This window comes from Oreochromis niloticus, linkage group LG11 (assembly GCF_001858045.2).
Source record: "Oreochromis niloticus isolate F11D_XX linkage group LG11, O_niloticus_UMD_NMBU, whole genome shotgun sequence".
Classification (NCBI taxonomy): domain Eukaryota; kingdom Metazoa; phylum Chordata; class Actinopteri; order Cichliformes; family Cichlidae; genus Oreochromis; species Oreochromis niloticus.
In genome coordinates this window covers 23991943-24050906 of record NC_031976.2, presented here as the reverse complement: position 1 = coordinate 24050906, position 58964 = coordinate 23991943, and the positions used below count along the sequence as shown (strand labels likewise).

General features: G+C 40.9%; 3 protein-coding genes and 1 long non-coding RNA gene across 7 annotated transcripts; 2 read left to right on the top strand and 2 right to left on the bottom strand.

Moving 5' to 3' along the window:
- Positions 1-5850: 5850 nt before the first annotated feature.
- dedd1 (death effector domain-containing 1) lies at positions 5851-19640 on the bottom strand. Of its 3 annotated transcripts, none has more exons than XM_025911668.1 (6): positions 19484-19640; positions 19021-19121; positions 16894-17414; positions 16682-16801; positions 16036-16176; positions 5851-7816 (listed from the first exon to the last, which is right to left on the bottom strand). In XM_025911668.1, the coding sequence occupies exons 3-6, from the start codon at positions 17363-17365 to the stop codon at positions 7410-7412; spliced, it is 1140 nt and encodes a 379-aa protein (XP_025767453.1). In that variant the 5' UTR covers positions 17366-17414; positions 19021-19121; positions 19484-19640; the 3' UTR covers positions 5851-7409. The 3 variants fall into 3 exon arrangements, with proteins under 3 accessions (XP_025767453.1, XP_003450711.2, XP_005455574.1); XM_003450663.5 differs by having other exon boundaries at positions 16682-16810; positions 19484-19639; XM_005455517.4 differs by lacking the exon at positions 19484-19640 and adding an exon at positions 19343-19483 and having other exon boundaries at positions 16682-16810.
- A 241-nt stretch (positions 19641-19881) lies between these two features.
- rabac1 (Rab acceptor 1 (prenylated)) lies at positions 19882-23847 on the top strand. The gene is made up of 6 exons (XM_003450600.5): positions 19882-20035; positions 21394-21538; positions 21697-21909; positions 22016-22113; positions 22568-22669; positions 22921-23847. The coding sequence occupies exons 2-6, from the start codon at positions 21417-21419 to the stop codon at positions 23007-23009; spliced, it is 624 nt and encodes a 207-aa protein (XP_003450648.1). The 5' UTR covers positions 19882-20035; positions 21394-21416; the 3' UTR covers positions 23010-23847.
- A 1699-nt stretch (positions 23848-25546) lies between these two features.
- On the bottom strand, positions 25547-46433 carry atp1a3b (ATPase Na+/K+ transporting subunit alpha 3b). 2 transcript variants are annotated; one of them, XM_003450662.5, is made up of 23 exons: positions 46283-46433; positions 46047-46139; positions 36016-36132; positions 35186-35245; positions 34823-35026; positions 34496-34609; positions 33966-34100; positions 33752-33869; positions 33032-33300; positions 32604-32802; positions 32233-32477; positions 31942-32134; positions 30151-30326; positions 29925-30061; positions 29679-29829; positions 28984-29152; positions 28562-28716; positions 28352-28475; positions 27951-28096; positions 27737-27867; positions 27503-27604; positions 27326-27417; positions 25547-27079 (listed from the first exon to the last, which is right to left on the bottom strand). In XM_003450662.5, the coding sequence occupies exons 2-23, from the start codon at positions 46050-46052 to the stop codon at positions 27051-27053; spliced, it is 3072 nt and encodes a 1023-aa protein (XP_003450710.1). In that variant the 5' UTR covers positions 46053-46139; positions 46283-46433; the 3' UTR covers positions 25547-27050. The 2 variants fall into 2 exon arrangements, with proteins under 2 accessions (XP_003450710.1, XP_005455572.1); XM_005455515.4 differs by having other exon boundaries at positions 36016-36093; positions 46283-46432.
- LOC112848197 (uncharacterized) lies at positions 36139-39915 on the top strand. Its single transcript, XR_003222167.1, has 2 exons — positions 36139-38908; positions 39525-39915. It is a non-coding gene; the product is annotated as an uncharacterized LOC112848197 (long non-coding RNA).
- Positions 46434-58964: the final 12531 nt, after the last annotated feature.

The following is a 58964-nucleotide window of genomic DNA, read 5'->3' as shown; positions in this document are numbered from 1 at the left end:
CTTCCACTGTTCGTGCACCACCACCATCACCATCTCTCCATCCAATCCTGCAAAATGTTTTTAGCTGTGTGAGTTTGCACACAAACATACAAGTGACACAAATGATCTCTTGGCAAGAGATCACGGAGCTGGGAGTAGATACAGTTACCCAAAAGCCTCTCTGAAGCATGTCCTGTAAAAAGAGGTGCTTGTAAAACAAAATGCATTGTGTTAATAATTAGTGTGCATTAGAAGGAGGAGTAGGTAAAGCTATCTGCTTGTTTTTCTTGATACTTAACCACCAGACAATTAAGCATCATTTTAATCCTGACTGATCAGAAGACTTTCCAAGAAAATTTGATGGGTTCTTGGAAAGTTGGGAGAGATTTATCAGTGCTCGTACCAACTTCAACCTAATTCTGTTGCTCTTCAGAGAAAAAAATATCAGAAGGTGATGGAGGAGCCTCGTGAAGAGTTTTGTAGCAGATAGCTGCTGGACAGAAATAACGGCGGGACGTGTTGTCTCGTCCTTGGATATTTGTGAGCATTATGTTCCTGAGCGTTCCAGATATGCGTCCCAATTTTTCTGACAAACAAATCTCTCATAGTGGCAGGGGCCATCCGAGAGGGAGTCATTGTTCAGAGGAGGAACATGGCAGCATCCTTTGAGTTAGACCTCAGTAGTTTTGCAGACTTCTTAAGCAGAGTGTCTGGGGATCCCTGTGGGCATCACGTCGCTGGTTTTGCTTTGAGGCTGGGCGTGGTGAGAACCGGGCTTTCAAAAATCTCAGTTTTCCCCAAGGCAAGCCTGGGGCAGTTTAGCTGGCCATCAAACAAGGCACACTCTGAACAGAGTAGAAATGGCCCTATCAGGTTTTTCCCAGAGGGCTGGTGCCGCTTACTGTTCTCCATGATGGCAACTCAATAATAAAACTTCATTTGTACACTCAGCAGCTTTTTAGACATGGGGTGTTGCCAGAGTGCTCTTAACCGATCCAGTAATGGTGGCGTCTTTAAAGACAGCGTTAAGCGTTGTGACATGGATGCAACAGTGTATTAAATATTTAAGACAAAAAAAATTACTCTTATAGGTTTTATAGCTTTGTTATATAGCACTATTAGAGCAGCCTATATGGTCCACTGCTTAAATAAACATAACTGCTAAGATACAACATTTTATAAATTAATTATAAGAGTTGTTTGGGTGTTGTCTAACCTTCAGGATAATTAACTGGCTGAAAATGACATGCACTAATTAGAAAAAGTCAAAGCCTGTGAAGGGTCACTAAGTGAAATGAGGTGGCTCTTCAAAAAGTGCCCTTTAGCCGACATTTACATCATTTATTCATGTGACCGAGGAGCGTGTTGGGCTACATCAGAGGACTTCATTACCTCCAAGTAGGCCCAGGGAAAACTCAAAGACCTCACCGACCATCAGGAAATAACTCACATCTATGCACCACACATCAACATCTGTTATGTTACAAGGAAATCAGCTTTCTGGTTTTGATGCCCCTTATTTTCTTTTTTTCCTTCATTGAACGATTCTGTGGATTCTTTATAAAGATTTTATAAATCAAATTGTTCCCTCATACTTCCTTACATGATATACTGTCTAAAAGTGTGGAAAACATCTGTAAAAAAAACACTGGGTTTGTTTGTTTTTTACAGATGTTTCAGTGTGTTTCTGCAAAAAAGAGCAGTAAGGATCATAAATAAAAACACACATCTGTTCAAAAACGAACAGTTATATCTATAACTTGTGTTCCCTGAAGGAGACGAATGAGGTACAACACATAAGTATGGGAAATCACGCCCAGTGTGTCCTGGCTGAAGTGATGACATGCGCATGGCCACGCCTGCACATATACCCCCTGTCATCACAGTCATCCCTCAGTTTGCTAGTTGTTCCTTACCGAACCAAGCTGTGCAGCAGGTGGAACCTTGTGTTTACCTCGTTCCTCTCCTTCAGGGAACAGAAGTTATATCTATAACTGTTTGTTCCCTTTCAGTCGATTCACTCGTTACAACACCTAAGTATGCGACAAATTTACACGCCCTGCAGAGCAGCCACTGAACTGGAGTCATACTACCAGTACCTTAGTGTGTTTGTGCGTGACCCAGCAGAAAGGATAGCATGAGCCACCGAAGGGGCTGTAATGTCCAAACAATAGCACCCGACAAAAGTGTGCAGTGATGGCCAACTAGGTGCAGCTACAGGTATCCCTTTAAAAAGAGCCCATGAGGTTGCCATTCCCCTGGTGGAATGAGCTCTCACACCTTGAGGCACACCCTTGGTGCTGTGCGCCAGTGAGATAGCTTCTATAATCCAGTGGGACAGCCTCTGTTTAGACAAAGCTCTACCTGTGGCTGGATTAGCAAAGCAGACAAACAACTGGTCACAAAAAAGAACATTCTCAATGTAGGTACGTAGCACACACACCGGACACAGAGAATAGATCCTCCTCTGCTTCTCAGATCCAAAAGGAGGGGACCAAAAGCTCAGAAGCTCAAATTCAATTGAGCTATAAGCTGCAGGAATGAACTTGGGTAAATATGTGGCATTTGGGCGCGATACATCCCCTAGGCCATCAAGAAGAGAACTGACCCTTAACTATCAAATTTGACCTTTCAGCAGGTAAGCATGAAGGTGCCAGAGATCCAGGTGTGGATGAATCACTTCCAACACCCTGCACAGAGGAAGCTTGCCAAGGCCTTGCTGCTAACAGACTATCTCCACATACCACGACTTTGTTGGCCACCAACGGGCTCCTAGAATCAGAGAGATGGGTACTCTCTCTAGAACTGGAGATATCATTTCCACTGGGGGAAATGCATACAGAAGCACATCTGGCTATTGGTGGGCTGGTGCATTAAGTGTCCGGAGGTGCATCTTGTTCGGCTATGAAGAAGAAAAAGGGGCAGTGTGTTCACCCTGGAGGCAAAAAGATCTTCTTGCACGTCACCAAATAGATTCCAAATCTGGGCCACTATCAACGGATGCAACCTCCGAAGAGAAGGTCTGGCCCCAGGTTCAGATGGCCCGGAACATGGGTGGCTGTTAGAGACAGAAAACAAACACTGCACCATAAGAGACCACTGTTGAATTGTCTTTCCTGACTAGGCCATGCCGGCCCCTTGGACTGGACAGAAATGTTTGAGAGATAGGAACTCTGCTAGCAGCTCTAAGTGACTGATGTGATGCGGTTCAGATCCTCTCACTGATGCTCCATGGCACAGCGCTCTCCACCCCATTAGAGAAGCATCTGTGGACACCAGCTTGTGAAACAACACCCTCCCAATCCGAGAGTCCTGGTGAAGCAGGTTGGGCTCTCTACAGGCATGGAGAGCTAACATACAAGATGTACAAAGGCGGTGAGAGAAAGTTCAGCATTGAAACGTTCTCATCTTTGATCATCTACCAACATATTCCATGTGGACAGGGCAGGCACCGTGCTGGTAGCTGTGTCCATTCCAGTATGCTGCACACTAAGATTTGAAATTAGGGCTCTGCATGCAGCCTACGAACCAACTGCGTGCTGGAGGCTAATGCCAACAGGTGCAGTTAAGCTAACTTCAATCTGGCAGACAGCAGCTAGCTAGCCCATTTCAGCAGAGGTATTCTTAGCAAGGTGAAGAGAGTAAGAACTGAGGGATAACTGTGATGACAGACGTATGTATGCAGGTGGGGCTGTGCGCATGTCATCAAAGGTCATCCACCTTAAAGGTGTGAATAGAGGGTTCTTCAGCCAGGACACACGGAGGCATGATATCACATACATGTGGTGTACCAAGTGAATCAACTAAAAGGGAACAAATTGCACAAATATGGGAAATGTTCCTCTCAGTTCAGCCGAGTTGTCTCATTGTCTTCTGTTGAAGCCTTATCTTAATTTTTGTTGATCAAGGTGATAATAACCCACACTGTGTATATAATATGTACAATTTAAATTATTTCATATTCTCTTTATATATCGTACATAACAGATTTTAGGGACTGCTACATTTGTGCATTATGCCATACAGGAAGTTGTGCACATCTTTCTTTTAAAGGCATGTCTCTTGTCTCTTGTGAGGCTTTAAGGACGGCATCAGATATTTATTACAAACACCTTAACCCTTACATACCATTATGGTCAAATTTGATCTGTTTTTACATTTGACAGCAGCAACAAAACCTAATTCACATGCTTTTAGTCTGAAATTTGATGACTTGTTCTAAATCGTAAAATATACACCTAAATGAAAATATTTTAAATTGCACAAAGATGCCAAGCTTGACTTCTATCTATAGTGATTGAATTTAGATCCACCAGTGTGAGTGAAATAAAATAAAATGGGGGTTAAACACAAGTTTGAAACTGAAAACTACATGGCTTGTCTCTGTGGATTTCTTTATGGGATTGTGGTGACAGAGTTCAAGGAGGACCTCGACACCATCATGAGAAGTCTGTTCCCGCAGAGACAGGCACCTGCAGGTCTTTGAAGGATCATGTGGACGATGTAATAAACGGTGCAAAAGAAAAACACTGTAGGATCGATCATATAGGGTTCACATAAGGAACAGAAGTCATACAGAGGTCAGCGAATGTCTTGACATGGGCACAAGCTCTAAAATAGGGCGGCGCAGCACTGCAGTGGTTAACAACATCGCCTCATAGTCAGAAGGTCTGTGGTCTGAATCCTGGTTGTGGCCTTTCTGTGTGGAGTGCACATTTGTCCTACTTTGACTTCCTCACACAGTCCACAGATGCTTCTCAGGTAGATAGTGCCTGAAGTGTATAGAATAAAGTGCTGTGTTAATATAAGGTTAAAGTGTGGCTTGTAGTCAAAAGCACTTTGTGGCGACTGGTCACTAAGACTAGAATAGCACCGTATGAATGCAAGAACGCTGCGTGCCTGCTAGTGCCTTACAATGTAAAAATAACCTAACATTAATCAAATAATAATCTATTTATTCTGAGCTGATATTAAAACAGACATAAAAAGAAAGACGGTGAGGGTCATAAGACTATGGAGGGACCTGAGCTGCCGTTTCAGCGAGTGTAAATGTGTGTTCAAAAACACACAAGGTTTCTTACCACTGCTTTGAATCCACAGACTAGTTGGGTAAAGTTTTGTATTTATAAATTGTACTTATGACATTTTTATGACATAGAAGTGAGAACAGTGTTTAACTCTTCTGATGTTATTGTACAACCATGTAATGGTTATACGAGGTTATATAATAAATCCTAACAGTTCTACACTGTTCTGCCATTTTCACTTTGAATATAATAATGTTAAAATATAGATATATGAATTATTGCTCTTAGGCTTTAATGTCTTAGTAAAGTGTGAAGCGACAGCTTGAGATAAATTATTATTATTATTTTTTTTTTTGGGAGGGGGGGGTTATTTAAGGGAGGTCAAATTGGTCTGAACCAAACTGAAGGAACAGAATATGATCAATATGTGAGGGTTAAATGTTAAAGCTTTAAATAACCTTAAATGAACATAATACCATTATTATTTACAGTTACACTTTAGAGACGGGGAAAAAAAAAAAATTGTTTCATGACCAATTAATTTCGCACATAAATGGAAGAAATTAAAGTGGCGGCACCAGAAACAGCAGTTGTATTACTAACATGTTGGAGGTACACACCATTCTAAGGTGTCATCGTGCCGATATCATAGAGCAAGAAGAAATAATTAAGGACCTGATCCACGATGACCTGCATTCAGTGGAGCACTTCAGACCATTTCAGGGCAGGGGGAAGGCACGCACTTCTCAAACAACTGCTCAAAATAACCTCAGAGTTGGAGACAATTTCATATTACAAGTGGTGATAGTTTCAGAGACACAAACAGGCAATAAATGTAAACCGCTTTAGGCCATCAAAACCTTTATTATTCACAGGAAATTTCTTATTTATAAAGATTTCCACAAAAAGAATTGACCTTCATAAAGTAAATTTCTTTAACAAAAATGTTCCCCTGATTGAATTAATCTTTTTTCTTCTCATGAAACAATACAAACACACTATAATTAATTCCTTTAACAAATACACACAAAAACATGGAAATCTGTCCATTGTCCCTTTCTGTGCCCGGTTCTGCAGAGACCTGCACTTCAGACAGTGTCTGCCTGCTTAAGTCGTGCCTGTATGAAGGGACTTAGAGTGGAGGGGCTTATTGATCGTCTTCTATGAGTGAAGTCCAGGCATTAGTTCCAGCAGGGTGAGTAGACAGCTGTCCATGAGCCACTCTACTGGGCCTACATAGCAGGGCTGAGTGGAGCTGGGATGTGCACTTTTGATTTTGATCTCCCCAACATCACTTCTATTGACCGATGCACTGTCCTGTGCCTTACTTGCTGAGAGAAGCACTTGCTGAGGCCTTGCTGGAAGCCCGGACACAAGCCACCGTTGCATTATCCGGGCTGCCGTTGACAAGCTTGTGATGATGAATCTTCCATGGTCTGTTGAGACCCAGCCCTAATCACTGCTGTCATCTACTGGCAACTGCTGTATCCACTGACCACAGCAATCACAAGTTGGGTTATCATGGTACACAGGGCTGGAAATTCCAGTGTTTGTTATCTAGATATAGACGTGGACTCTCTCCAAAGTTGGGTCAATCTGTTGTGAGAGCAGCCCACTTTTCCCCATCTCATTTTTTTTCTTTGAAGACCAGAAACTTTTATTGGCAGGTTACTTTATAGTTTTAACAGAATCCAATAAAAATAATTGTCAGTTAAAGCTATTACTATTTTCCAAACTCCCAAAGAAGTATCCAACAGTCTATCTTGACGTTCTGGTTAAATTGATCTTTTTGGATTTGGGAATTTCAAACTCATGCTGGAATCTGAAATGTCCATGCTTACACGTAAAAAAAAAAAAAGGTTAGTTAAATAAGGAGGTAGGGACACCCATGTGCTTTATATGTTTATGTCAACCAAAACTTAGTATTTTATATCATTTGTGGTAGCCCAGTTGTCTTAACCCTATTTCGTAAGGCAGATAAAGCCGTGGGGGCTTACCACTTGATCTGGTGACACAGGCTCGCTTGTTCCAGTTCTCAGAGACTAAGAAAAAAATCTCGATATATCCTGTGTCATCCTGATGTAGCACCTGTGCATGAATCCAAAGAAGAAAAAAAAAAAAATACAGTGATACATTATTATTTATATTTCATTTACAAATAATACACTTCCAACTAAAATTTGACAGTTCTTAAAAAGGAAAAAGAAAAAAGAAAAGAAAGGCTCATTATGAACACAAAAGAACCAATGGTGAGTTCTGCCATCTAGTGGTCGTTAAATGGAATGCAACTACAAATGGAGGCCTCAAAATGCTTCCAAGCTTGCCTGTACCCATTATTAATTACATTCCTCCCTTTTCTCTTCTTTAAGTTTAATATAATACACCCCAGAGAGTCTGATCAGTTTATGAATCCCAGTGAGTCTCTGGGTGCCCATCATTACTGGATGACATCATTTTCTTAGCTCTCAGCAGCCTTCGGCCCTCCTCGTAGTCGTCTTGGTCCACACTGATCAGCAGGCGCACGCCCTCGGAGCCCGCTGCGTTCCTCAGAGAGTCCGTGATGAATACTCCCTTCAGGGCCTCCAGCAGAGCTCCGCTCAGGTAGTCACTCCAGAAAGCCTCGAGGTTGGCCAGCTCTGTGAACTTGATGTCGCAGACGATGGATCCCAGGTCTCTGGCACGCAGCAGCGAACTCGCTTGACTGAACAACTCAAACTGCCGCTCCAGTGGCTGCCGCTTGTCCGAGGCGACGCCGTTGCGCAGTGCTGATTCGTGCTCCAGGTATTCCGCCCGGACACGCAGGCGGATATCTGATAATGGCAGAGGGAGGAGGAAGTAATGATGGACAAAAGGGTGAGTGGCAGAAAGGAGAGAGTGGGGAGAGAGAGTAATGGTAGGGAGAGCAGAGGGGAAGTGAAAAAGGGAGGAAAGTGAAGGTTACCCAAAAAAAAACAAAGAAAAAAAAAAAGAATGGATAGGCCCATGACGGAAAGAGGGGTGATGAAGTTGAAACAAAGAGGGGGGAGAGAAAGAAACAAACATGACAACAATGTTAAAAGATGGCTCATTCAACTTTGTGCAAGACATCAAGCAAAAAGAGATTGTAGGATTACTAACTGGACTTAAATATTTGATTTTACCAAATCCTGACAAAGTAAGTGAATACGGTGGTGGAACAGGGTAAATTATTTACGAAGGGCAATGGACTTAGACCAACCCATGTGAACTTTTGTGCTCAATACAGCTACAAGCCCCTCTCGTCTCTTTCAGTGAAAGATATTCAGAGCACTGAGAGAAATCGTCTTTAGCTCATCCGGCTGTGTAGATCCCTTTCTTTTTTTGGATGGACAATTCCTTTTTAAGTACTTATGGTTTTTAGCAACATGACTGAATCAGAAGAAGCTGGTGCATGAGAATTTTCTGTACGACAGCCTGCATGGTCCTCATAAATCACGGCTGTAGCGTTTGTATACTGAATATTATTAAATGAACTTGGCACCCTGAGCAAATATCGCAGCGGGGGTAACAAAAACAACTCAGCAGTGCCAAGCCCAGGAGTGGCTTTTGTTCCTGACAGGTGCTTATAAAGGGCAGATTCATTCAGATCAAAATGGGTAATGCTGAGAATAGATAGCGTCTGGAGTTCCGTAGTAACAGGATTGGTGGTCATGCAACAGCACAGCGAGAAAGATTAGAGGATACATACTGTACTGAGCAAGAGCAACGCTGAGATCATCTCCCATGTCATTATTCCAGAGCTCCAAGTGGGAAATCAGCTTCTGACGACTTTTGCTGCAACAAAAATCCATTTCTCCCATTCAAACCCCTTTAGTAGATGTAAACAGTATTTACCAGCAACATTTCTTCCAGAAACATTCGCATTAAGAGTCTCACTGAATTCATGTGCAGAAGCTGCTTTTTTATATTTGCATCTGAATGCATGATGAAATTTTATGAAGCAAATAAAGGAAAAATAAAAAACTTACAAAAGGAGCACTGTGACTAAAAATAAACAAAATGGTTCAAAAAAAAAAAAAAAAAAAAAAAAAAAAAAAAAAAAAAAAAAAAAAAAAATCAGCTTTAAATGCTACAACATGAAACACTTAATTTTGAAGGAATAAGCAGCACATGGTCACATGACAATAAGTGTTTGAATGAAATGGACCCAGAGGTACTTCTAATAAACTCACACTTGCCTCTGACAAAAACCCAGAGTATAAGGTAAGCATGATTACAAGAGACTGTCTTGAACTCTTCTTCAAGTATGTACCAGTGGATTAGCGTACACTTTAACTGCTTTAACACATGTTTCGACTTGAGAGTCACATCCACCCCTCTTGCAGCCATATTTTGTTTGGGGCTATAGGGAATGGCGCGAGACTCAAGAGGGATAAAGTTTGGAAAATGCCAGCATTAGAAATGCAAATGTTGAATTAAGCCATTGATTTTGCATCTCTTAACATTTGTAGAAGAGCAATAAGCAAACAGTGGCTTTGCATTCATGCCCCACAAGTCTGTAATTAGATTACTATAAAAACAGACGACTGGTTAGAAGGGGACAATAAATCAACACATTTTAAGCCATGTTTAAAATATGTAGTTTTGAAATGAAAATCATTTGAATAAAAGAAGAATTTTTTCTTCAAAAAAGGATTTATGGTACAAGAATATTTTTTAAAGAAACCTTTGATTATAGTTCATTTTTTTTTTTATTAAATCACATCTGTGTTACAATGTTTCAATAAATTATGTTAGACTAAAATAACTTTTCTGATTAATCAATTGGCAATACAGAAGCCTGACACATAGAAAAACTGTTGCACCAAAGATCATCATCATAGAATGTAAAACATCTGTAAAAACTATTCATTCCCTTTATACGTTCATTTAATATTAAAAAAAGTTAGGCTGGGCCAATAAATGCATTACAAACACTTGAGTGATTTGTCACTCTAAAGTATTACTTAGAGAAAAGCTAAGTTACATGACTCATTAGTTTAATATCATGAAAAAAAATTGCTCATCTCTATAGAGCACACTGTACTTGTGCAACATTTGGTGAAGAAGAGTACCAAGATGTCTACAGGAAGTCTACACAATCCTAAAGCTGACATGGAAACGCTACCTATAAAACCAGCGGGCTACTGTAGAGGAAGCTGGCATTACAAAAGTGGAGGATCCATGTGGAATTAGGCTTATTTTATGAATTCTGCCCACTGCGTTCACAAGTCAGTAACTCCTCACCACTACACATTATCCCCACAAGTGTGATGGTGGCTGCGTCATGCTGTGTGGAGGCTTCGCTGCAGCAGCTCGTGAAGGTAGAGGGTAAATTGAATGCAGCAAAACTCCTGAGAAATCCTGAAGGAGAACTGCTGCAGTCCGAGTCACATACGTTTTCAGCACAATAAGCTACATTTTTTTCACCCCAACAGATTTGTGTTGACTTTGAAACTCACACTTGTTGATCACTGGCAAGAGTATCCATTGTGATTTAATGAAGTTATATAAAAAAAGATTACGCATCCATCGTTGCGGCAAGCAGATGGATAAATTTGCAGTTTGAGCATCTTAGTATTTTGAGGTGTGAACTATCACAGAAGATTAAACAGACTACACATAATCTAACTTTATACAATATTCAGTATGGACAGAGAAAAATATGAAGTTCAAGCACCATTAACAATTTGACCTTTTTTTGATCATTATAGAGTGTGTGAGGGCTGAGGGTACGATAAACACCTGCCCTTCATGCAATTACTCTATTTATGGATGTCCTCCATTTCGCCTTCCCATTTCATACTGAGGAGGATGGAGGCAGAGATAGTGACAGTGAGGAGGAGGCCATTTAAAAGCACAGGAACACAGTGATAGTCATTTTGTTAGGGTTACAGAGCACTTCACGCTTCATCACACATAGAGACATCCACTTAGACAGGACATTAGGAACCACAGCTTTCATTTTCTCACTTTAAACACCAAGTCCGTTTGGCTCCTCATCTCACCCCACCAAAAGGAGGGGAAAAAAAAAAAAAAAAAGTTTAAGTACCCATTTACGAGGAGTCACTTGGCACGGAGAGCTTCAACTCTTTATCGATCCGTTTTTCTGTTGAACAACTGACCAAGAGAGTGGAGAGTTAGGGGGGGTATTGAGAGACAGGCAAAATATCTGTGTCTGCCTGAAGAACTTTTTCCCTATAGTTTTTAAAAAAAAAACAAAAAACATAAATCCTCTGTACCGTTTTGTGTAGTTTGAATATTTACTGTTCATTCTCTCCTTCTCTTTGTGTGTGAGGATATAGTTTTCCTGACACACAGGGTGCTCTGTTTAGAACTGCGAACACAGACAAAGGAGAGAAACAGACAAGCACAAGTGGGTTGCATAGTGGTTAAATGGACTGTTCCTCCCCCAACATCAAGCAGGCATGGCACAGCAGTCACTTCTTAGTTTTAATGAGGCTTCAGTAAGGCAAATAGTTTGTATTGGCAAGTTAATCAGCTCAGAAATGCATTTATTGCTCTGAACTATAACATGGTAAAATCTAAGTGGGATACTTGGATTAGCCTTACCTTGATCAAATTTCTTAACCTTACCTTCCGGCCCTTTTTTTGTGCCGCACCGTTAATCAACAGTGCCCATTAAACCAAGGAAGGGCATTCACAAGCACCCCATTTAGACACAAAAACACTACTGAGCTGAATGTGCAAACACCTTGAAGACATTTGTAACAGCAGTTGTCATTGTCAGAACGTAATTGAGATACTTCACTGAAAATGATCTAAGAGATGATGAATGGTGACAAGAAAGAGTATTTGAGGTCTGTTCAAATGCTATGGGCCAGCATTGGACTGAACTGCCCTATCTATCTCTGCTCCGTCTTGACAAACGCACACCAAGGCTCTCACAGGGCACAGAGATAAGATACAGCATGAGCTTCCTTCAGCAGAGCACTGTTCGGTGATTTTCCCCAGAACGGCTTGAGTAAAGGTTACATGGCCATTTTTTTCCTTTTTTTTTTTTAAAGAGCTGTCTGTTGGCAGCCATTTTAGATTTGGTGCAATTGAATACAGGGCCTTACAGAACAGGACTCCATGCCCAATTAGGATTTTTTTTTTTTTTTGTCCCTTGAGCATCCAGAACTGGCATCGTGATGTTTCAGTTTGCCAAAATAATATGAGTCAGTTCAATTCACAGGGCAGCCATTTATAAGCCTTGCACGTCTCCAAAGGGTTCATATGCAGTGCTGACTCGTACTTTCACAAACATGTCCAACACATTTCTGTTTCCACTTTGCAATCAGAGTGAAACTCTTCAGTGTACTCGTTCTAATTTAATTTTGTAAATCCTAATTTATCTCACCATGACCTCAGTCAAATATAACCTAAATCTCTGTTTGGGTTAGGCATCAGCCATTACGTTTTCTTTATAAATGACCAGAACAGTTTTCACTTCTGCATTATTACTGAAACTTTCACCACAGCTAAAAACCTCCATGATTTCATCTGGTGTCATCCTCTTTAATAAAATTTAGAAACTCCACCGTCTAACATGAGCAAAGGTCAGGGCTGGTGCACCGTGGCCATTTCAGAATATGAATCATTCAGACTGAACAATAGTAGGCTGGAGCAATTTGCTTTAAGTCTGGTGGCTTCCTTGACAGGCTACTGAATTTTTATTAACGTAGCAAAGTTAAGCAGACATTTTTCTGTAAGCTTCCACAATAATCCTTCTGCATGTTTTAATTTGAGGTTGTCCAAGAGAAAACTAGACTTGTGCAACTTCTCTCAGCTCTCTTTTCAGGCTTAACCCATGACTAGAGACTGACCAATTAGGTCTTTCCTGAGAGAGAACTGGCTGTTGTACGACGAAGGCATTCACCACCCTTCATACGATGAAAAGTTTAATTAACTGTGGAAAGTCCTGCAGGAAAATTTGAAATGGCAGCTCTGAAATGGAGGACAGACTGACTCTGACAGTACACATACTTGCTGTATTTTTCCTCAGTTACTACGCTGCCAACTTAATTTTCCTGTAAGATCCAACTGTGCTGCATTGGTTTCCTAGGTTGTGTACGTAAATTAAGGTGATGAGTGGCTATGTTGTCAGTGTGGCTAACAGTTTAGTATTCGTTACAGCTAAAGGTTTTCAGCTATGTCTAATTCAATGTCATATTCTTGCACATATAAAGCATCTAGTCATCTGGTTGGAAGAGGTTAGTTTCATTCTTTTCCCAAGCCTTACTCACATTTACTGGAATTTCTGCTGGACATATTTGTGAAAATATGTTAAGTTCCCGTGATTTCAAATATTGGGGAGTTTAAAATACTTTCGCTACACGCTTCCCCTTTTGGTATGGTTTGAGTAAAATCAAACTGACTCAAGGTTTTCCCAAGATCACTGTGCAGTCTTTGGGTTTGAGGCTTACTGCTGAGGACTCTGGTAGTTCTGTGAAACACTGACACCAATAACTCTTGTCAGAAATAGGCAGGAAGCTAAAATCTCAAATAGAAGCTTTTTTTCTTCCACAGTGCACAAGACTAGAGAACATTACAGGATGATTTTTTCTGTTAAAGCAGATTATGTTTTCTGAGGGAGACAGGGTAAGGAGCAGCTACATTATGATACACAAGCATCGTATACAGAGCAAAGTGGCAGCACCAACCCCTGCTGTAACAAGGGGGAGAGCCTCTTTTACCTTAGGCATCGGCCCAGACTTGTGAGAGAGCGCATGACTGAGTTGATCGCGCACACTGCAGTATGTGCGGACAGAGTGGAGTGACAGACTTTTTTGTTTTGTTCCTCAGTCTCCATGATCCATTGTGTCTTAGGTTACTCGATCTGAGTCACATTCTTGAGTCAACCTGGTGGAATCAAATGTGGAGTCAAGACAGCAACAGTTCATAGTCACAGGCACATCACTCATCCTGAGTAGCTAAGAAAGGCTGTCCTTAATGATTTCTTCTTCTTTTATTTATTTATTTTTTTTTGAATGAAGTCAGAATCATCGGGCTTTTGTTGTAATGAATATTTCTGACCAACAGGCAAAGATGGACATTCAAAAGAAGTTTGGGAAAGTCTACATGAATGACTAAGCAAACTTCACACAAAGGGAAACTGATGTTAGTGTTATCTCGGTCTTTTTGTACCAAGACAAACTGCCACTGATTTATTAAAGGCAGGTAGTAGTGGAAATATGGGCAAGGACGTTGACAACGGATTACATAGTGCAGCTTTTCAGTGGCGTTAAGACAGTTTCAAACAACTGCTAAAAAGTGATTTTTGGGGGGATATGTAAGGTTTGACAGTTGTCAGAACCACTCTGTTTCAAGCTTAGCAATAAAGCAGAACTATGGCTGTATCTGGTAGTGATTGGACTGGACACTTATATTGAAAGAAAAGGGAAAAAAAACAAAAAACAAAAAGGACAAGACACAGCCTACCAGTCTGCATTCTTATCAACAGCAGCAGCTGAACACAGTCCAAAAGGTTAGAGAAAAGAGAGGTGGAATGAAGGGAAAAGAATGTAAAGGACTCCCACAGGGAGAAACTGATAAGGCAACAAAACTCTGATGTTGTATGTTTAAAAACGACAGTTAAAGGGTTATCATTAAGTCTCAACAAGATCATAGTGTACCAAACAAAAACATAATGTGAAACAGCTTTCAAAGAAATTGGGATGATGTCAGTGAACTCAAAGAGTTCTCAGACTTAAAAGTAGCTCTAGGATTTTCAAGCACATTTGGTAATAACATAAAAAGTATGAGAGCTGTGGTCTGTGCAGCACAGAGAGCTTTAGGCGATATTGTAGTCCGGATTTTTCACCAAATGTGACACTGGGTTGAAAAACAAAAAATAAAAATAAAAGTTTTCTCAACCCTGGAACATGTTTGGACTCTGTACAGCTCCAGGAAGAGGTAAGGTACAGTGGCCTTTGCAAGCACACCATCTTCCACATATTTATCAGTAGGTGGGAATCTAGTGTACCGCTCTGTGCTATTTAGGGATGGGAATCGCCAGTTGTCTACTTCCTTCGAATCGTTAATCTCCGTTTCTACCCGTTTATGTTTCTACAGTGGAATCACCAAGATGATCGCTTTAAAGTCTCTGGGTGATGGTTTTGTATCTTTGACTTACATTGTCAGCTTTGTGTTCATACCTAAATACTAAGAGAAAGATCACATTTGTCCTCATTAGGATTTGTGTTAGTGTGTGAGGCTGTATTGTTAAGAGGTGAGTATGAGACAGTGAGTTTTAGATCATTTTACAGAGTAACATTAAAGTAATGTAACAAGTAGTATAACAAATGTCTTTCTCCTGGGAGTAATTAAATAACGTACTGCATTACTTTTAAGAAAAGTGTTCTGTGTAATATGTGCAACAACTTTTTACATTTATTTTTTTGAGTAGTGACCCCAACACTGATCACAACAAAGAGGGGAAATGCCTCCAACACGCACAAACATTTCACCACGTAGTTAATTACATACGTAATTAATTTGCATGTATTTGATATGCTGCTTAGAGGTGCTGGCGACTCTCAAAGTGGAGGCAATGAGAAATCGATAAGGAACCGAATCAATAAGCAAAATCGATAAAGAAATCGGAATCACTAAATTCTTATCAATTCCCATCCCTACTGCTATTTAACTTGTCCATTTCTCCTAAGTCTATAAATAACATGTCAAACTGTATGCTAGCTTTTAAACACTAATGTTCTTAAGCATGAACTTGGTGTTTTTATGCATTTTGGTGTGACAACGAAAAAAAATTTTTTTAATAAAATTTTGGCATTCCAGATTTAGCATAGATAAACAACATCAGAATTGACGAAACTAAACAGGAAATATGATGATGCCAGGGAGGTGTTAATAGGCTGAAAATTATATTCTCGTCTGTTTAAAGAAGGAAAAATGAGCAGCAGGGGTAAATAGCAAGATGAAGGTACCACAGAAGACAAGAGAAAAACCAAAAAAATAAAAATAAATAAATAAAAGAAAGACACTTCGAGAATGCATGAGTTGCACTTACCACAGGACACTTTTTGTGGCGCTGGTGGTGGAGGCAGAGGCAGACTTTCCCTGCTTGTTTTCTTGGACTTACGGCTCCAGCCATTTCCCCTCTTCTTCCTCCGCCTACTTGCACATGGCCCAGCCACAGGAGTGTAAATACCTGAAACAAAACATATTGACTAAGTTCAGGAGTCCAAGACAAAAAGAACTGCAAAGGACTATTTATAGCTTTTCATCCAAATTTTACTGCTCATATTTGATCACAACTTTCAACAAGAAAAATTCCTGTTAAGATCATGGTGTGTACACAATGTTCTTCCCCACACAACACACCGACCAAAAAAAAAGTTTTAACCACCAAAAATTATTTTTAAATATTATTATTTTAATTAGGGTAATAATCACTGACATATAATAATAGTCAGAAATGCACAAAAGGCACCGATTTATGTGGGGAAAAAAAGTAGCAGCTTCATTGCCTTAATGGTAGAGGGACACATTTTGCATATAAGCAGAGTCAATCAGGGCAAAGAAGGCCAACTCTGAACCACAAAAAAATCTGGCACACACACACACACACACGTTTTCAAATCATCATTAATCAGCTTGAAAACACTTAAGACCGTACTTCGGGTTGGCCAAATACTAAAGAGCAGTAAACTTACCAGTTTCTAATTGATGTGCGAAAGATGTAAGAGGAGTTTCTGTCTCCCTGCAGCTGCTACTTATTCCAGAAGTACACACCGACTCCGTGCTTTCTATCTCATACCTCTGTACAATTCTCTCTGGAGAAACTGAAAAGCATAAAAAACACACAACACATAATGGCAAACTATTTGAGATCAACTACAGCAGGACATAATCTCAAGATCCTCACCTGTCCTCCTTTTCTTGTGGGACACTAAGGGTAGCAGGTCATGACGGGTAAGGACTCTTAGAAGTTGCAGTAGTGGTGCCAGGTTTCCATCACTAAGGTATCCTCTCCTCTCGAGCTGTAGCAACAGCTCAAGGCCACTCTTGGGTTTTGGATCCAAAAAGGGCTGCTGTGACACCGTAGGCTTTAATCGCTGCCATGCTTTTAGCAGCTGTGGACTTGGGGCCACACCTGGATCATCTGGATTGTCCTCACGGGGTTCAACTGTCCAGCCTGCTGGATCGAGAGGATGTGTTGCGGAGCAAGTTTCATTCAGAAGGAATGACAGGACTTCAATGTCAGTCTCTGTCAGCTGAGAACCAACTACTTCAAAGACTTCATGGAGAGACAACATCCCATAGTAGTTGAGGCACTCTGTTTCATCCCAGTACAGTGAATCCCTGAGCGGGTACCCTTGATGATGCACTGCAGCCATGGTCAGGATTTGGTTATGGACCTTTCCCACTTTTCAGCCAGTGATAAGACTACAAAAACAAATACAAAAACAATTACTATTAAAGGTTTTTAATGTCTAACAAGATACATCCGACTAACCATATAAACCAGATAAGTAGGGTTAGGTACTGAGCTGGTACTTTTGAGGGAACTGACCAAAAAATGTCAGTGCTACTGTTAATCAGCACCAAATTCTGGTACCAGAAAAAAATCTGGGTTAGTGAAAGAAAGAAAGTAAGTGTCAATCCTGCTACAACTGAAGAGGAACAAATGACAGGGCAATGGTAGTGGTGGAATGCTGAAAGCATTTTCAGGTGTGGTTACATGTTTCAAAACTCTCTCTGACACTTGTAGCGCAAAGTCCAAAGCAACACATCTAATCTGCATTTACACCTGGTCAAACAAAAATAGATCTAAAGCTGAAGAGTGTGCCATATTTTCTAGCCTGAAAGCCAAATTCACCAGAGGTCCTGCAGCTTTAACTCTAGCGCAACTGTAGCCAAAGTATAAGAAATCGAACCAATGGATGACAAAGCTTTTAGTGAGACATTGACATCTTCTTCAGGTAATAACTAGGTAGCTGGACAAGATGTCAGATAAACAGGGCTGTTTTCACTGCATTTGTTGACATTTTAACTTTTCAGCTGGTCATTTGCGGCAAGCAAACACCTTATGAGTGATGATATGTCCAAAATATTATTATCTAATAAATTGCCAATAATAGCACAACAACATTTTACACACCGCCAGCTGCCTCAGCTGTGAAAATGACCATCAGTGTTTGTATACAACAACATTAAACAGCAACGAAATAAAATGTTTCAACTGAAAAGTATGGACTTATTTTGTATGAGAAACTTTTGGATTTAAAGTATAGGGGGGAAAAGGTAAAAACGCCAGCATCAATCATCAAATGTAAAAGATAGTGAGCCCCACCCAGTGTACAGTAATATATTGGGATTTTTTTTTTTGCACATCTAAAAAAATTACTTTTTAAACAAGGTTACTGAAGGTGGAGTTAATTAACTAAAGACTATAATATATTTACTAAAGGACGTGGCCAAACATAACAGAAAAATTCATGTAGAGTCAGGTTTTCTTTAACAATTAGTGGATCAAATTGTCCGTATGTGCATAGTCACCCTCCCCTAAAGGCCTGTTCTGAGCTAGGAAAAACCCTGTAATCTATGTACACATAATGGATTGTACTTAGCGTTCCTGTAAAGGCTGCAATTCTCATTTAACAGGTTTGACCTCGAGTTTCTTCCATGTTCTATACTCCTACTTTTATTGCATTACATACGTAGCACTAAAAATGTCATCTGTGTCTGTTTAAGCTATAAAACGCTGCTCCAACAAAACGGTCAGACAAATCCCGTGTAGCTACATATAAACTGTATTTATCTATAAAACCCAGCAGGCCGTTTGTGCTATGTAACACAGTCAATGATCATGTTGGCGTAATACTGCAGCGTTACGCCCGTTCTCTAGTCTACAACCATTATATGGCTGCATCAGCTAGCTCAGCAGTCCTTGCCATTTTCACCCTCAATTCGAAACATTTTTTTAAACACGTAACGGAGGACCCCCTTATAACCACTTTGTTTCCATTCAGGTTCAGTAACACACACTAACCAGTTGGAAGCCAAAGATAGTAGCCGTTCTTCAGACGCCCAGTAACAACCGGTGAAGCAAAATTTTCCCCTTTGACAAGTTATGTAACCAGTCACGTTTGTCTGTGGAAAAAGCATAACAAACATCAAGAAGTGCAATGCAAAAAGCGGTTTAGCCAAATAACAAACCTGAAATTAACAGGTGTGCTACATTGCTAAATACGTACTGAAACACATAGGATTAACTATACGATTAAAAAATATTTTTTTTCCTCTGTATGCATTAGCGATACATACAAAGGACAGAAATGGATATCGCTTGCTAGCTCCTAACGTTAACTTACTTCAAATATAAATTGGCTGTAGTATCGACGAGCATTGGGTCACATACATGAAAGCGTGAAAAAATGCACCAATAGATAAATATTCAAAGCATTTTAACGCGATAATATTCAAGAAAGCCAAAGTAACTAGGGGGGACTCACCTCCGAGTGGGCTGAATGATCTAGTAACTTCCACAGCAACGTGCAGTTCTGCACTACGTCAACGCGGAGGAATTGACCAATCACAGCCCTCTGACTTCCACGGCGACGCCCAGTCACGTTTTTGCTCTCGCTGATCTGCCAGTCTTCTTTTGAACTGATCTGAAGACAGTTTTTCCTAAACAGTCACTTTGTAGTATTGAGCAAGTCAGTAAAGACAGCTGATTCAAGGGCGCCCCCTCCCCCTTTTTTAAATTTTACTTTTTTTGTCTTAGCTTCGACGTGAAAAAACAAAACAAAAAACAAAGCAGCACTTTAAGCGAGCTTTGCTGCGAAGTGTCCATAAGCATATAATCACAAGAATATATGTACTGCTGCAGGCTACACCCAAACATAGGAGAGGGAAAACTGCTGGATGCTGTCAGTAGGTGGCGGTGTTTGGAACCAAGGCAGCTAGGAACAACAACAAGGAAGGCAACTAAGAGCCACATCATATCCGTAAACTAAAACAGCAACAAAAGGTCTGAGGCAGTCCCGTTAAACTCATCTCCTGCTGTGAGTATATGTAATTAAACCATTGTAAATTTGGCAGTTGATATCGTTCATTTTTATTTCGGTTCATTTTAATTAGGTGTGTAAAGTTGGGGTACGATAAAATCATAAATCCGCTTCGGCTGGAGTGGTTGTTAGCAGAGAAGCTAACTGCGACAGTATTTGTACAACCAAGAGCTATTAAGAACAACTGGGAGATATGATGGACTATATACCGGGGTTTAGAAATGCCATTCAGTTAGGATACTTAACTGATTAAAAATAAAATAAGTGAGTATTCGCTGGAAATTGTGTTGTGGAATATCCGGGCGTAAGTTTAGTGATGTGGCATTGACCAAGCCCTCTTGCTGACGAACATTTTCCTCTGCCTACTGTTGCTAAGCTCGGTCTTTTGAGTGTTGTTTCTTCAACCTCTGGGAATGACAGGATTGAGAAATGCAGGAATATAAAAACTGGTGTTGGTCACGAACTTCATACACTGGCTGATCTATGTATAAATACCTTAGTTAAGAATTTATCTGGAGATAAACAAAGAGAGGGAATCAATTAAGTGGTGCCATCACGGCGCCCTTCTTCTCCTTTTGACTGTTCTCTTTAGGGGTAACCACAGCAGATCATTTCCCTCCATCTCACTGATTATATCCTTCACCACATCCATGAACCTTCTCTGAGCTCTGAGCCTCCACTCCTTCCGGCTTCACTGTTACGTCTGCCTCACTTTCAGTCACATGTGTTCTGTCTTACTTCTACCGAGTTTCATGCCCAGATTTTGGTGTTATAATATGATGGTTTAAAACAACTTATGCTGCTAAATATAAATGTCTAATGGGAGTCAACATCATAAGTATGTGTAAAATTGCATAGCAGTTTTTTGTGTGTATATAAAAACAAATTGGCACCCCTCAAATAAATTTAATCTCTTTTGCTAATTGAGGTTTATTATAGTCAAGCTTAAAATACTTTTTTTAATGAGCTTCTCAGGAATAACAAAAAATGAAAGGCATTGACAGCAAAAGTATGAACCCTAAATGTAAACCTATATGAGTCTTACTTTGTCCACCAGTGTTGTTGTGTAGGGGAAGAAAGCTTTTTTTTTTTTTCTTTCGATATTATCTTGAGACCAAGTCAGTTTGCTTGTAGTGGGGTTTTTTTTTCATCTTTTGTCTTTTTGAATCTTGAAGTTTTTACATTTTGATGAAAATTTAAATTTGATAATGAATCAAAATAACTGCCTAGATAAGCGCCTGGTGGCATTTCAACATTTCTGTCCATTGGGGAGATTTGCTTGTAGAGGGACTTGAGAATTAGTGGTGGAAATGTTTTACAACTGGTATTTACATTCTGTGTTTTCTTCCTTGCAGTTGTCTCACAGCAGACTGTGTACATGCCGTCTGGAGTGCCAAAGGGGGAGAACTGTCAAGTGGACATGGACAGCAAGGCAGGAGATCTGTTCACAGCTGAGGATGCTCATCCCACAGGCACAGGAGGCACAGGAATCCTGGCAAAGTATGAGTTAAAATGTGTTTGTCTATCACAGATTTATCACACAGTAGAACTGACATGTGCTTCTGCATCTGTCAAACCTGCTACTAATATTGTAAGCTTACTGAGCCACCAAGTGATAGTATAAATTTTGCACGTAATGTCTTCATCTTATTTCGTAGGCTCTGGCTTCCCAAAGGCTTCTCAGCTAGCATGGCTAAAGAGTGGTTCGACAAGCGCCGATTGTCCATTCGACCTTGGGCCAGTTTTGTAGACCAGCGCAAGTTTTCAAAACCCCGCAACTTTGGAGACTTGTGCCAGAGGGTGGTGAAGAATGTGGAAATTTACAACAGCAACTACACCTTCATCTTCTTGGGGCTTATCCTCTACTGCATGTAAGCCCAAAAACATGACTTTGTTAGGAGCTCATAAATCTGTTTTGGCCAGTGAGAAATGGAAAAAGTAATAAATGATCGAACTGTTGATGTTTCCTCTTTTCAGCATCAGCTCGCCCATGCTACTGATCGCCTTGGCTGTGTTTGCCGGTGCCTTTTACATCATTCACATCAAATCTTTGGAGTCTAAACTGGTTGTGCTTGGTGAGTAAAAGTGTCTCAAATAACTCAGACACCTTCACATAAATACCTGCTTGTTGATTCACCGACAAATAATATAAATGTTTCTTGGGCAGCTGCTTTTAGATAAACCTAGCTTGAATAATTAAACATCAAATTTTAAGTTGGCTATCTTTATTCATCTATTTACTTATTTATTACCACCTTTAATTTTTTGTGTATAGAAATGAAATCAATGGATTAATGAAGCGATCTATTGTATAATTTTTTTTTTTCCCCAAAATTGTTGTTCTCTACTATTACAGTTCTCAGTAGCAATAATGTAACTAAACCACAAAAGGTCTCCTTTAAAGATGTCAGTTTAGTGAAGAGTAAGCTAAATTTATGTAAGGAAAATAAAACATCTTCATTTTTATGGAATCTTTAATTGCTGTCATAATTTATGTGTTCTCAAACCTTCAATTTTAATGTGAACCAGGCCGAGAGCTGAATACGCCTCACCAGATGAGTCTGGCTGGAGCCGTTTCTCTGCCTGTGTTCTGGTTGGCCGGAGCTGGAGCTGCCGTGTTTTGGGTTCTTGGTAAGCCAAACCACATTATACTTCTTCCATGTTACTCTTCTGAATCTTTGTTTTAAAAAAAAATATCAATAATTCTTATTGTGTTTTTCTGATTTTGGAAATATAATTAAACATATTCCACTGCTGTCTGCAATGCTAACATCTCTCTAATAGTGGAACCTAAATCTTGTTCATGCATTTGTAAGAAAAACCTTCTTCTTTGTTACTTTCCCTTCACACCCATTTTATACTGCTATAATTCATCTTCCCAGGAGCAACGCTGTTTGTGATTGGCTCTCACGCTGCGTTCCGTGAGCTGGAGGGATCCGACATGGAAGAGCTCCTCATGGAGTCTGTGTAAAGACCAGGCTAAACTATCAGCAGGCGTCGGTTGGCCATCAGTCATCGTGTTGACCCTGCAAATACGTTTGCACACAGGAAGAGCTGTTCATATATATGTTCCTTAGCTTGTGGGTATCCTGTATTCTCTGTGTTTTTAACCCTCAGCATGGTATCAAGAATGCACCTTGTCATGTTACTGACAGCTTTTTGAAGCTCATTTAAGCACATAAATTGCCATATGCACAGAAATGGATTTCTGAACTTAAATCTTACCACACATTCATGCAGATTATATGCCTTTCTATGTTCATTTTAAACCTTGGATGCCTCTGATTTGTGTAAAATAGTCTCTTATTCCCTGCAATATTTCTCAGCTTATATCTTAATGGGCTATCTGTGCTGTGCTCTCTGCTGTAGATATTTGGGCTAATACATTCTCTCTAATTTGAAGAATATGTATAAATGTAATCTTTACACTTCTAAAGAGAATTTGTGATTGTTTCCAAAGGAAAGTGTCATTTAAAGCTTTAAAACTGTATCTAATGCTAATGCACAGACACACATTATTACTATTATTATTATCATGCAAATGCAGGTTTGGTCATTCTGATAGGCTTCTTATATAGATGGCTTGATAATGACACATTTTAAAGGTCAGTACTTAATCATGGTATTTTACATCGGGTCTATAATTTCCTCGTTAGCATGTATACATGTTTAGCTTGGAACTTTCAGGTGTAACGTCACATAAATGTAAAATACTTTCTTGAAATTCATCCTTCGTTTACATTCTGATAAAAGTTGGGTGTTTTGTATTTATATTTTCTAAGTGCAATAAACCCCTAAGGTAAAGCCAGCTTATTTGAGTCCAATTCTCTCTTTCTTTTTTTTTTATTTCAATCTCAAATTAAGTCATGTTTATTTCCTCTAAAGCTGCTACTACAGTTGACTTTTGTTTGTGCATGCATGGCAGGAGTTGTAGTGAACTCTGTGTCCCTCGGCAACACTTAGGTCTGTACATGTTCTCATTATTCTGCTCCAGTCTGAATACACAGTGGAATAGGACACTTCCAGCCCTTGTGGCTCCTCTCCTCTGTCTCCAGTATACCAAACACAGCAGCGCTCACCAACCCCCTCTTGTCCCCCTTTTCACATGACCCCTGTGACCCGTGCTCTGTGACAGCACAGCGAAAGGACCCCATGCTCAGGTTGCCATAGCGATGACCTTGGAGGGCCCCAGTCAGACACACACTCGTCCACAGGAGCACTCGCTTACACACTGCGGCAAAGGCAAGCGATCGATATTCTATTATACGTAGGGTGGCGAGGGGTGGGGTGGGGGAGTCGCACTGCAGTGAGCTCACTGCAGAGACACGGGGGAAATTAGAACGAGGGTGAGAGCGTGAGCGTGTTTGTCAGGGAGAGTGACAGAAAGTGGGTGCGCATGTGTGTTTGTGTGTGTATGCATGCGTGCGTTTGTCATTGGGTAGTGAAACGATTCCACAAAGTTTTTGTCTTTCTCCCTCAAAGGGACGCGTCCTAAAATGTTTGGTTTTTTTTAGCTTTCTGTGGCAAAGTGACCTCACACGATACCTAACTCTCACATTATAGAGCATTACATTATGTATAATTTATTTGATTTGTGTACTTGGTAGGCAATAAGCAGTTCATTTAAAATATATGACCCCTGTGGCTCAGAGAGGCAGCACATTTGCAGCCCATTCCCTGAAGGTGACCTGCTTTATTTGCAGGAATGTAGCATATTAATCAAAAAAGTAGCTGTTCCTTCCTATAAACACACTGCCTGCACTATTATTTTTCTATCAACTTAAAAGAGATGGCTTTTGGGAAATGGTAGAGCAATAATCCTTTTGTATGTTGGTCCTGCTGAGAGCGAGCCTCATCTCTGAGCTCATTTATGTTGGAGTCAGACAATGCTGACACGTATACAGAGTGGTTTTGGTGCATTACCCTGGGCTGCTGCCAACTCGTCCCCCTATGGAACTTGAACATTATGCAGTTTTGTAGGGTGAAGTGCATATATTTGCAACACTAGATGGCATCTCATCCTAAAATTCTTATTCTGTCATATTCTGCTGAGCTTTACTCTCATATGCATAAAGCTGCACTGCATGGGCAAGGTTTATGGTGTTTTGCATATATTTCATCATGAGGAAATTGCTTTATTACAAATTTGAATATATATTTGCTGAAATCAAATATAGGTGCAATATTCAGGGGTTGTAGTCTACTAAAATTGTTAATGAATGCCAAATATAGTCAGGAGGTAGAAGTAATATGATGTCAACTGGTCAGTATTCATGAATGCAGATGACAAACTGCCAGTTCAAAGATGCAGTTCGGTGCTTCTGGTGGAATCTATTGAACACAAAGTAATTTTTCTTGCAGGATTTGTTATTGTGTGTGCACCCAACACTGATGAGTAGCGCTCATTTGAGCCAAAAATACAAAATGTGCGAAAATATGAGCAACTAAACAAAAGTAAAGCTTTCTGTGGTACAAAAAATAAATCAGACAAAGACACACAGACAGATCTAGGTTGTATTAAATGTCTAGATGTTTTATTGGTGTTGGTTTCATTTATTTGACACACATGTTCTACTAGTTGTGTATTTATTTATTTTTTTAAATTCTCAACTTTCAACCCATTCAGCCATCTACGACGGACCCAGCCCGAGGCCGCTGGCCCTTCACTGGTCTCCAACACATACATGCACACAGACCCGGGCACATGGGCTCATCATTTCCACTCACCCCTCCACAGCACACTTCACCACATCATACCGGCACGCCTGCAGTGACAGGAACCACAAAATCTTGGTTGGCGACTTCTATCTTTTGGTAAAAACACAACTTAAAGCCCTGCTTTGCTGTTACATGTTCGAATAGCCTCCTGAGAAACCAGCAAAAGTAACTGAAACCAAATCAAATACAAAAAGAGAGACAGATACAGTGTCTCTCACTTTTTTTTTCCTACCTCACCAATTTTGTTGATCGTCTTCATGAATGTCTTTCTGGAGCTGATGTTCAACATTTTTTTTTTCCTTTATTGTTTCATTTAAATTCAGTATAGAATTATATAGATTTCCTAGAACACACAGAAAGATTGAGTTGTATTTACCAACTTGGGGGGGAGGGAGGTGTACTGTAATAGTTATTAACGAGGACAATGGTTCACACGGTGCACACAAACGGAGACAAACGGGGCAGGAGGGAAGGGAGGGGAGGGGTGTGAGATACAGAGAGGGAGGGGCGGTGGACGGGACGCCGTGTGGTGTGCTTCAGTGCGCCTAAATGAGGAAAAGTAGTTTTCACACACCTCCCCTCCCAACTTTGAAATTAAAAAAACAAACTAAAATCATCAAAATCGCCCCCCCCTACCCCACATATTAAAAAACAAACAAACAACACTGGCCATTAAGGAACAGAAGAGGAGGAAAATGGATGCGGTGAGAATGCCAGGAAAATGACCACTCCGATGTTCCTCCACAGACAGGGGGAGGAGGCGAAAGGTGGCAGTCGAAGTAGTGCCGGTGATGGGATCTCACTGTGTGACGTGTATATCTGTGTGTGATTGGAGGACAAGCAAAGGGTTGGCGAGGAGGTGAAAGAGGGAACAGAGGTGTACAGAAAGACGATGTTGGTGAAGAGGAGAAGAACAGGGAGGAGAAGGAGCTGGATGGCCCTTTTTTTTTGCAGAGCATAGACACTCCCTTTGTATCATTAGCTCATTCGAATCTACATACACAATATGCAGCTGCCGTTTGGTAGATATATTGGTTTATGTACACAGCTGTGAGAGAACACATGCAAAGAGTATCATAGGAGGTGGGGAGAAAGAGGGCAGGTCGATGTAGAAAGTTGTAAAGGTGCTTTTGCTGTTTTTAATCTTTGGGGCAGTTGTGATGAAAATTGCTTCAAAGCGCTTTTTGTCTTTAAGGGGGCGGGACATCTGGAGATGTGTTTTGCCGAGGATGGAATGACCGGGGGAAGAAACAAGTGGAAGATGTGAGGGGCTTGAGCGAAAGTGCTCCAACGATCAATAGTATGTCTCCTTTTCCACCCAACCTGGAGCACAAATAGGAGAGAAAAAACACAGTAAATAAACAGTGCTTTCAATAATTTGGGAAATTATTTTGATATTTAAACCCTACTGTCACCAGTTAGCTTAGCGTTACTTAACTGCTGCTTAATAATTAATAAATTTCTGGTTTGTTTATAATCTACAGAAAAAGTTAAACTACTTCTTAGGCCTGTACGAACCAAAGACCTTTAAAGAAATGCCCCCTTAAATAAAAAAAAAAAGTAGCTCACCTCCAGGGTTCCGGCGAAGGATGAGTTTTCGAGCTTCATCGTAAACAAAAATGAGAAAACTATAAGGAAATGCACAAAACCACCAGGTAGGCCTGTGGAGAGAACGAGAGAACTGCAATCAAGTAACCAGACAACTTGATCTTTCAATGTATTTATCTGTGTGTTGCTGAAACTCACTTTAGAGGATACATCCTGAGTGCCACATCCATGCCTGGGCAGTAGGACAGGAAGGCAGCCAGGGCTGTTTCTTCAAACAGGCCAAAGATCAAGATCTTGTTCCTGCATTTAGAAGCGCCACATATTAACATATCTACATAGATACATATCTATTAGTATAATCTTGATTTTTTCTATGCTGATAAGATTGGCAGAAAAGACAACTATGGTGCAGTGAATAGCTCTTTGACTTACCTCATGCCCTGCTGGAAGACAGAGTTGCGCCTGGTCTTGCAGATGATGAGATCAGCCCACTGCACTACCACAATACTGACGAAGAAGGCTGTGTGACATGTAAACTCCACGATCTTCCTCTGTTCATATGTCTGTGAAGGCAGGAGAGAACCACAATAGTAAGATGAAGTATCAAAATGTAAAAACACAAAATTTGCTCATACTACACACTTACCCATTGCTGGCCATAGCTGTCTTCCAGGTCATTTAAACTGCGGTCGTCCCAGTTAAGTCGGATGCCTACTAGCTGAGAGGGCAGGAAACCATTTTCAGCCAAGATGACAAAGTAAGCGAAGAATCCTCCCAGAGCCTGGATCATACCTTAAGAAACATGTACACACATCGAGATTGAGTTACCAATTTTTAAGCTTTCTGATTTCCTAAATTGAGTTTTCCCCCTAAACACTGAAGACAGCTCCAAAGATAATCCAACTATTGTTTTTTGTGAGCAAAAAAAAGAGGGGGATAAAGTGATTTTACAACAAAATGACTTCTAGGCAGCTCAGATCCAACTTCAATCCGCATCAAAGACAATTCACAGCCTGGATCAACAGTCACAATCTTCAGTTCACCCACCAATTTGTCCATAGGCAATGCTGATAAGCCTCTCATTCACCAGCTTGTCCCTGGATGGGTTCCTAGGCTGACGCTTCATGATGTCACTCTCAGCTGCTTCATAAGCCAGAGAGATGGCTGGAACCTGAGAAAAGAAGAAGACAGTATGAGCTGTGTGAGCATAATGCTGCATTCATCATACTAAACAAAGAGTCTTTTTAAGCTCTTTACCATGTCAGTTCCCAGGTCAATACACAGGATTGTGATGGTTCCCAGTGGCAATGGGATGTTGACTATGATAAAAAATAGGAAGGGGGTGATCTCCGGGATGTTGCTGGTCAAGGTGTAGGCAATGGACTTCTTAAGATTATCAAAGATCAAGCGACCTAGAGGGTAAAAAAAAAAAAACAGCAGACAGTTCACGTCACATACTGTCCAACTCTGACATCTCAAATGCAATTCGATGATCAGGAACTCTGCTTTCATGTAAGACATTTCTTATTGAAAAAAAAAAAACAACCATTAGCATCCCTTTTCTTCCTAAAGTGTCATTTCTATCCTCCTCCTACGTCCTTTCTCAGATTCTCATTATAAAACTTTTTATTGATTTAAGAGTTCTTAGTCTTTCAGTGCTGTCCTTTGGGTCGTCTCACCTTCTTCCACTCCAGTGACAATAGAAGCAAAGTTGTCATCCAACAAGATCATGTCTGCAGCCTGCTTGGACACATCGGAGCCTGAGATTCCCATGGCAACACCAATGTCAGCCTTTTTCAGTGCAGGTGAGTCATTCACACCATCACCTGTCACAGCTACAATAGCACCCTGGGACAAATGAAAGAGGAATGAGAACGACATTAATTAAAGTGAATAAAAAAGCCGTTTTTGTTACATGTTTTCATTATTATTTAGCAAAGTTTTATTGAAATTAATTAAATTATTAATTTCCAAGATTATTAAGTAAATGTAATAAATTAAATATACATTAATACATAAAAATATAATATCGTATGTGCTTATATTTCGATTGTTACCACTTTATTTTACATTTCATTTTAAAGCTTCTTTTAAACATTATTTTTCTAGTTTTTGTACAGAAAAATGTTATGTTATGTTCACAGGCTGGTGTAGTTTTTGCATTAAAAACGAAAAAACATGTATTAAAACATTTTTAATACAATCTATCTCCCTGTGTAAAAGCAAGCTCTTCATCCAGTGGTCAAATAGTGCCATCTGCTGTTCGAAAAGTATATTGACACCTCAAAGTCCAGTCCCTGGAATTAAGCCAGTACATTTCCAAAAAGAAAACCTGTAGCTTCTTTTCAAGCTAGTATATTAAAAATGTTCCAACCAGTCGCTGGCATCCTTCTACAATGATCAGCTTCTGCTGAGGTGAGGTCCTGGCAAACACAATCTCCGTGTGATTCCTCAGGATGTCATCCATTTGATCCTGAGACAGATCCTTGAGGTCTGAGCCATGAATCACACAGGCCTTGGCGTCTCTAAACACAGACGTTAAAATGTTAGAAAAAATTTGCTTTCACTTTGTGAGACTTGCTGCTTGTTTGGTGTGTGTTTTTCTGTAAACGTTCCTTACCTGGGATTGACCTGGCTGACAGGTATGTTGAGACGAGCTGCGATGTCCTCCACTGTCTCGTTGCCCTCTGAGATGATGCCCACTCCCTTGGCAATGGCCTTGGCTGTGATCGGGTGATCACCGGTAACCATAATGACCTACGAGAACAACAAAAATGACTTCTTATTGGCAACAATAGACTAAACTTAAAGATCAAAGAAGTTTGTGTCGAATCTAAACAGCTTACCTTGATACCAGCGGATCGGCATTTGCCAACAGCATCAGGCACGGCGGCACGAGGAGGGTCGATCATGGACATGAGGCCAACGAAGCAGAGATTATCTGTCTGGAAGTTAACATCATCTGTGTCAAAGGCAAAGCCCTTGGGATACTGATCCTCTGGCAGCAGCAGGTGGCAGAAACCTGGAGTGAGGGGAAATGTGTGATTTAATGCTGTTTATTTAAGCATATTTTTTGTGGCTTTCTCTACTTTTTGAATACATTCCACTACACTCCTTCCTACAGTTATAGTCTTAAAGTGTTTTGTTTCAACAATTCAACAGATCATAATTTTAAAAATTAAAGTCTTATAAATTAGTGAAAACCAAGAGAGAGGTATTATTATTCTAAAAAACAATTCTTGTGTGTGATGCTGAGTTAGCTATTTCAAGGTTTGTCAGAGTTAATTTCCTTATTTCAAATAGGGCTTTTTGAGCTTCTAAAAGTATAAAACCTTCATTACATCACGTGTGATTTACAAACGTGTAAGAGACAAAACTATTAGGTTTAACAGTATGTTAGAAATTAACTTACAACATTAATAACATTGTAAGTAGAATGGGTGGAGGTGGTGAGAAGAGGTTTAAAATGAATGAAACCAGAGGTTATAAAACAGGTTCTAAATGCAGTGGTTCTATCACAGCTGGTTTATTGCAATTATTGTAAAAGAAATAAAAAAGTTTCAACAAATTAAAACTAAATCTTCACGACGTGCATCATAATGCTCTTACAGAAATCATGTCAGTGATATGAATGGTAATCTAGGATGGGTAATTGCTAATTATATTGAAGACTGTTATAAACAGTAATTCACAGGCAATGACTGGGTGGAAGTTCAAACCAGTTTATGTTAAATTAAGGTCCTAAAGAACGAGTCAAATATAAAACAGTGTGTATCAAAATTAGTAAGAATTGTAATTAAAATAGTTTGAGTAATGAATACAGCGGATGTGTGCCGTTTAGTTCTAAAGTGTTGTTTCTTATAACCCTATTCTTGGAACTAAAGTAAAAGTATTTTGTAAGGAAGTGTCTACATGAAACTCAATGCTGTCTGCAAGAGGAGAACCTGGTTTTGTGGTCACGTGTTGGATTGAGTGTGTTAAGGACCCTCAGGAAGAAACTCTCTGCGGCTGATGCTGATTAAACAAATAAACACAGTACAGATGTGTAGTAAAAAAATATAAATGTCCAATTTGGATTTGATCAGTCTTTTAAAAACCAGTTTGACAATGAATTCAAAACCTGTTTTTACACAACTGCCGTTGGAAAGTGGACGTTAACATGACCTTCAGAAGACAGCACAGGATGGATGCGTCCACAGATACAGGACTTGCTCGATTATAGCGAAAACCATAATCACAATTAAGCTGATCAGTGCTGAGTTTTGACATCAGTACTAACATCAACGTTTTCTTCTTTGAAATTTAAACCAGTTAAATGGATGTAATAAATAAATGAATAACAGTGGATGGATGGAACATCTGCAGCCTGGCATGAAGAAAGTTTGGACTTTTTATTGTTTTATTTATGATCATGAATGGAAACCACATTTATAATAAAGTAAACACTCAATCATTTGCCCAGAAGAATATACACTGCATCAGATAGGCTATTAAGCGATGACTAAAATAATACTTTTAATTGAGCTACATTTTCAAATAAATTGTTATTAAATAAAATGTGTATTTTGGGATTTTGAACCTGATGGCCACACTGTCAAATCAGTATCAGTATCCACCTTCACCTCTTTCGACCTTACCCAGTACTCTCTCTCCCAGTCCTCCCAGCTCCATGTAAGCATTCTGGAAAGCTTCCTTCATCTCCTCATCCATAGGCTGCTCCTTGCCCTGCAGCATGATGGTGGAACAACGATCCAGGATCCTCTCAGGGGCTCCCTTCATCACCAGCAAGTAGCGGTTGTCATTTGGATCTTCTGTTTCATGAATAGAAAGCTAGGGGAGGAGAACAGAGATAAGCATTAAAATGAGACCATCTGATGCATTACTTGGTGTATAACATATGTGTTCACCCATATTGACCCTTTACTCACTTGGTATTTGTTGGTGGAGTTAAAGGGAATCTCAGCCACCTTCTTGTTCTTATCCCTCATCATCCTGACTGAGCCGCATGACAGCTCGATACACTTCAGCAGAGCTGACTCTGAGGCATCACCAGCCACATCACGCTTCAGGATGGCCACCGAGTCTTGTCCAGCTTTGAACTGTGCGCGGTTACACAGAGCAGCAACACGAGAAAGAGACAGCCATGTCACAGAGCTCTTGTCAAATGCAGCACCTGCGGAAGGAATGTAAGAGTGAGAATTAATAAATGTCGTACTTTTTTAGTAATCATTTAATTCTTTTACACTATAAAAATATATTTGAGCCATCAGTGTTGCCCGTATGCCCTCCCTTCACTTACCCGACTGGTCCTCTGTGGTGTCAGCCTCGTGGATCTGGTTGTCAAACCACATGTGGGCCACAGTCATCCTGTTCTGGGTCAGGGTGCCTGTCTTGTCAGAGCAGATGGTGGAGGTGGAGCCCAGGGTTTCAACAGCTTCCAAGTTTTTCACCAGGCAGTTCTTCTTAGCCATACGCTTGGCAGTCAGAGTCAGACATACCTGCACAGAGTTCAAATTGTCAACTGATCTGTTTCCTCGATTCTAAAAGAAGTAATCTAATTATACACTACCACAATATTAAACACACCAAATGGGAAGGTTTGTGTTTATTTCTATAGAGTCTCCAAAAAGACCAGTGAAAAGGCATGAAAAAGAATCAGGCAAAGGAAAGCACTGAAATATGTAACCAAAAAAATAAAAAAAATAAAGCAAACGTTTGCCTGCTTACAGTTACAGTAGCCAGCAGCCCTTCAGGCACATTAGCCACAATGATGCCAATGAGGAAGATGACGGCCTCCAGCCAGGTGTAACCCAAAATGATGGCCAAGATGAAAAAGGTGACGCCCAAGAAGACAGCCACTCCTGTGATAATGTGGATAAAGTGCTCGATTTCAACGGCAATAGGTGTTTTGCCGGTTTCCAGGCCGGACGTCAGAGTAGCAATGCGGCCCATGACTGTGCGGTCTCCAGTGCAAATAACAATGCCACGCGCTGTGCCTGGTGTGGATCAAAAAACAAAAACAAAATCAGAAATACAATCTTACAGGTGAAACAACTTTGTTGCATTAGAAGGTGATTTTTGGATTTTATTTAAAAACACATTTCTAAAATCACAACCTGACAACTGGGTTTAGGCATAAAAAAAGACGTTTATGGGTTTCTGGATAGTTTTTTTTTAGTTAGTGTGTCATGATTTCTAGAAAAAATCACTATGGCTGTGTTCTATTTGTTGTTTCATCTAGTTCTAGTACATTAGTATGTTCCAGTTTACACAGACTTAGTCTCCAAAGTTGATCAACTTAACAGCCTCAAAGCCCAGAGGGTTTCTGGGGTGAACTGTCCCTTTAACTGTAAACTTTATCGCTTTGTTCAAACTGAAGGCTTTAAATTCAACCACAGTCCTGCAAGGTAACAATAGCATGCAGTGCTATTGCCATGGTGACAATACCTTCAACACAGTTGGTGGAGAAGAAAGCAATGTTTCGGGTCTCCAGGGGGTTGTCATGGGTACAGTCAGGTGACCTGCTCTGAGGCTCTGATTCTCCTGTAAGGGAAGAGTTATCCACCTGTTGGGCAAAAGAAAATGTTAAAGATTTTTTTAATTACATATAACAAGAAACAAAAATATAAATCTATGCATGTGACTGTGTGTGTGTTTTTACCTTGCAGCCGTGAGCTGAAGTCACCCTGATGTCAGCAGGGATCCTGTCTCCACCCTTCACTTCAATCAGATCTCCAGCCACCACTTCCTCAGCATTGATCTGCACCTTCTCACCCTCACGGATCACCAGTGCTTGCTGCAGGAGAGGAAAAAATGTCATTCATGATGCCAGAATTACATTTAGAGAACACCATGTAGACATGTTTGACTTAAATACTGTAGGTAACTAATTTATAATCAAAACACTGGCAAGCACCAGCTGTGCAACTTCTTTTTGTGTATACAGTTTTTATTATTCTAAATCAGAGTGGTAAGTAGAGAGGTAAAGGACTGTGAGGGGAGAAGCAGTGGGAGGACAATTTCACACAGGTCTTGACTGACATGTTAAATGTTACTGTAGAATAGAGGCAGGAGGTTTCTTCAAGTAAAAGCTATATGAGTAGTGGCAACAAGGATGTCTTGCACGCCTTCTGCTGTCCTTACAGCAGAGATGACTTCATACTGTGTGTACGGGATCAAGCACCTATTTACCTGAGGTACCATGTTCTTGAAAGACTCCATGATTTTAGAGCTCTTAGCCTCTTGAAAGTATGAGAAGCAACCGGTGATGACTACGACAGCTGTGAGCACAATACCAAGGTACAACTGAAAGGAGAGAAAATTAGAAATATGTTAGTGGGGGTGGTTTGAAGCCACCGAGTGCAGTGTGTGTAAAATATTTACTGAGGTGTTATTTATGTTAATACCCAAGAGTCTTAGGTGTGACAGGTATGTTAATGAGGTGCAAATAGGCCACAGATGAATATGTTTGGGCTAAACCTGTGTGACTAATTGTGAATGTGTGTGTGGGTTGCTCACGTTGTCCCCTGCAGGCTCGTCCTCAGTAGCTGCCTGGATAGCGTAGGCCAGAAAACAGAGGATGGCGCCGGTCCACAGCAGGATGGAGAATCCACCGAACAGCTGACGACAGAACTTGACCCATTCTGGGGTGGTGGGAGGAGGGGTGAGAGCATTGGGACCATCCCTGAGCAGAAACTCTGCGGCCTTGGCATTGGTCAGTCCCTGCGGCGAACCGAGAGGAAGCAGAATGTGGAGTGAGAAGAAAAAGACAGGTCTGCACTGATGTGAAGCTCAGAAGCATTTCTTTGTCACAAACTCTAACCATGAAAAGTACATCACTGCCACCTGGTGGCAAACTGGGAAAATGCGTTGTCAGCTTACCTGGACAACGTCAGTCTGGAATTTCCTGCATACTTCCTCTACGGACATTTTGTGTTCCGTCTGTTATTTAAAAAACCCAACAAACAGAAAAATAAAAACAATGTAGATTAGAATTTATTGTTCACAATTTTATTTGTATTTTTAGTTGCATGCAGAGATATTTTGTGGGAAAAACTCTCCAGCTTAAATTAATTCATGGAGACAATTTTGATTAAAAAAAATAAATAAAAATCAATCGTTTTATTTTACAGAAGGAAATTCAGAAATCAACTCCATGCATGCGGTTCACCTCAGGGGTAAGAGTATGTGGTAACAGCAGCCAGGTATGGCGACCATGGTGTCTGTTTCTTGCGCTGAAAAGTGGGGCGAAACTGACGACTTCCTGATAATAAGTCCCCCCATCTTACCAGCAAAAAATACAAAAACTTAAGCGTGTATGGGAAAATAATTTCTTCTCTGTCCGAAAACATGCTGCCAGTTTCCTTCCATTAATTCCATTCTGAAAGAAGATTTTCTTCAAAAATACATCCTTGCATCATTTCAAGGATGTTAAAAAAATTGTTTTCACAATATTTCAAAAATATTGAAATACTAAGAAAACTGTACACAAGCAATCAATCATCCTTTGACTGACAGGAACAAAAATGAACTGACCCAAAACTTTGCCCATGACCAGACCTTTGTATTGGTCCACTCAACAGTGACAATTGACTCCATCAAGATGGAAACAGAGTGCAGTGAAACTTTGTAACCTCTAACACACGTCATAGCAAAAAATCAGTTACTACTACACAACTATTCTTAGAAAAAAGAAGGAAGCGTTTACTTACAATGGGTACTTCCTTCTTCAGGTCATCCATGTCCTTGGTTCCCCCCTTCTTCTTCTTGGGGGATCGGTCATCTTTGTCCTGTGTGGTGGCAACGCGGTAACTGTCTGACTTCCCATACTACAGACATACACACATGTTTTATACATGCCTTTGGACTAGATAATGGAGAGAGCAGCCCTTGTCCTCTTGGTTTGTTATGTTCATTGCAGCCATTAAAAACTATACTGCTCTGTAAAATATTCAAACATTTGTAAACTGATACGAGAGCCTTCTTAAGAGTATTAATCAGCCACTGACTGCAGCTGAATTAAAGGCAGTGGGCACTGCTGAATTGGCCTTGATGAGATCTGTTTCATTACACAGTTAATAAAGTTGTATCCTTGTGAAGTGGCCTTGAGAGGTAGTAGTAGTATAATAATGGAATGTATATTTAGGTTCTGAGGATGATGTTAGCTAAAAAAACCCCCATGAATATAAAAACCTATTATTATAAGCATTGTTAAAGAATTGAAAACATATTACCCGGGTGGCTCTGTTTTGCTCAACCAAATATAAAACTGGATTAGGAGTGAATTATCAACACATCAAAGCAAGTGCCTGCAGCCCGATCTACCCATTTGATCTCCATTGATCAAATAATGCTCACTTCAATGACCACAAGATCCTGATGGACACATCAAAACGTAATCTAGTGCAAATGGTTTAACCTTGAGGTCTTAACAAATCACTTTTGCTCCTTTTCATTTACTTCTCCAGCAGTGAGCATTAACGACATAAGAAAGAGACAGCGAACAGGAAAATTGAGTTTGCAGACTCATCAAAGCGTTTCTTACCAGACTCTTGCATGCACTACAATACCAGACCATCAGAGCCGCTTTGTTGTGAAGAAAAATTAAACTGCATGTATACGTAAACATGCAGACACAGACACATCAGCTGTCTTTACTCTCCTCTGCCTGCTTTACATCAAACCTATTATTCCAGTTACTGTAAATCTCCCCTTAGAAATTGGCTCACTTTGTTTAACTACACATAAGTGAGCTATTTATAACTTCATTTCCTCCATCATTGCATTTTCTGATCCTTAGTCTATAGCTGTAATTCTAGCCTGTTGTCCGGAAGGAGAGTAGTCTGACCTTTGATGAGCCTCATCCATACAAATCTGCTTCATCAAAGGTCAGAGGTGACATGGAGTGACAAGAATTCCTCCCAGGAGATGCAAGTGGGTTCGCTCACTGACCCAACCCGGTCATCGGGGGAGTTGAGCTTGGTGAAACATCATTTTAGTGAAATATACAGTATTGATTCCACGCAGGGGATCGCAAACTTAAATCCCCACAAGTCAAACAGAAAAGTCAATACCTATCGACTAATAAATCAATAACAGCAGTCATTTTAATTTAAGACTATAGAGAGTGTGTCAAAAGATAAAAAAACGAGGTTAAAGGTTAACCTGTAACTTAAATATGATGAGGTGCTGGATGTGTGCTGTTGTTCACAGGGAAAAATACACCCTCTAGTGGTATAGCTGGGTAGTAACACTTCAGGAAGGAAAATGTCCAACTAACTCCTGCTTGATCACTTTATTTAAATCTGATATTGTAAATGAGATATGAACTGCTTATCTGACCTCGAACATAATTCTATGATTAGTTTAAAACAAGTTGGCCCTTTGTCCAAATCAAACTGACACATTTACAAAAGCACCTGGGAGGGGGTATGAAACGAGATCCCGAGTCCTCGGCACATGTTGACACGGAAACTCCCACACCCAGACCGCACCAAAACATACACCCCTGCAGTTACACCAATGTGCGTAATAAACATCAGCCTGCCACTGAATTTTCCTCTTGAGCTGTAATTGTACTGCTCTTGTGCAAAAGTCTTGTGAAATCATGTCCCTGCGTATTTAGTCTATATGCAATTGTTACTTAAGACCTGCCTTTCTGGTTGTGTTCATAACTGAAAAAAAAACCCCAAGACGTCTTGGGAAAATCGCCGACCAATTGAGGGAGTGCTTCTCTCAACGACCACTTCTGAATTCAAAGCAAACAATAAAACCACTCGTTCAAGCATGTCAAGCAGAGAGTAGGATGTCAGAGCGAGATAGCTGTTTGACTGGACTTCAAGCAAACACACACACACACATATATGCAAATAGACACACATACAGTTCTGCAACAAAAGAACAGGTGAGCAAATCTCTTGTTGCAGCAAGACCAGGCAGGCCTGGTGAGACAGAGGGTGAGGGAGCAGAGACTGATGCAGTGGAAAAGTACTGCTGCTCATCCCCTCTGAGAGACTCTGGGCATGTGTGTGCTCGTGTGTCGCGTCTCTGAAAATGACAAAGAGGTAGTGCTTACTCATACATGTGTACATACATGTGAACGTGCCTGTTCAAACTGAATAACAGTTAAATATCTCTGATCAGAGATCAGAGGTGTTGAATAACATGGAAAGTTACAGATTTGCCTTCTATTCAAGTGTAATTTGGCACCATAGTTCCAAAGACAACAGACTGATGGGTGCTTGTGTATCATCTGTCAGACTTTTTATTGCTGTTGTAGATAATTTTTTCCACAGAGAGCGACTGAACACAGCAAATACACATTTAGGGAGCATTGTTAGCTCAGCAGTGCACCTGCTCTCCTGTGAATTTGCATGATTAAACTGACGATATAAATATGGAGACAGAGTTCTTTCTCTTTATGTCGCACAGCACAGCAGACAGACAATAACGGTGGCTGGCAGGGGAGGCGGAGACGACCCTCGAACAAAGAGAGAAATGTGGTGAAAAGTAAAGACAGAGACATGGATGACAGACAGGATTGGGCACACGGAAAAGGAGACAGCAGTGGGAGGTGATACAGCGAGGTGGAGAAAGGATCAGCGAGTGAGTGAGAGCGCGAGAGGAGCTGCTGTCACCCTTCTCTCATGCTTCTAATTAGATATTGACCAGCAGTCTGTCTGCTGCCTCCATATCAGTGTTTGACCCTCAGTGACCCCACTCTAATAGATTGCACAACTGCACTTATGCTATGTGTATCTTTTTGAATGTGTTCTCAAATGCTAATAGATTATATTCTCACTTTGGGTGTCTGAGTGTGCCCTTAAATGAACGTTCATTTGTAGGATATGAATGAGTTGTTAGCAGCATGAGTCACATAGGAAGTGATATCTTGGAAGCTTATCCTTTGTTTCGCCTTATTTACAGAATGTTAAGTGTTTTAGCTTTGTGTGCGCTTGGCACTCAATCAATTATGACAAAGGGTTCAGCCTTTAAACACGTTACAAGACGGCTTCACTGCGCCTGATTTGCAATAGTTCTTCCTGAGTTATTTTGCAAAAACAAAAAAAAAAAATGATTTAAAAAGCGCATCACTGTCAGGTGATATGTATATATTTTTAGATCTTTATATCTTTCTTGACATTAGCTGTTAAATCAGGTGCTCGAAGAAGAAAATATGGCATCCAGAGAGAACATGTGCTGCCTGTGTTTTTCTGTCCAGCTGTCTCACGCAGCTCTGGGTAATTTAATAAGCCTCCGCTGTCCTGAGGAAGGAAACGGAGACCTGTGGCTGGAATTACAGACACTCGCTCCTTCGCAATATCACAAGCAAGCAGAGTGATGGACATATCTTTGGCATCATCAGGAAATGGAGAAATTCCATGCTCCTCTGTGGATAACGGAATGCAATATCTGGTGATATCCTGATTGATCAAAGTGTGTTTAAAATATCAATAACTATTTTTTCCCCCCTGCATCTGCATGTGCGTTTGAGTCCTGCTCCGGCTGACCAAACTACACGATTTGCCCTCATGTGAACAACACTGATGAGCAAGCGTGTTTAGAGGGCAAGTAACCATGGAGACCGGCACGGCCATTGGCATGGTGACGAATCTCAGCGGCGGCCTGGTACTCCTCGGATCCCCCGATATAATCCAGGATGAGCAATAATTGATGCACCTGTAACTGGACACTGTAGTCACTGCTGTATAACGCACGCAGGCGATCGATTTAAGGAATAAGCATGTGTCTGTGTCTGTGTGAGCAGAGGTGAGTCATTGTATTGGCTACACTCCGTATGTGCAGCATCTACACGCATTGCGGCAGAGAGAGTGAGGGAGATGTAGAGTGAATAAAAGAGAGACCCAGTCACTGTACGGTAATGTGATAATACACAAAAGATAAGAAACTAAAAGTCAGCGAGGCCTGAGAATGAAAGAGATGGTTGTGTCAGCTAACGGCACACTTTCTACCTCAAATGACAAAAATGCAGGAAGTGTCATGTTGTGTTTAGGAGTGGCACCTAAGAGTTTAACACAACAAGTTGAGACATGAGAACTGATAGCGGGTTTGACTGGAGCTGGGAAGTAATTTTCCTTCCTCTTTTTCCGGCCCTAAGGCAGAACAGAAACCGGTGCTTATGAACACACAAACACAAGAGTGTTGTTTCTTTTTACGTGCGAATCACATGAGTAAGTGGTTTGTAGATGGAAGAAATACATCTATGCCTAACATTTTCTTCTTAAAGTGCCCTGACCACAAAATCTGTCATACCTACATATGAGGCTAGCCTTCTTCTTTTTCCGCAGACCTGACTCATTCAGTGATAACATCATGTCCTCTGCACCACGTGATGGTGTTACTGAGTGGTTCTAACTTGACTACTGAGTGGTAAACAGAAGTAAAGTTTGCAAAGGATGCATAAATTTTATTTAAAGGTTGCATTAAGTGGAGTCAGCAAAGCCTCTAAGCCCACTGTTTCACACAAAGTTTGTCATGCTTAACTTTTTAAGGCATGCATTTACTGTGAATGTCCACAAGCTGCTCTTCTAACCAAAAAATGATCTAATGAAAGCATTTTAAAGTTAAAAACATTGAATTTTACTAGATAAAATGTAAAAACTGATAAAAGTGTTCACCACATAAAGTCTTAATACTGTTTCACTAAGTGTGTGCTTGTTCCCTGTGACTTGTGTATACACCCTATGGTACTGAATGCATACGTGTGTGCTTTTGTGTGACACCTTGCAAGGTCATTGGGCCATCTGCTGTTTCTTGCAGTAGGATGGAAGGGCTCGGGCCCACAGTAGGGGGCTCAGGGTAGCGACCCATGGCTGTTGGGATTATTTAGTCTGATTACTACACTGGATTAACCCACCATGTTTCTCCTTCTCTTTTTTTCTCTCTCACTCTCCTTCCTACACCATTCTCGGGCATAAATGAATTTTTGTCATTGTATCACTGTAGCAATCGTTTGGTGAACGTCTTTATAACAGCACTGGGTAAGGAAATAATTAAATTGTCACTGTTAACTGACGATTAGTATTTGAAAAGGAGACCACCAAAGAGCTCTTGCCTCTCTGTATCAGCCCTGAGAGTGATGTGGAGTTTTCTTATCTTTCTGTTTAACAAAGTGAAGAGACATCAATAGGGAGAGACTGCAGATATCAGACTTGAAAAAGAAGAAAGGGAAAACCCTTCTGAAGGAAACAGACAGAGGCGGACCAGTCCCTACCGACATTCCTTTAATACTGGAGGAAATGAAACGCTATGTATGTATGATAATAATAATAATAATAAAAAAAGACTGTGGCTGAGTACTGAAACAAAATCTTAATCTCAGAAACATAAACACACAAAGAGAGATTAACTCTGTACAGCTCTTAAATCATCCACTTTGGGGTGGCTCAGAAAACTAAAAATAAACAAAAGCAAGAAACATAATCACAGATAAGTCGAACTGAAAATCTCAGCGTTATAACCCCCACCCCCCTCCACTCTGCTGCCTTGTGTCCATCTGTCTGTCCCTCATTATCTACATCTGTTCATCCCACAGAGACAGTTTGTGTGTAACTGTGTAACTATAGTTCTGTACAATGGACTGCATAATGCTGGGCACTGTTAAGGACTTTAAAACTACCGTCTGTGTGTCTTGGCCTGAGAGTGAATGTTGCCTGATTTAGACTGGTATTGTAAATCTCAATTTCATGGCGCTGGTAGAAAACATGGCATCGTGCCACAGTGTGAGAGAGGGCACCTCAACGTTCCCCAGCAGGCAGGTGGTCACACTGAGATATGCAGATGTTAATGACCTCACATCCACACGCACCAGCTGCCGACTGCACAACTACCAAATACCTATTAACATATCCCATTAAAACATGCAGGGTCCCTCATGTAAAGTCTGTCAGATGCATGAACAAAGGGAAAATGCACAATTTAACAGTGAGGATAAATTTACAGAAAAGAAAACAATTAATTTCCTTGCAGAGTGCTGCAGCTTAAATCGTAACAAACAGAGAGCTAATGACCTCTTTTGGGTCTGTGATAAGCCTTTGTCCACTGTGGCTGCCCAGTGTTACATGTTCCCCTTTAGTGTATTCACAAAGGGACACACACATCTCCACGACAACACCCTGAATTAGTCATGTTGCCGTAGTCAGGCAACCTAACCCTCCTGACTCGCTCTCTTTATGGGAGACCATCAGCACGTTAATGTTGCAGAACTGTTGGCCACATCAATCACTCTGTCCGTCTACTGTAATTTTGTTTTAAAAGTAATGTAGAAAGGAGACAGCACTGACCTTTACATTTTATTAGAATTACACAAGCTCGCAGCTCCAGTCTAGTCTTATTAGTTTTAAGCTAGCAAGGAGGCTAACTCTAGGTGTGTTGCTGAGGCACTACAGAAATCTATCCTCAAGCAGCACTCTCGCTAAGAAAATTGCTCTGATTACAAAGGACGACTATTGATCCAAGCAGCTTGACGTGAGCAGTGGAGGTCCATTTCAAAGAATACCCATACTGACCTTAACTGACCTCTGGGCCACATGGCTATGATAAACCCTGTGTTTCATTAGATCTTTTATGCTTTTCTATTGGCTCTTGCAACGTGCAGGACACATCAGCTGTGGTTCAGTGCAGCCTATCTGCATCAGGCAGCAGGTGCAATGGGGAGGGATGTGCAGCACTCTGCACCAAACTGAGGGCTGGGCTTCTGCAGCGGACACACATATCCAACTCCTGAATTACTTTCTGTGACACCTTCCAACTTCTTTTCTATAGCAGCGCACACTTCACTGGTACCAGTTTGAAAGCCTTTATATCATAAGGTAATGAATGAATCCAGTCTTTGAGGGGACTTGTCGTTATCAGGAGCTTCTCCTCAGCCACACTGCACTAACAGCAGCACAGACACACCCATCACCATCAGCCATTATGACCTTTCTTAAAAATCCTTTCTGCTGCTAAATCACCTTAATTTCTTTTTTCCTTACTGGGGTTTAAAGACAATCCCTACATCCCTACCTCTTCACCCCAACACTAACTGTTCAATCATGAAAACAAAAATTATTAAGACCTATTATGCTTCGACCCAAGTACATCCTTCCTCTCCTCATCCCATTTCTCTCTGCTCTCCCGGATAACCAATACGACGAGGCACAGAAAGAGGAAACATGAGCCGCGGTATTGTGAGCCTCAGGTCATTATCTTGTAACAGGATATACATCCAACCACCCCTCCCCTCAACATATGCCACCTCCTTCGTTCTAAATCCCTCTCTCTTTCTCTCACTACTCCTGCAAACCAACCACTACTAATCTGTCTTTCCTTTCTCTCTCTGTGCCCGTTCTTCTCTCAGCAGTGGCACATTCCCTTCCTTTGTGTCATGAGTTTGAAGGTGAACAGCTGCAGATGATGCATGTGTGCAGCCCTTCCTCTACATCTCACTTTACATTACTCCCATGGACTCATCCTCAGTAACTGCATCAATGCAGAAAGGACAGTGAGAAAGATGAGAAGGTGACCTATGTGTGCGTTACATCATTCTCTTTCCTTAGAGATTGTCCTCCAAATTTAGAACGCATATCTCTGTGTCTGACAAAACGTGCCGGTTGGTTTCTCTATTCTCTCTTGTTAACCGGGTCCTTTCTGCGTGGCTGCTCGTGCCAGCCTATCACAGCCTTTTACAGGGAATTTCCACACCAGAGGCCCCGCCCCCGGTTTGACGCAGAAGGAACGTCGCAAGCGGTGCCCCCTGCGGCCTTGGGAAAGGACAGCTGGCAGTGCTATAGGACAGTGCGCTAGTGCGAAATCCTCGGAAGGAAAGAGGGACAAGTCAGTGCTGTACATCAGGACAAGTGATGACACTTTTCCATACACAGCTCTATTCCATTATCCATCCATCTTTCCACCCGCTTTCCCATTTAGGGTAACCTCAGCGCCTTAAGCACAAAAGTCACATTTTCGGCAGGCTTGCATATACTTTCTTTATGATTTAAGACATCAGAAGGGAAGCTCATATTCCTTATTGATCTGTTCTATAACACCAGTCTCCGAGGAGACAGGACATCTTCTGAAATGACACTCCATTTCCACTCAAAGTCCCTCCCTCACTGCTTCACTGAACTTCCACACAGCAGCAGCAGCACATGCGTAAGCACTTTTTTTTTTGCACTCCCATCCCTTTTGACGCAGTGCCCACTATAGCTGCCGGGTTAGCTTCCACATCTAAAAGAAGCCACTGACACGGACCGGAGGCTCTCTTCTACCTCCCCCGAATCCAACACACTGAACCTCTCTGTTGGCGCAGAAATGTCAGGCTTTGCAGATCAACATCAGCTGTTCTCACTGTAATGAAACCGGCTTGCACTGCCTCCGCAGAGCTGGAAATGTCTCAGCTCCGCATGGTCTTCCTACTGCAGCGTCATGCCACCGCATCGCTCAGCCGGTGCATGGGGGTTAAATATTACAACTCTTTCGTGGCGCGGCGATGGAGCAGAATTGCGCAATAACTCACACCAGCAGCCGCATCTTGACTTTGCCTTGTATTTTTCCACCAGACTGGTCAATTTACACGAGTGATAAGTTCATCCAAATACCCGGAAACAGCTCAAATGCGTTTAATGGCTTAATGGATGCGCGCAGTAGAAGAGAGCCCTCTAAAGTCACACTGACGAACCTTATTGTCATTATTGTCATTCTCCTCGTGTAGCCGGCTGGAGTCGTCGTTTCTTTAATCTGTGATGTGTGTAAATGTAGTCACTGCTGGCGATTATCGAGTCCCAGTTATGTCACAAATTAAAGGGGAAATAGCCTAAGCTGGTGAAGCGCTTATTCGTGGTAACCGCATTATGACGCACGGGTCAGCGAGGGTGCCGAGGATGGACTCCTCAGCTGATAGTGTCCAGTGTAAGAACGCGGCGTGCTCACCATCCTCACCGGACAGTTGCTTCGCTTGCGTGCAAACAGATGACCGCAGAAGGGGGAATGCCAGCGGGGTTTAACGCAGCAGAGGGCAGGAGGAAGGTGGAGGAGGTGGGTGCGGGGTGGGCAGCGAGGGCATGAAGGAGGTCATAATGCACTGCGGTCTTTAATCATAAAGAAAGTGCATGCAAGTCTGCCGAAAATGTGGCAAAACTCAGTATTATTTTTTAAACTGCAGCTTAATGATGGGGAGGGGAATAACCTTAACACGTGCTCCTCCTCTAACACACAGGAGCATACAGGAAGAATAAACCGATTAGGCCTATCATGGCTGGCAAGGTTATGGTCAAAGTAAGGCCTATCCGACTTAAAAGAGCCTACACATATGACACACTGACAAGCTGGAAACAGCACAGACCTACAGTACTTAGATATAAGACATGGCATTAGTTTCTAAACATTTCATCACGGAGGGCAGCAGTTAATGAGAATCCCAGCACAAATTAGCCCACACGAGCCAGAAATAATAACTGATCCAAGTCGAATGAAAGTGAACAGTCCAAACGAAGCTCGTTTCCACCACTGCACTAGATAAGAGCTCGTGGCTACATCAATTTGTCGCAGTCTAGATCGCCGTAAAAAACAGTTCCGCATTAGAGTCAATGTCGCTCAGACAAACGGGATTTCCATTTAGAACAAAAATGACATCACGCCTCAGTTACAAAGCTTTTCTTTAGGCTTTAGGCTACCTCTCACTTTTCAGGCCACTTCAGGTGGGCTACAACGCAGTAAAAAAGTTGGAATCGCCGGTTCTTACCCCCATGTTGACGCAGTCACTCTTTTCCTCTCAGGTGATGCACGGCTTGAGAGGTGTCAGCCCCTCACGTTGAACTATATCAAAATGCCTTGCCTTGAAAAGCAAAATAAGATATGCTCAGTTGTTTTGTGTTGCATAGGTGGAAAAAAACACAGGTAAACGACGTCAGACAAGTTATCTATAGCCTAAGTCTGACAGAAGAATTTGCTTTGGTTTAAATAAACTGTCTCTCAAACCTTCGGCGAGCTTAGGCTTCAATTTCCCCTTGTGGGACGTCTTTCAAACGAAATTCTGCAGTCTCAAGCGGAGCATCACGCGGGAAACAGCTTCCTCCCTTTGCTCTCTAATACTTGTGGCGAAAGACCGGCTAAACTAACCAGCCACAGCGATCTCCCTCCCCATTTCTGCCGACATCCCTCCGCGAAAGAAGCGATTGGGTGAATCAGCGCTGGCCAATGATAATTCTGAGCGCCTCATCGCTGATGGGGTCGCCGACCAGTTGGATTTATCCTACTCCACAAGGCAGCCAATTGAAAGCCAATATGCCCCTCCTGCTTTACTGCAGAATTCTGAGGCTTGCAGCCAGCAGCATCGCGAGTCTCTATGCTGAAATTTTGTATAAATGGACGCACAAGGTTAGATTCTAGTTGTCGTGATTGTGTTTGTTCATCATGTAATGTATTGATGTCACATGAAATAGTGGATTTTTTGTGCAGTAGGTTATTGCATGTATTAATCACCTGGATGTCGTGTTGGTCCTATCATGAGCATGTTGTGCACATCCATACGTCACCTCAGTAGTGGGCCCGGGCACAGCAGACAGAGGAAAGAGAGCAGGACATCCACAGTGTGCGTGCGAATTTCAGATAGAATAAGGGTGAAGCCACGAGCCACAGTTCAGTCATTAGTCTGTCACTGCACACCGGGAGGCATGATCGGCTGCAGAAAGCAGCCTGCAACCTGACTGCCTGCATCAGCAGGTGTACTGTTCTGACAATGCAGAGTCAGCACTTTACCCAAAGGGGAGACTTACTCTAAGCAAAAAAACTAAACGAAACAAAAAAGAAAGAAAGAAAAAAAAGGATGAAACTGGATGAATCTTAATGGAAGTAAAAAAGAAATACAACTTGGATTGTATAAGCACTACAATAATTTTCTGAAGCTCTCACTTTGCTTGACATTTATGAGGTTAGCTGTCGGTCCCACACACAGGATTGACCGGTGCTGCTACGATACACACTCAGATTAATGAGCTAGTCTAACAAATTAGACTGCATTCATTAAACACTGGCCAGGCAGAAAGATGGACAGGCTGTGATGAGTTTTGTTTTCTGTAACGGTGCCAGAGAGTTCAAAGACAGAGAGCATGAAAGAGAGACAAACAGAGGACATGCAAAAATGACAGGCAGCTGGCACGTGTGTAGCAGTGAGTTGTCATTGCTGGTTTTGGTCGTACATTTTTCTTTTCCTCTTCGTGCTTTGGAATGAAGGCGTGATGCTGCAGTGAAAGCACACATGCAGAGTTGCTAAGTTACACACACATATATACTATGCATGCATGCACAGCGATGCCTGATTTGCAAGGGAAAGCTGGGAGTCACGCGTGCTGTCCCTGCAGCAGATTGCCGTCATGCCTCACTGGGTTTCTTGCTGTTGGTCCAGACGATGACCATTCAGCCCCGTGAAGCCCCAGAGCATCAGAATGAGGTTAGCTCAGAGTTGGAGGTCAGTCAGCCGTGATACTTTATTAAAACAAGATGTTATGGTGCACATTGCATTTTTATTTTGTATTATTTAATCTGATATGGGAAGTATGAATCGGTAAAGACGCAATGAGATGCAATTAGCAGTGAGTAATCATTTTGTTTGTGGATGCTTGGTGTTTTCATAACCTTCCCGAACAACCAGATGGATGGGGTAAAGTTTCAAATACACATTCTGGTAAATCCCACTCATACAGCACTAACAAGATGTTAAATGTTGACACTTTGTTTTTACATCACTGCTTGTCTAAGATCTGATTTCAAAGAACATTTTGCCCTGTCTGAATTAATAACAGGCTTCTGTGTAAATCCAGATGAATGTTGGCTGTTAACCTTTTACCGCCCACTCTTCTGCCTGTGGGATGCTCACCCTAAAAGTCAGTGCCGGCACTATGAAAAGTAACATGAATATGCACACCTAACCTAACCTGCTTTTTCTGTCACTGTGGTGGAAAATTCTAAGATTCTGACCTTCTCTGTGTTCAGTTGGTTTGGCGGAAGAGAAGGCTCCAGAGCATCATGTTTTCTCTTTATCTAATCCTCTATTACAAGATATACTCAACTGTACAAGCTGTCTTTTGTAAGGAATGTTCTGTTTGTATTTTTTCTCTCTCAAACATTTCTATTGTGGTTTCATGAGTATCCATCTAAAGATATCTCCGTAAAGTCTTAGCAGTTTAGCAATGTGATTTGCTAATCTATACGAGATAAATAGGAAATGCACAACAAAGCAGAAACACTAATGTGGTTTCGCATCCAGCCAGTAATAACAGATGCTTATAAACCTCAGGGGTTTCATGGATGGTGAGCAGTCTTGATTAAATCTGTCAGTTTTAACACTGCAACCACATTATATTTGTAGATATTTTATGCAGGACATCTTTATTATTTTTACCCTTATCTCTACAGCTTCTGTTGCTTTCAGCTTTACAAAATCCTTGCACCAAATAAATAGATATGTAGCCCATATATGCAATGCACAGCTAGGCTTAATAATTTGATCCTGAAGCACTCAGTGCTGCCAGTGAGGGTGACATTGTCAGTGTGGTTGCTGCTAATAAAGTTCTTTTCATTTGAATTAAAATGGCTGCCAGCTGTACCCTTCCATAACCTCTGTCATGCCTTGATGTTTCTCCCTCCTTTCAGCCTCTCTACCACCCAACGTTTACCCGCCTTGCAGTACGAGAAAGAGGGGGAGGGAAGAATCCCCCCAAATCGAGTGCTCCACAGCAACAGCAGTCAGATGACCTTGTATCTGTCTTGTTCTGCTGAGTCAGAAATTGAGGGTTGGGTGAGGGAGGGTGGGGGATGCAGGGAGAAAAGAATAAGAGAGAGAAGGAAAGCGAGAGATGGCACAGAGAGAAAGCTGGCTCATATTTTTATTCTTACCGATTCTGTGGATTCTGCTCGTGTTGCTGCGTCTGACTTATTCGCATGAAGTAATGACGTAGAGTTGCATGGCTTCAAGTGCCATGTGCTTGTGTCATGAGTGCATAGTCAGTTATTTTGGACAATATGGTGTCAGGGGTTTTGCAGGTGAATGGTGTATATCATGGGGTTTTACAGTCATAGGTTATGTGTGTAGAGGCCATGTGGGGAAAAACTGCATGGATCAGACGGAAATAGCATATGTATGTATGGATGCAGTATTTGTTAGTGTCAGCATACTTAATGGCAAAATGTTTGCATTAAAACACTGTGTTCACAAAATAGAAAAAAATTGAAAAGCATTATTGCTTCTACTTCATTTTTTACTCATCTAGGAAGGGTTTTCACAAGATGTTGGAAGGAATTTTCTCCCGTTCAGCAACAGAGGGGCTTGTGAGGACAAGTAGTGTATCTGGGCAATAAGACTTGGCTTGCTGTCAGTATTCCAGGTCATCCCAGAGGTGTCGGAGAGGGTTAGTGTCTCATACTCTGTGCAAGCATGTTATTGATCTTTCTTTGTATATGTAGGCATCCTCATTGGAACTGGAGTGAGATTTAGTTCAGATAACCGCAGAAAAGGACCAGAAGTGCACCATACGTTACTAGTAATTATTTAAACAGCTGTGTCCACATACTTTTGGCATTGCAGTGTATCTACGTACAGCTAAAATTAGGGTTTGAGTGGGGGTGTACGAAGTCATCTGTTTTTTGTGTGCGTGCGTGCATGTGTGAAGGTGATCCTAGCTAATCCGGTTTTATAAATGTCTGACATAATCTGTGTTCCACTCACAGTGTCCAGAACAGGGAGAAGGGAGGAAAAGAGGAGATGCAGAGAGAAGAGAGAGGGGGGAGAGAGAGAAAGAGGGAGAAGGGGGCATTAAAAGAGGAGCAGGAAGGAGATGGCAGAAGGATAAATGATAGAAAGGCTGATGGGCTTAAGGAGTATGACAGAAAGAAAGCGTGAGAAAGAGTGCAGGGAAATAAGACATGGATGAAGGAGAACAGAGCCAGGTGGGTGGTGGAAAATTCCTCTGGGATTTAGCGTGGATGGAATGATACAGGACTGGCAGTGAAGCTGTGGTTATCATACAGCTGCACTGAGGGGAAGGGCAGAAGACGTGCCATAAATTGGATACAGAACACAAGAAAAGCAGATTGGAAAACAGAAATCTGCGACAATGATGGAGAGTAGCTTTGTATGAAAGTAAAATACATTTGTGTGAGCAAAGTAAGACAGGCAATAAACAGAAAGAGTGTGATTTATCTTTATTCACCCTCTTAATCTGATACGACTGCTGCCTTTACATGAAAGCATATATTTTAGAGTATAAATCTAACAACTTGCTTTGGCAAGCACAAAGGTTTTCAGGGTTTTATAAACCTGAGAGAATAAACATTTTACAATTATAAGGAAACCCCTGGTGATTATTGGTGGGGTTGCTGCAAAGCAAGCAAGCCTACTATATGTTTTTCTCTGTTGAAACAAAACCAAAGAAAAGTACCCAGAAACTTTTGCACCTAACTAGTCCTGCACTGTTCAGAAACCAAAATGATCGGCTTGGTGGTTTTCTGTACAATTTTGACATATGTTGTACCATTTTTAATTATTTTATGAATGGTTTACAAAAAACTGGGCATTAAGGGTACAGGGGAGGTCATCAGATGTCGTCTTTCATGTAAACACGAATTACGCTTTGACCTTTAAAAGCCATTTTGCGAGAGGAGTGCTGAGTCCATTTCAGAGAAATTTTGAAAGGTTTTATTACCGTGGAAACTTTAACTGCTTCTTAACTGACTTTTTAGCAGCATGCCACAGACCAGGTTTTGCAATCACAGCAGTCCAAAGTGGTTTCTCCTGAAACTGAATGGTCTAGTTTTACATGTTACACTCAGTCGGGTAAATGAGACGTATTTTAGCCTACAGATAACAGATAAAAATGTTAAAGGCCCTCTACCTGCTCACAGCTGTATTATATTATCGGGGGCAGATCTCGAAACTTTAGAGTCCTGAATCAGTCTGTGTAGCGAATAAATAATACTTATGAATAAGTTTTCACTTTTGTGGTAGTGTGTGCTCAGCCCACTTGTTTTGGGGATGTTCAAAAGTAAGATTCCCACAAAAAGCTGAAAGGAACAAATACAAGCATTTTGTAAAACTTGGATTCCATTATTGTGAGCATCATAACCTCTTACAGACACATCTGTTTGTGCAACTCGAGGGAACCCAAACACCTTAACTCTGCCATTGTTTAGCAAACACTGGGATTTAAAGCTGGCAGGGTATTAATATCAAAATAATGTCTTGTTTGTTAGATTGCCACGTCAATGACATCACTTCAGGGTGTAGGTCATTGCTCCTTATTAGAGGCTTACTTTTGTTAAACCTTCTGTCTCAATGACACCCAGATGACCCAAGCAGAAGACACAACTGCACACATACAGCTAGATTTTAAGTTATGTGGATCACATTATAATGTTTGCAGGGAACATCAGTAACCTGGTTACTCATACGTGATTCCTACTCAGCAGCATGAGCAAATGAATCACAGGGTTGGAAAAAGCTTAAAAAAGTCAGGTTATGTGAGAGTCAGCCTCCTGCAGTCTGTCCTCCTACAGTCCTCTCAGTCTGCATGTTCTCCTGTCCTCTCAGTATCAGCGGTTTAGTGCAGTGTAACCAGTTTTTGTAACAATGCAGAAGGCACGCTGGATATCAGCAGCAGAATTAGATTATCTATAATGCTTTTACTTAGATTCTGTCATATATATTGTTAGAAAGGTGGATTTCATATTAAACAAGGCCAAAGTTTGAAATTATGAGCTCAGCATATGTACAGGTAATAATTATCAGAGAAACGCTCAAGCTTCAGACTGTTTAAATGCTCAGTTTTTTCTACAATTGGATTTGTATGATGCCAGTGAGCAGGTTGTATGCCTAATATGGTAATCTTAGGTAAAGAGCTCTGGCTGTGAGCACAGAAGCCTCTTCTAACTGCAAATCTTCCAGAAGCAGCCAATCAGAAGACATTTTACTTGAATGGGGAGAAGGGGGGCATTAAAGGAAAAGGAACTTGGTGGAGGGTCTGTGTCAAAGTCCTGTATAAAATAAATAACAAATATTTTGAACTGTGAACTCTATGATACTCCAACAGTTGTAGAGTTGTAAATTAGAAATATTGGGAACTTGTTAAGAGTCAGTGAACATGTCTTACTTCTTTCTGCAGCTGGTGGTGCCTCAGGGAGCTATTTAATTGAGCTATGCTAACTGTCCCTGTTACTTACTATAAGTGATTTTACATATTTCACTGAATGATAAAAGACAGAGTCACAATTAAGCACAGTCTGTGCATGACCACAAAGTGCTACAGGATGTCTAATTAAGGGAAGTAATAAACGCCCTGTTTGGAAGCCAGCCTATTCTTTCGATACCTATCTCCATCACTATGCAGCGCACCACCATAATGCCCTCTTATACCATTTATGGCAGTGTGTTAAATAGTAAAGTTTGATTCAACTAAATCCACATGCAGCTAGCTGGCTCAAACTCTGTCATTATTTCCTGGCTTACTCCTTACTCTGAATCTGTTTCAGCTTCGAACATTATACGTCAATTGTCCGGTTATGCTACAACTCACCTGTCTGAGCAGGTGACCCATATGCCATAAAGTTACTACAGGGGCCCAGGATCCAGGCACCCTCAGGGTGTTTCTTGTGTTCCCATCCAGCCCACTATCCTATTTACCCGCTATATTATTCCTTATACTATAAAGACTAAAATGCCAAAATCAGATCCTACTATTGGCTGCACAACTGAGCACAAAAGTGTAGGAGGAACTTAAAGAGACAGAAGGTAAAAATGGCATTGCATCAAAGCACAGTGTCAGAAAAAATGTTTTTCCAATATTAAAAGATGCAAACCTTTTGTAATAGACTCAACCTGTAAACCCGCGACTTTGAATAGCAGGAAAAGCAAAGGTGTCAGTGATGACAGTAACTGCTCCAGGCGTCTATGCCAGCAAACCAGCATGTTCAGTGGCCAGACCTCAGACACCCAGCTATTTATCAGGTTTTTAATTATGTCTGTGCCTATCCTGCTATGCACTATTAGACTGTCTGCCAGTATCATAATACAATTTAGAAAACAGAGACAGAGGAGTGAGTTTTCAAGAAAGAAAAAAATCTGGTGCTTTCAGTACACCCATAAACTTTTACAGTATATTGAAGTTATTCAGTAATTTATTTGATAATCAGCCAAATTTAAACATTACTTGATGTTCCTACTGTTCAAATTATATCAAGTAAATCTTTTTCAGTCACCTCCTCTCTCCTTCTGTCTGTACATCTGGTTCTAAAGCATTTCCTCTCCTCCTCTCCTCCCTCCTTCCTGACTCCTCCGCCTCGTCCGGTAGCTGTCCTTTCAGCACCACAGCCACTACATCAAAGCCTTTCTGCATCCTATTCACCACCATTTTTTTTTTGTTACGTTTGCCATAACTTAAAATACCTCTCACAAACCAGTCACAGTAATATCTGCAAAAAAGCAATTAATAATTTCATGCTCTTAGTGGTTTCAGTTCATCTGCAACTTAAATTCATTTTTATTAAATTGAACTGATTGTTGAAATCCATTTTTGTGGTTTTGGTTAATGCATTTTCGCACAAAGTTTATCAGCTGCTCATTTCTTTGTACTCAGCTCAGGGGTTTCTCTGTCATATTTTTTTTACAAACACAAATGAGTAAAAGAACTGTGAATGAAAGTAAAATGCACTTAATGTGCTTTCAAAGTCTCAGTCTGCAAGGCCATTAGACATTAAACATCCATCCACTTGTTTTCCGTTTTATGTAACGGCCTACTATTAGGTATTTATTCTCAGTGTGCACTTAAAGCACACTTAAAGTTCCATTAAGACCATAAATGCCAATTACCTCATTTCCCACTGTTAAAGCATTGCAGCCATGCTGCTCTTTCTCACTCAAAAAAGAAGTCAAAATAGGCTTTTCACATCAATTAAAGGTTGTATTTTCTTAAGCAACGCCTACAATGCACTTGATTACAGAGGTTCTCCCCCATCATTACTTCCAATGGTATATTATTAAGCAATGCACATATTGCATATAGACACTGATCTGGGCAGAGCTAGTTTGAGGTACAGTGTGCTTTAAAATTGACTGCAAAACTATATGTGATTGTTTTGCAATGGTGTCTCAATATAGCTCTTTGTTTGGACCTATTCTGACATGATGGTTGTGCAGTTGGTAGATTATGAATGTTATGAATGATTATTTTGTTATTAGTTCTGTCAATAATAATAATAATAATAATAATAATAATAATAATAATGTAATAATAATGTACACTTTTATTGATCCCCATGGGGAAATTCTTCTCTGCATTTAACCCATTCACTCAGTGAAGCAGTGGGCAGCCACCAGTGCAGCGCCCGGGGACCAGTGCAGCGCTCGGGGAATATAATATATAGTAAATATAATGTAGTAAAGCAGTTTTTACAGTCTTCTATTATCCAATTTTCATGAACTCGTGCGAATTGTAGCTTCTGTTTCCTGTTCTTAGCTGAGAGGAGCAGCACCCAGTGTAGTCTTCTGCTGCTGTAGGCCATCTGCTATAAGGAGTGATACACGTTGTGTGTTCAGAGATGCTCTTCTGCATACTTTGGTTGTACAGAGTGGTTATTTGAGTTACTGTTGCCTTCCTTTTAGCTCCTCCTGCAGCTAGCCATTCTCATTCACTCACATATTTTCTCTTTTTCAGGCCTTTCTCTGTAAACTGTAGAGATGGTTGTATTGAAATATCTCAATAGATCAGCAGTTTCTAAAATACTCAGGCCAGCCTGTCTGGCACTAACTCCATTCCCCATTCAAAGTCATTTAAATCACCTTTCTTCCACATTCCACAGCACACCGATGCTAAGTTTGAACTTTTGCACATCGTCTTGACCATGTATATGTGGCTTATTGTACTGAGTTACTGCCATGTGATTGGCTACTTAGATATCTGCATCAACGAGCAGTTGAAAAGGTGCACCTAATAAACAGGCAGTGATTGCATAGTTACTGTAATTTAACATGTTATGCCACATTTTCTGCCTTTGGGCCTGTACAGTCTCAAAGAGAGGTGATCGTGTCTTTATGTTTCAGGCAGACAACTCAGGCTTAAAGCAAAAAAACTTTTGTTTGCAAGGGTTGACAAATCAGAAGAAAGTTGGCTTGAAGCCTGGGCTGCCTTGTGTTTTTTCTTTTCTTTTTTTTGGCTCAAGTTCAAAAAGCTTGTTTCGGACTTTGGTGAACTGATTGAACACACTAAAGCAATGTATCGGAAAAATAAGGATTATTTTGAAGTGTGGGTTAAGCTCCTGTAATACAGACAAAAGAAAAAATATGCGGCTGGAAGTAAGTGTAAGGTTTCTTTAAATGACCTGCCTGGTTAAACAAAGGTTAAATACCAAAGGGAAGCTTTTTGGATTTATAATGACAGGCCACTAAACATCCCAGCTTAACTGAGGACTTAGATTTTTACTCCTTTTCTATAAACGCATTCATAAGACGCATTCATGTGTATGACTGATGGTTCTTCGTGTTATCTTGTTTGATTTAGATTGAATGTGGTGACTGTTTCTGACTTGGTGTCGATATTCCGCGTCTGTCCAGGTTTAAGACTCCTCCTATTGGTGGAGCTTCACTGGTGGAATATTCCACTCTCGTCATAGAAGGGAAGCTAACAATTTATGGAACATAACTTGAAAATATCCAGTGTTTTCATGACCATGCCATGAGAATGAGAATAGGCCTTTCAGTTTTATCTGCAGAGAGAGCGCCTTGGAGTTCTTTCATGTTTTAGCCAAAGGTTAAATAGATGTTTCTGGAATTTTAGAAGATCTAATTTTAGAAATACAGAAAGTGCATGGTGTTTGTTTTCACTGGACGTCCTCGACCAAAGAATACACATTCAAAAACTTCTCGAGGTTAGTCAGTAAAGTTTTTTTTAAATGAATTGTTACTTTGTTTCCTTTTAAAACTTGTCTCACGGTAAAATCCTGATTTCATTTTTTAAAAAGCGAGTGATTTTACTATGATTGCCATGATTTTACTAAACTCTTCTGAATACTATAATGAAACTTAAGAATGTGATAAAGCGATCAACAAAATTAATAGCAGACTGAGTAATATGTTGACAGTGTGCGGCCTGCGGACATTCATAATTAATTAAATCCCAAGCAGCAGTAATTAAGAAACATAATGTGAAACTTGTGCTGATGATGGTATCAATTATGTGACAGCCACCATGCTGGTGCAGTGGTTATCACTGTTGTCTGTTGTCTGTCTCTGGGATAGACCGGCGACCTTCACAGGGTGTACCAATGTACATCTCAGCCTGGATAAGATCCAGACGCCCTAAACTGTATGAATGATAAAGAGAAAGGACTGACGGAGTTAAAACATCATCATAGATGTGTAAAAGACATTTGTGGATTTGCAGTTTTAATTAAGTTACAAAAGGAAGCCCCTCACCTTATCTTAATCAGAATTAACTTAAGACATGAAACCTCGAAAGAGGAAAACTGGCCCAAAGTAATTGTCCCTCTTGTTAAATCATGGATTAATTGTTATTAACCACATTTTTTGAAAAGCTGAGTTCACACCAAGCCTGGGTTTGGCTAATGAAACTGAACTCACTAGCCACACCCAGGCCTGTTTACTGCCAGACATGTTGAATCAAGAAATCCCTTAGATAGAAACTGTCTGACAAAGTGAAGTAAGCTAACAGATCTCAAAAAGCAACACATCCTGCTTTGATCTAGTGTCATTGATATCCATCTGTCATTGATATCCATCTGTCATTGATATCTATCTGTCTTGAGAGGGTTACAAAGTAATTTCTAAAGGGAGTTTAGCAAACAATAATCCACAAATGGAGAAAACTTGGGATAGTGGTGAACCTTCCCAGGATTCACTCCAAGAGCGCACTGATGACTCACCCAGGAAGTCACAAAGAACCCAGAACAACATCTAAAGACCTCCAGGCCTCACTTGCCTTAGTTAAAGTGAGAGTTCATGTTTCAACAATAAGAAAGAAACTAGACAAAAACTGTTTGACATTTGCCAAAAAAACTTCTCAATAATCTCCAAGACTTTTGGGAAAATATTCTCTTGACTGATGAGACAAAACTCGCACATTGTGAAGTGTTTTCATTGACTATTTGATACAATAGCATGAAATAAAAACTGGTGTAATTTCAAAGAAGAAGTCCAAACAGGCTAAACATCTAAATTGAATTTATGGAGTCATTCCCTATATTCCCAGCATCTGTCACACATAATAAGGACCCTGCCCCAAACCCTGCCCCGAACAAATGTGGGAACTCTGGAGACTGCCAATAGTTCGGCATTGAAATTTACCATCAGTGCTGTTTATCCTCTACTCTCCAGGAGACTGCTTTGACTTGCCAAGCTTTCTATGGTCGGCCAGGTTGTTCTGATATCATTTTTTTTTTTTTTGAATGAGATATAACAAAGCACAGGACTTCTGTATTTAATGCCACAAAGTGTCAATTTGGCTCATAAATGAGGTCACCGCTTTTAAAAATGGCTTTTAAACACTATGATTATTCAGCAGATTAGTAGATGAGTGGTGCAGTCATTTTTTTAGGAATCCTTCACAGCTCAACTGTAATAATTTAGATTTTTATCCTCTTTCTATTCCAGACAGCACATTTGACTGAATTTGTTGTCCATGGAGGCCAAATTGCTGACTGTCTCGCCACTCAAGCTGCTTTAAAGCTGTTTGCTTTGTATTTTTCAGGTCTGCTGAGCTTGTAGTGTGTCACACTAGGTTATAGTAAAGGAAAAGGTTTGCTTAGTTCAGACAGTGCTGGCTATCTGTCAGCATGGGTCAAGTACTTTTCTTTCATTGCCTGTGTGCATTGGTGTATTTACAGGCACGCATCCTTTGTCACTCTGATAAGTGGCCTGTCGTGTGGAGTAGCAAGCAGCCCCCACCTGATTTAAGAATCCAGCTAGCATACGAATGCGAGCATAATATACTGTCAGCATCTTGTGTTAGCTGTGCCTTTGGATTCACTGATGCATGTGAGCTGGCACGTGTGTGTATGTGCATGAAGGAAGTACAGTAAACAGCCTCGGGAGTGATGGGAATGATGACAGCGTTATAGCAGAGCTGTAGTTGAGCCATGTGCTCCACCGGGGGAAGCGGTCCTTTAATACCTATCGGCCTATCAGGCAGGGGATGCTGGGAGCGGGCCGTCCTTGGGAACGACCTTGCAGGGGGGCCAAGGGATGGAGAGGGTAAAGAGGGAAAAGCACATAGAGGAGCCGGATAAAGGAGGGAGGAAAGAGGGGCTGAGTCACGGATGAGGCAGGAAGCGAGCGAAAGAGAGCAAGAAAGAAATTGAAATTTATTCATCTCAACCTCAGAGGTAATTTAGCGCTAAAGAAATAGGCAGATGGATATAATAAGTAGAAGAGTGGTTAGTTGCAGACAGACAGAAGACAGATGAATGAGAGATAGATAGTTGAGGACACTAAGAGGATTTAAAGTTCAGCTGCGTAGTTCTGCCTAACTCCACCTCTCTGTCTTTCTCTCCCTCTGAGGCAGACATGCAGACGTCACCCCATCCAGATTAAATTGACAGCACGCCACACTCTTATTGCACAAGAGTTTCTCTGAAAGGGATGGAAGAGAAGAATAAGAAT

Coding starts and splice junctions, on each gene's coding strand:
- dedd1 (XM_003450663.5), bottom strand. CDS start 17,365: ATGGCTGCAGTGCATCATCAAGGGTACCCGCTCAGGGATTCACTGTAC. Junction 16,177..16,681: donor CGCACATCAATTAGAAACTG/GTAAGTTTACTG, acceptor GTTTTGTTTCAG/GTATTTACACTCCTGTGGCT. Junction 7,817..16,035: donor GCCACAAAAAGTGTCCTGTG/GTAAGTGCAACT, acceptor TGCCATTATCAG/ATATCCGCCTGCGTGTCCGG.
- rabac1 (XM_003450600.5), top strand. CDS start 21,417: ATGCCGTCTGGAGTGCCAAAGGGGGAGAACTGTCAAGTGGACATGGAC. Junction 21,539..21,696: donor GGCACAGGAATCCTGGCAAA/GTATGAGTTAAA, acceptor CTTATTTCGTAG/GCTCTGGCTTCCCAAAGGCT. Junction 21,910..22,015: donor GGGCTTATCCTCTACTGCAT/GTAAGCCCAAAA, acceptor TCCTCTTTTCAG/CATCAGCTCGCCCATGCTAC.
- atp1a3b (XM_003450662.5), bottom strand. Junction 35,246..36,015: donor TGAAGAAGGAAGTACCCATT/GTAAGTAAACGC, acceptor TTTAAATAACAG/ACGGAACACAAAATGTCCGT. Junction 32,135..32,232: donor ACTCCACCAACAAATACCAA/GTGAGTAAAGGG, acceptor CTCCTCCCCTAG/CTTTCTATTCATGAAACAGA.